General features: G+C 45.9%; 4 protein-coding genes across 5 annotated transcripts; 2 read left to right on the forward strand and 2 right to left on the reverse strand.

The window, feature by feature from the left end:
* Nucleotides 1-15240: 15240 nt before the first annotated feature.
* On the reverse strand, nucleotides 15241-32151 carry LOC117450146 (arginine-glutamic acid dipeptide repeats protein). 2 transcript variants are annotated; one of them, XM_034088217.2, is made up of 7 exons: nucleotides 31819-32151; nucleotides 30742-30965; nucleotides 30604-30648; nucleotides 27905-28006; nucleotides 21580-21693; nucleotides 19987-20095; nucleotides 15241-17186 (listed from the first exon to the last, which is right to left on the reverse strand). In XM_034088217.2, exons 1-7 carry the CDS (start codon nucleotides 31913-31915, stop codon nucleotides 15577-15579), a joined length of 2301 nt encoding a protein of 766 aa, XP_033944108.1. In that variant the 5' UTR covers nucleotides 31916-32151; the 3' UTR covers nucleotides 15241-15576. The 2 variants fall into 2 exon arrangements, with proteins under 2 accessions (XP_033944108.1, XP_033944107.1); XM_034088216.2 differs by having other exon boundaries at nucleotides 30547-30648.
* Nucleotides 32152-32293: 142 nt separating this feature from the next.
* On the forward strand, nucleotides 32294-36819 carry pdf (peptide deformylase, mitochondrial). The gene is made up of 3 exons (XM_034087258.2): nucleotides 32294-32404; nucleotides 33329-34011; nucleotides 36198-36819. Exons 2-3 carry the CDS (start codon nucleotides 33384-33386, stop codon nucleotides 36353-36355), a joined length of 786 nt encoding a protein of 261 aa, XP_033943149.1. The 5' UTR covers nucleotides 32294-32404; nucleotides 33329-33383; the 3' UTR covers nucleotides 36356-36819.
* A 5776-nt stretch (nucleotides 36820-42595) lies between these two features.
* On the reverse strand, nucleotides 42596-53643 carry spata2l (spermatogenesis associated 2-like). The gene is made up of 4 exons (XM_034087782.1): nucleotides 53525-53643; nucleotides 50602-50958; nucleotides 44903-45187; nucleotides 42596-44023 (listed from the first exon to the last, which is right to left on the reverse strand). Exons 1-4 carry the CDS (start codon nucleotides 53627-53629, stop codon nucleotides 43043-43045), a joined length of 1728 nt encoding a protein of 575 aa, XP_033943673.1. The 5' UTR covers nucleotides 53630-53643; the 3' UTR covers nucleotides 42596-43042.
* Nucleotides 53644-53996: 353 nt separating this feature from the next.
* Nucleotides 53997-59187, forward strand: LOC117449869 (peroxisomal trans-2-enoyl-CoA reductase). Its single transcript, XM_034087772.1, has 6 exons — nucleotides 53997-54279; nucleotides 55315-55422; nucleotides 56611-56750; nucleotides 56838-56934; nucleotides 57692-57816; nucleotides 58510-59187. Exons 1-6 carry the CDS (start codon nucleotides 54117-54119, stop codon nucleotides 58684-58686), a joined length of 810 nt encoding a protein of 269 aa, XP_033943663.1. The 5' UTR covers nucleotides 53997-54116; the 3' UTR covers nucleotides 58687-59187.
* Nucleotides 59188-59396: the final 209 nt, after the last annotated feature.

The raw sequence follows: 59396 nt of genomic DNA on the forward strand, positions 1-59396 counted from the left end.
GGCCTCAGATTTGGAGGTGCTGATCCTCATCCCATCCGCTTCACACTCGGTTGCGAACCGATCCAGTGAGTGCTGAAGGTCGCAGACCGATGAAGCCATTAGAACCACATCATCTGCAAAAAGCAGTGGTGCAATCCTTAGTCCACCGAACTGCAGACCCCCCCCCCCCCCACGACTACGCCTCGAAATCCGATCCATGTATACTACAAACAGGATTGGTGACAAAGCGCAGCCCTGGCGGAGGCCAACCCTCACCGGAAATGGGTCCGACTTACTGCCGAGGACCCGGACACAGCTCTCGCTTTGGGAGTACAGAGATTGGATGGCCCTGAGTAGAGACCCCCTCACCCCATACTCCCGCAGCACCTCCCACAGTAACTCCCTGGGAACTCGGTCATACGCCTTCTCCAAGTCTACAAAACACATGTAGACCGGATAAGCGTACTCCCAGGCCCCCTCCAGGATCCTTGCGAGAGTAAAAAGCTGATCCGTCGTTCCACGACCAGGACGGAATCCGCATTGTTCCTCCTCAATCTGAGGTTCGACAATCGGCCTGACCCTTCTTTCGAGTACCTTGGAGTAAACTTTCCCGGGGAGGCTGAGTAGTATGATGCCTCTGTAATTGCCCCTTACACCACCCCGGTCTGCCACTCCTTCGGTACTGTTTCCGACTTCCACGCAACGTTGATGAGACGTGTCAACCATGACAGTCCCTCAACACCCAGAGCCTTCAGCATTTCCGGGCGGATCTCATCCACCCCCGGGGCTTTGCCACTGTGGAGTTGTTTGACGACCTCAGTGACCTCCCCCCGGGAGATTGGTGTCGATCCCCCGTCATACTCCAGCTCTGCCTCTAACATAGAGGGCGGAGTTGTCGGGTTCAGGAGTTCCTCAAAGTGTTCCTTCCAACGCCCTAACACTCCATCAGTTGAGGTCAACAACGTCCCATCCTTACTGTACACAGCTTGGATGGTTCCCTGCTTCCCCCTCCTGAGATGTCGGACAGTTTTCCAGAACAACTTTGGTGCCGCCCGAAAGTCTTTCTCCATGTCTTCTCCGAACTTCTCCCACACCCGCTGCTTTGCCTCGGCCACGGATGAGGCTGCTGCCCTTCGGGCCTGTCGGTACCTTGCAACTGCCTCGGGAGTCCCCCGGGATAACAAATCCCTGAAGGCCTCCTTCTTCAGTCGGACGGCTTCCCTGACCACCGGTGTCCACCAGGAGGTTCGAGGGTTACCGCCCCTTGAGGCACCTAGGACCTTGAGGCCTCAGCTCCCCGCCGCGGCTTCGGCAATAGAGGCTTTGAACACCGACCACTCTGGTTCAATGTCCCCAACCTCCACAAGAATGCCCGAAAAGCTCAGCCGGAGGTGTGAGTTGAAGGCCTCCTGAACTTGGGCCTCCTCCAGACGTTCCCAGTTCACCCGAACTACACGTTTGGGCTTACCAGGTCTATCCAGAGGCTTCCCCCGCCACTCGACCCAACTCACCACCAGATGGTGATCAGTTGACAACTCCGCCCCTCTCTTTACCCGAGTGTCCAAAACATACGGCCTCAGGTCCGATGATACGACAACGAAATCGATCATGGACCTTCTGCCTAGGGTGCTCTGGTACCACGTACACTTATGAGCATCCTTATGTTCGAACATGGTGTTTGTTATGGCCAATCCATGACTAGCACAGAAGTCCAGTAACAAACCACCACTCCGGTTCAGATCAGGGTGGCCGTTCCTCCCAATCACGCCCCTCCAAGTGTCTCCATCATTGCCCACGTGTGCGTTGAAGTCTCCCAGCAAGATTAAAGAGTCCCCTTCAGGAGCCCCATACAGGACTCTTTCCAGGGTCTCCAAGAAGGCTGTATACTCTGAACTGCTGTTGGGTGCATAAGCACACACAACAGTCAGAGTTTCCCCCCCCCCATAACCCGCAGGCGTAGGGAGGCGACCCTCTCGTCCACTGGGGTAAACTCCAACAACGAAGCACCTAACCGGGAACTTGTGAGTATCGCCACCCCGCCCGGCGCCTCACACCTTGAGCAACTCCGGAGAAGAATAGAGTCCAACCCCTATCCAGAAGTAAGGTTCCAGAGCCGACGCTGTGCGTAGAGGTGAGCCCAACCAGATCCAACTGGTAACGCTCCACCTCCCGCACAAGCTCCGGCTCCTTCCCCCCAGAGAGGTGACGTTCCACGTCCCCAAAGCCAGCTTCTGTCGCCCGGGTCTGGTCCGTCGAGAGTAAAAAGCAAAAACGCCTCTCAGACGGTCTTCCATTTACGTGTTTAATAAAGAAAAACAATTGGACGGTAGATACACGGATTGAATGGGTGACGAGCATAAGTTTCACTTTCCTTTTTTATTTCAATTCCAACTTTGGTCCTGAAGAATATGTTTCTCTGTTGTCCACGTTCATAAAGCATAAAGCAGCAGCATCAGAGCACGGTGCAGAGTCTCTAGAGGAGTTTACAGTAGTCTCTCGTTCTTATTGAACATCCATGTTGTAGTCCGCTGTATAGAAAACTGTAGTTTCCATAGTTTCCCCACAGCAGCAGACGCACATTCATGACGTCCGCTGGCGCATCATAAACACGTTGGATAGTGAAAGTGCATTCGGATTCTCTAAAGTACCGCAGTCTCTTCTCCTAAGTCCTTTTGAATTCTCCTATCCACTATCCCTTAACCCCGTGACGTTTCACTCAGAGGTCAAGGAATAGGAGATAGGGTTCGAATTTAGGAGCTGATTTTTGGATTATCGGAACGCAACCGAGAGATCTCTCTCTCCCGTCTGTGTGTGAGGGGGCGGGGCAGTTTACACACACGCAGCTGCTACATGCAGCAACACACGGCGGGGATGGCGGAGAGAAGCGCTCCAAGGTGTGGTTAAATGTTACCCATCTTGAGGTGGACAATTCTTTCACACACACATACGGGTATTGGGCCGAGGGCGACACCGTACTTCCGGTATCCGCCATTTTACGTGAGGTGCAAGCAGGCCGAGGGTTTAGCCGTTTAGCATTTAAGGGCGGTAACACGACCAATTTGTCTAAACATTTAGCAAAAGTGCACCACATTCAGACGGAGGAATGCACCGGGTTCCACTGTCTTTCTAGCAGCTCTGTAGCCCCGTCCACGAGTAACGTTTCCACGTCAGGTGTTATGTATGCTAGCAGCAACACACAGAGTTAACTCAATTATACAAACATGGGTTAATGATGAGGTAACAGAGTTACTCTTTATTTTGTTAAAGTTTCAGCTATTCTGTTTACAATTCTGTCATCAGATTATTTAATACGATTTGTTAACACATTGTTGTTTCTTTTGATAAAAAGCAATGTTAATTTAATAATATATGTATTTTTGAATCAAGTATTCATCTTTATTCTCTTCATTGTTAGTTTCCACATGCCTAAAACAACCTCAAGCTAAATCTAAAAGTTGATGGCTAAATAAGAGCGCTTGAGAAACTGTGCAAGGCATACAGTAATAGTCTGAATAGTCGATTAGTCGTTTAATTAATTGATAGATTAATCGATTATCAAATTAGTCGTTTGTTGCAGCCCTATTGTAGTTATCCCATGTATAAATAAAACGTGTTATTCAGCAACCCATGCAATTTGGGATTTTATTTTTGGTTGGTAGACATTGGTGAGCTGGTCATTTCAAAAGTTGCTCACCAGCCAAAAAAGTGGTGGCACCCCTGGTTTAAGTCATGGATGTTTAAAGTTTAACTTCTTCATTTGTCTAATATTATAGTTGACTTTTCATTCAGGAAGTATGACGCTGCGCTGTCAGTATGCTTATCCATGTTTGTGATTGGTCGAATGCTCCAAATACCACCCCTTTCATGTGAACGCGCAACTAGATAGGACACGGCTGGCTTGAACGATCCACTTGATAGTAGTAGTAGTAGTAGTAGTAGTAGTAGTAGTAGTAGTAGTACAGTTTAGCGAGAGCGCGTATGTTTTGGATTAGGCCAACTGCTTTTGGGTCCTACCTTTCCCAAACCGTAACAGAATGAACCGACCAGCTTTGGACTCAGCAGATTCAGCTTTTTTGATGCTACAGGCGGAACATCTTGGGTACTCTCTGGAGTACATTTTGTATACGTGGTATGACGCCTCATCTATACGGGGTAGAGTGGCTGCTTTGAAGGAGGCAAGCCAGGAGGTTGCTCACAAGCCCTGGCTCAGGAGTTTGTTGCCTGAGTGGCTACAACTTTTTACCAGTAGTCCTGGAAACTTTTCTCAAGCCTCTAACCCTTTCCTGGGATCCGACTACTATCCTGGTAGAGGTCCACGGTGTCTCCAAAGGGCCTCTAGGAGACGCAGGGCCAGGATTCCAGTCCGTGCCACAGCAGCCATGGTTCCGGCCCCAGTTCTGGCCCCAGCAGCCATGGTTCCGGCCCCAGTTGCAGCCCCAGCAGCCATGGTTCTGGCCCCAGTTCTGGCCCCAGCAGCCATGGTTCCAGCCTTAGTCCTGGTCCCAGCAGCCATGGTTCCAGCCTTAGTCCTGGTCCCAGCAGCCATTGTTCCGGCCCCAGCAGCCATGTTTCTCCCCGGCCGACGCCAGCTCCCCATGTCCTATCGGCGTAACGGCCGACTCCAGCACCTCGTCTCCTGTTGGCTCTCCGTCATGTTTTCCTCCTTGTTTCTTGTCTGGTCCTTCTCCCTGTGTTTTCCTCCCTGTCGTTAGTTTCCCTGGTGTGTCTGATTGTGTTCAGCTGTTGCCCGTGTGTTTCTCCTCCCCTGCCTGTCTGTTTCTCATCTCATGATTACCCCTCCCTGTATTTCAGTGGCGAGCCGTGACTTGTATACCTAGGCCCTCTGACCCCCCTTCCCTCGAGAAAAAAAAGAAGAGTTATTACGTCACAGCGTATACTTCAGCGGAATATCAAAACAGCGGCCCGGGGTGCAAAACGCATCAATGACAGCGACCCTCTACCACACAAAACAACACCATTTATATAAACACCTATCATGACAGGGCACCCACAGCCAAGTAACAATTACAAATGAATTAAGTCGGCACGGCAGCCCATATTGAAAATGACTTAGGCCTACCTTTGATGATAAATCACTGAAACACAAAGTCCATCCTCCTGTCCTTCTGGATGAAGCACTTGCGGGTCATTCAGCTGATCCTTTGCCACTCCAGTTTATCATTGGAACTCAATCTTGAAAATGACTCGGTTAATAATTTCGCAACGATGTCATCACTATCACTGACATGAGCCATCATGAACGAACTTATGCTAATTATAAATCTATCGATTAGATTTATGATTCGAAAATAATAAAAGTAGGATAGACATGTGGATATTATCCGGCTGAACAAAACGTACATTTATCTAACAGGTTCGTTTTCCACAGACCTTATTTCGAGCTATTTTCCAAAATCCTCTGGAGAAATCCCATTGCTTTCTGTCGAGGGAATCCGAGCGCAGCTTACTTCCGGGTTTTAGGACGCGTCACTGCACCACTTGCATAGACCTCACAGCGGGCGGAACTTGTCATAAAGTCCGCAAAAATAAAGCCCGCTCATTTAGAGGGAAGATATGATTGGTCAATTATACTGTCATTTGACATTACTCTCTCGTTGAGTTACTATAGCTGGCCCTCTGTGAATGTAGAGAGGGACCAACAAGCTCTCCCGTCTTCACAGTTGCAGAGACGGCATTTAACCCTTCACATTCCAACAGAAACTGAACAGGCAGATTCGAAGGATTTATTTCTTTGGAAATATTATTTTAAATACAATTAAATCATTAATATTTTGGTAAAACTAATGAAAAATGTAACAACAAAAAAATATTTTAAAAGATATTTTTAAAAAAACTTAGAGGGCCCTGACGGCTCGCCACTGCTGTATTTAGTCTTGTCTCTTCCTGTGTTCGGTGTCGGTTCATTGTTTGTTTTTTCCTATCTCCCTCCATGTTGGTCACGACTGTGTTTTGGGTATTGTATTTTCCTCGTGTTACCTCTGTGCTATCCATGCCATGCTATTTTGCTGATCGGCTTTGAAATAAAGCTCGCTTTTGTTTGTAGACCTTGGCCTTTTTTTTGGTAATCTGCTTTTGGGTCCTACCTTTCCCAAACCGTAACAAAAATGACTTAATTACTTCAAGCCTAACGCGGGTGTTTTTTACTTTGAATAGAGCGCAACATGATAAGTAAATACTATACCCCTTGGAACTTTGTACCCTGCCATTTAACCCTCACTGTATCACTTTGACAAGAGCCTCGCTCATTCTGTCTCTCGCTGCTGGGGAGGGAAATTGTGCACAAACAAATTGTGATCATGACTACAAATCAACAAAGCAAGATGAATAATTAAGAGTAAAACAAATATTTAAAGCAAAAGAGAAGGGGATATATTAATGAAGACTTACAAAACACCATGCTGTGGGTAGGTGGTTTGATGGACTACATATAATATAACATAAGGTTTAGTATTAGCCTAACTAGCTTACAGTTTATAATGAACAAAATGAAGCAAGAAAATCTAATCTTTAGTGACTGAAGTTTTAACAGGTTTGGTGCTTTCTAGTACTACAACAGTCAAAGCAGTACCTTTCCTGTGCCTGATCTGTTCTGAGTTTTCTGAGGATTTACAGAATTATTCTCGGTCACATTGAAAAATCAATCCTCAGGTCAAAAGTCAGTCCACAGTGTCCTCATGTTCCCTCCACCACAGAAGCTGGACATCCTTTCCTCTGCGACAGCACAATGTCAATACACGTATGCAAACAGATGGCATAACTGTTGGCCTCAGAGCCAGTGGCGGTTCTAGACCAATTTGACCAGGGGGGCCAGTTATTTCATGAGAGGGGTACAATAAAAGTGGATTAAAAAGACAAAGACAGTATAAAGTCATTTTGGAAAATAAACATAAAATACAGTAATTGGTATTTGTTTTTGTAAAGGTATTTGTTTCAGTACATTTAAGTTACAGTCCTTTGTTTCAGTCGTTTTTTTAATTTAGAGTATTTGTTTTAGTAACTTTAAGTGACAATTTAATTAAAAACCATAAACAGTATTTGCTTGTATAAGGTAATGAACAGTTTCATCTCCACTGTACATCCGGGTCTCTGATTTGATTTTCCAATAAATCGTAATATTGTAACCTTTTTTTTGGAGGGGGACCACAGAGGTCAGTGTTCCCCACTAGAACCGCCCCTGCTCAGAGCTGTTTCTTTTTGACAGTTCTCTTCATGGTATTTGACCGTCATGCAGACAGTTGCTGATTGTCTGAATAAGGAGACGGGCATATTATTGGCCAAAATTAGTCTTAAAACTTTAGCCAATTTGGGAGTGCCTTCAAATCCTTTCCTCTTATATCCAGCAGGGGGCGACTTTCCTGGTTTAAAAAATAAGTCTGGTTGTATAGACATCTATGAAAAATGTATCCTACTTCTCATTTGATTTATTTCATCCTTTCCCGACAAGTGTATTGTCTTAAAAGCTAGTTATTTCCATTATTCTTCGATAAAGCTAAATGTTCTTTTTGAAGATTATGGTCCTATTGCTAGCAGAATGCTATCACAGCGTGGTTATGCTAGTCTTGTTATCGGTTTACAACTTTAACCTAGGGTTACGTATTGTAACCCAGCTTCTATGAGTATAGGCGCAGCCCTCTAAGGCTATCGCTATTGGGTAAACCCCACTGCACGTGTGCAGCACTGACAGACTTATTCCACGCCCACCTACGACGTGGGCCCCACCTCCGGGCTCACTTCCGTATAAATAGGAAGTAGGCCCTACAATCCGCTCCCACAGCTTTTCTTCAGCTATTCGCGGCACCAGTGGGGCCCGAACCTTAGAGGGCTGCGCCTCTACTCATAGAAGCTGGGTTACAATACGTAACCCTAGTCCTATTTCGTATAAGGCTTCGCCCTCTAAGGCTATCGCTATTGGGTTAAGGGCGAAGCAGGATGTAGTCTACGCCCCACTGGTTCCGTCCGTTACCAGAAGCACAAAACACACCTACCCATGTCCATTTCGCCGTGCGTAAATGGAGCATCACGTTCCCAGGGAATATAGCATTTCCAAAATGAATATTTCCCCATCAAGGAACGAAGTAGAGTTTTTTAAGTCTTACTTGTTAAAAACGATCAAGAGAGGGGAGCAACGGCCGCGTTCTACATGCCGACAGGCAGGAGAGAGGCCTGCAATTTGGAAAATCCCCGATATTCCTCAATCTGGCAGACTATTCAGTACTGAGTGTGTCAGAGAGGGATGGGAGACATCCCTCAAATAAAAACGAATAAACGAACAGGGTGAAGACCAAGATGCAGCAATGCGAATGTCTTCCACTGTCATTCCTCCGTGCAACGCCGTAGACGTTGATATTCTCCTGGCGCTGTGCGCTTTAATGTTTTCCGGGGGATCCAACCCAGAGGAGACATACGCCTGTGACACCGCCTCACCCAGCCGGTGTGACAGGCGCTGTGCAGATAGAGGCCGCCCTACTGAGCGCTCTCTGTAATGCACAAACAGACGCTGGGATTTGCGTAACGCAGCCGTGCGTGTAACATAGCATGCCAGCGCGCGCACGGGACGGAGGAGATGAGATGTGGCTTCCTCCTCTGATGTGTGAGGAGGAGGAAAGAAGCCCTCCAAGGTTATCACTCTCGATCTGAACGAGCTTGTGATCACCTTCGGCATAAACGCCGGGTTCGGGCGTAACACAGCTGAGCTGCCATCTCCTTGGATCTGGAGACATGACGGAGCCACAGAGAGAGCAGACACATCACTCACCCTTTAGCTGACGTCAGAGCCAGGAGCAGAGCTACCTTGGCTGACAGAAACTTCAGGGGAACTTCATCCAGCGGTTCAAAAGGGGCTTTACACACACAGCACAGCACTACAGCCAAATCCCATTGAGGCGCTAAAGCGCGTGATACCGGTCTGAGTCTCTGTACTCCTCGTAGGAAACGTTTTGTCAGCGGGTGACTAAACACCGTGCTGACCCCAAACCCTACATGGCATGACGAGATGGCAGCCGCATACGTTTTTATCGTGCTATGGGCCAATTTCCTGTCCAGCAACAGCTGGAGGAATGACAGCACGAGATGCAGGGGACACGCCACGGGGTCCACGCCTTTTCCTACACACCACCGTTGGAACGCCGTCCATTTGGTTGTGTATAACGCCCTGGTGGACGCGGCTCTGGATCCCTGAATAGTCCTCACAACATCTTGAGAGAGGCCGAGCCCCTCTAAGTGTTCCCGTTCAGGGGCCATGCCCACAAACGTTGGCCTAACACTGGGTGACCGCTGATTGCTCCCTCCACCTGGGAGAGAGCCTCCCTCCGCCACAGAATTTCCCACGGTCTCCCTGACAGCATCCGCTGCATGCAGGGGAACCAGGACGCTCCCGTGCGCTCCGGGGCTATTAAGACCGCTACCAGTCGCTCCTCCTGCACTCGGTCCAGGAACCGAGGGATCAGAGGGACTGGGGGGAAAGCGTACAGTAACACCCTGGGCCAAGGTCTGTGTGCGAACGCGTCCACCCCCAGAGGGGGGTGATCCTGCCTTCTCAGGGAGAACCAGAGAGCACACTGCGCGTTCCCGCGAGCAGCGAACAGATCCACCTCTGCTGTCCCGAACCTGCTCCACACTTGGGAGACCAGCTCGGGGTGGAGGCTCCAGTCCCCTTGTCGAGGACCTCCTCTGGACATGAGATCTGCCCCTCTGTTCAGCTCGCCGGGAATATACACTGCTCTGATCGAGATCATGTGTGTGCGCGCCCAGCACAACAGCCGCCTGGCTGTGTCCAGCAGCTGCGCTGATCGTACACCTCCCTGACGATTTATGTAGGCTGCCGCCGTCTTGTTGTCTGTTCGAATCAACACATGATGATTCCACAGCAACGGGGCAAAGTGCTGAATTACTCTCCATACGGCGAGTAATTCCAGCGCGTTTATATGAAGGGACATGTGCGGCGGCCCCTGAGAGCGATGCGTCTGTAAACACCGAGGTGTGTGACGTCACTCTGCCGAGGGGAACCCCCACCGACAGGATGTGGGGATTTTTCCAGTAGGTCAGATCTAAACCTACGGATGGAGGAACGCACACCCTGCGTCTCCTCTGACGCACGGGGTCGATTGAACCACCTCTGAAGTCTCCTCATGTGAAGGAGTCCCAGAGGGATCACCACGTGACCAGCTGACATCATGCCCAACAGCTGCATCACGGAAAGGGCTGTCACCACCCTGCCGGGTGTGACGCGCCTGAGGAGAGCTGTCAGATTCTCCACTCTCCGCTGTGAGAGTCGTGCTCTCATGCGGGCTGAGTTCAATTCCATTCCCAGATACATGATGATCTGGGATGGAAGAGGACAGCTCTTCTCCCAATTGATTATGAAACCCAGGCTTGACAGGTGAGATACGAGCTGTACCGTCTGTAAAGCAGCTTCCTCTCTGGAGCGAGCCAGCAACAGCAGGTCGTCCAGATAAAATAACACTCTCATCCCTCCTCTGCGTAGCGGCTCCAGCGCCGTCTCGATATTCCCTGGCTCCACGCACTTTTTCAAAGTGTGTGGAGCCAGGGAATATCCGAACGGCAGTCGATTGAACTGGTACGATATTCCCTGGAATGAAAAACGCAAGTAAGCATCCTTCAGGTCTGTGGAGGTGCACCAATCTCCCTGGTGAACACACTCCATTACCTGTTTGATTGTCAGCATGTGAAACGGTCTTTTCCGTACCACTCTGTTGAATGCTGACAGATCGAGGATGGGTCTCATCCCCCCGGCCTTTTTCGGGATAAGAAAATAACGGGAGTAAAAACCCCCGATTTTCTTCCCCCTGAGGAACCCTGGAAATCGCACTTTTTACCAGGAGTTCCTGCAGCTCCGTCTGGAGCGCCAGGCACTGTTCTTGGGATGACAGAAGTGTTTCCTGAATCCCATTGAACTGCGGGGGGGGAGGCAAACTGCAGAGAGTACCCTCTGCCGATCAGCCTGCTCATCCATCCGTCCATTAAACATAGCTGCCTCCACTCTGAGCATCGCTGTTTTTGTTGTGCTGTGGTAGTCATGGTGACTAGCCATGCCAGAGCCCTTGCCGCCGTTACTCGTGACGCAACCCAAGGGGGGCCCCACCCTGAAGGGCTGTGAAGGGGTCTCCACACGCTGCATCACACCCGACTCTCATCCTGTCTCTGTTTATGAGAAGGCTCATAAACAGGACCCTGAGGCGGGTTTATGCTCCAACTTGTGGAGGTGTGTGCAGTGTTTTTCACCTCCTGCGTAACAGCCGTGCTAGGCTTAATACGACTGTGTGTAGGCACAACTGGGACAGAGGAAAAATCGCGCTGCTTGTTACCCGTAAGGATAGAAGCGGCCGATTTAAATGTCAAGCCCTGCTGTCTTATAACCGACTGGTTTAAACCGCAGGCTTATACAGCGAGCCTAGCTGTTTGCTAACCATTCGATTAGAAACAGCTGGCTTCACCAGCGAGTCCCTCTGTCTATTAACCGACCGGTTAACAGCAGATGGATTATGCAACAAGCTTTTTAATCAATAGATTAATAGCAACCGGCCTGACTAGTGTGGGGGATACGTGAGACACAGACGCTACAGACACACTGTTGAGATTTGAATCATTTTTATTGACCAATCTCTCTTCCCACATAACCCCCCCAAAGAGTCATCTTCTGTTCTGCTTCCTCTGAGGTTCTCTCGGAGGGGCAGACCAGGAGCGGGGGCTCTTCCTTCCCCTCCGACTCGCCGCCTGCAGATCCTGTCTCTGCGGCGGAGGAGTGGAGACCTGGGACAGAGCCCCTGCCGCTGCCGAAGGGCGGTGCTGACGCCGTTGCTGCTCTCGCCGCTGCCCGCTCTGCCCCCGTTGAGACTGTAGCGGGGGCTGCGGATGCTGTCGTTGCTGACGCTGCGGACGTTTGTCCTGTAGCCAGCTAGCATAACGCCTTATGTCGTCTGCTTGCTCTGAAGCAGACTTCATACCTTCCACCATGGCATGGAACTGTGGTCCAAATAGTCCGTCCGGACTAATTGGAGCCTCCAGAAGATCTTTTCCTGCACCCTCCGCTATATTCCCCTGCTGTAGCCAGAGATACCGGTGGACCTGTGTCGCCCATGCCGCAATCCGCGCCTGCGAGACTGCGACTGCTGCGCACAGGGTAAGTGCAGTACTGGCCGCCTTGCCTATCTCCTCAGCCTCCCCTGAGGACATAGTCTTAGACTGCTCCGACATTTCCACCATGGAGTTTGTCAGCAACGCTATGTTATTTGCCGCCGCTGACGCCTGGAAAGCACACTGGTGCATCCGGTCCGTCTGTTTGGCGACAAACCTGTCTTTGGTGGCAGCCAGCATGGGTTGCCGTCCGGAAACCGAGCTGGCCTGCCTAGCCCGAAAGAATGCCGTGAGGTTCGGCTCTAGCGGAGGCACGGTCGGGAAACCCACGTCCGTGAGTCCCTCCACTCTCGTGAGAGGCACGTATGTCCCTATCGGAGACCTCATGGCTCCAGGGTCCGCTGCCGCCCCCTCCTGGTACTTCCTTATGGCAGGGAAGCGTGGCCAGACCGGGTCCCTCCTGACCCTGTGTACCCGGGAGAACACCCCGGACATATCATCCGGCGGCGAGCTCTCCTGAGCTAGGGGAACGGGGAGATTTCTCCAGGCGGTGTGGAAATTGATGTGAGATATTGTACCAAAGAAGTGTGATACATGTAAAAGGGCAAAAAGTCTTGTTGCAATTTCCAGACACTAAAAGAGGTCTGTTGAGTTCCCTGGTAATTATCAAATAGTAGCAGTTAAGTGAATACTGTTCAAGCAATACCTGTGTTTGTGTTTTATAGTGATTTCTCTGTTTTGATCCTTTCATAAATGTGAGGACTAAAATGGCGAGAGACAAAGGGCTGTAAAAAATAAGTTTTATTGCAGTGGGGGAGGTCGAGGTATGCAGCACAGGGTGAGTGGGCCAGGGGAGAGGAAATTCTGTTTGAGATCTCTGGCAGGCCAGGTTTTAAGGAAATCTATGTATCTTGATTGAGTATATGTGTGAGTTTATACATTCCTGTGTGTTAATAGTTGAAGGAACAAAAGGTACATTTTTCCTCTCCAATATAGAGAGGTTTTTTATAGATTTCTGAAACAATGTTCCCTTTTTCTTAAAAATAGATGAGCACAATAGTTTTTTCTTTGACTGTTTACCTGTTTATCAAAAGAGTGTTTTAAGCTATTTGTGAAGAAGGAAGATGCAGAATTAAGGGTGATTTCTGTTTGGAGTGTAAAGATTATCCCTGATAATGTTTTCTGGGTTAAACCATCGATATGTTTTACAAATGGGGAGGGGCATTTTCCTTGAGTTTTAATGAGGTGCCTTCCCAACACCTGTGGCTTTCAAAGTTACCAGGCACTGATTTCCCTGTGAGATAGCGTTTTGGTATCTCCCCAATGAAACGCCACCCCTTCTTTTGTATTAGGGAAATGTTTTTCTGGTGGTTGGGTCTCTCTTCATGCGCTGTCAAGACGATAGGATGTCCGCAGGGCGTGAATAAGGGCGGGAGTACTCCACACATTGCTTATATGACTCTTTGAATTGTATAAGTAATGTATTATATTATATCGTATTGCATTATACTACTTTGTTTAATTAAAACGGATTATTGTTTAACTGGTATCCTGGTGTCTTCTAATTCCTTCCCTGTTATGATTTCAAGCAGGACTCGTCAAAACAACACGCGGTGAGGAGTTGGGTTGTAAAAACCCCCACCTCGCAACAGCGGCCGCCTTGGATATGATCTCTGGCAGTTCCAGGAGAATCCCGCCAATCGACGGCAATGCTGTGTTGGCGGAGATAGGGATCACGGGATCATACACCGGACCTACACCGGTTTCCCTATCTGTCTCCTCCGTCCAGAGGGGAGAGATAATGGGGGAATCACCCGTCGATCCCTGTATGGAGGGGACGTAGTCGTCCGACTCGTGCCCTCCACTCTGCTCCAGAAAGTCAATGGCTTTGTCCCCGGAGTACTCCTCCCGGACGTGCCAATGGTCCTCGGCAGCTGCAGCAGCGAGAGCGTCCGCTCTCTGCTGTCTGAGGGCCAGCGGGAGACGGGCACAATGCGAGCATGCTACCCCGGGAATGAGAGCAGCGTTCGCATGCTCTATTCCCAGGCAAGACTCACACTGTGAGTGCCTGTCAAAGCTCATGGTGTAGCCCGACCCGCACACGAGGCAATCCCTGACACAGCCTTGACTTTCCTGTCCAGTCTCCATGTTAGAAAAACAAAGCTTTTTAGGAGGAATCTTTGTTTTTGAGAGGTAGCTCTCAAAAGAACCGTTTTTGCCTGTCAATGCTTCTGCAACGGAGTGCTGAAGAAAAGTAGGAGCGGATTGTAGGGCCTACTTCCTATTTATACGGAAGTGAGCCTGGAGGTGGGGCCCACGTCGTAGGTGGGCGTGGAATAAGTCTGTCAGTGCTGCACGCGTGCAGTCGGGTTTACCCAATAGCGATAGAGGGCGAAGCCTTATACGAAATAGAACCATTGACTGTGGTGTGCTCACTTCATAAAAATGAACCGATACATTTTGATCGCCTAAAATGTATTTATATTTTCACCTTTCAGGACTCTGCTCCACTGTTTCCAGTTACAAAAAACAACAACAATGGAGAAAGAAAAAAGCAAGAAGGCTCGGCCAAAATGCCAGACCTTGAAGCTTCAAAGACGTAGTCCAGAAACCAATGGGTGGTGTCGTGTTGTCGTATACAGTCTGATACGTTTATTTTTAATTGGTAATTTATTTAAATTGTGTAACATGTGTGAGGAATGGTTTACATGCTTAGGAAGTAGCTTCTATGTACTTTGTTTAAAATATAATTTAAAATGATGACAAAGTGTTGATCTGTGATCTACTAGATTGTCTTAATCAAGGGTCCTGAGATCCATTGCTTTTGTCTAGAACCACATATAAGGATTTGTGGTTTCTGGGTATTTCCCATGGATGTATAATTTCCCTCCCTGGAGGAAACGCCATTTATAATCTTGATTATTCCTCCCAATATAAAAGGGCCATAACATGTACAGTATAGATCCAATGCTGCTTGACATTGTGAATGCAGTAATAGGCACACTACATCCACAGTGTGCCCAAATGGCTTTATATAAATCAATCATTTTGATTTTTAATTCACAGAACAGCCATACTTGTATAAATGTCATCAATCCATTCAACACTTTTAGTCTGGAGTTGGAAGACTGAACAACAAGTCACATCTCTGGCCCCACTGGATTATTTATTCTAATTTGTCAACAGTTCAACACTAACAAACCATTTTCTGTTGTCACCAAACACCCACACATTTCAGACACATCTGCCAGAGGGATATGCTACAAGAATAATTAACAAAGAATTAAGAAACAGTGTCACCATTTCATATTTTATACAAAGGATGTTGATATTTACAGTGTCAAATGTACTAATTCAAATGTTGTTTATGTTAAAAATGTACTCTGCTAATATGTTGTTGCTTTTTTAAAAGTCAAAATATCGATATCATTAATGTCAAAAAGCAAGTTTGCATCCGGCTATAGTCCGTATATTTAAACATTTTTAAGTATGACCCATGGTCCTTGCAGTTTCATATTCTAAGAGTAGTCTTCTCTTCTTCAAGCAAGGTTTGTAATCAGGGTCCATGGAGTCGTCAGCACTACTTGAAGAATAACTGGAATAAAGAATGTTGGGATCAAAGGCACCTTCTTCCTCCTCCTCCTCCTCCTCCCTCCCATTGTCATCGTGTCTGCCTCGTACCCCCGGCTCGGACCCTCTGCTGGAGGACCTCCACCCTGTCATTCTGTAGCACTCCTGAGCGCTCAGCCTGCTCAGAGGCACGCAGGGCTGCAGCAGCCGGGACTGCAGCAGCACGGCCTGGCTGTGCAGAGACAACCTCAGCCCATCTCTCCGGACCCTGCTGCTCTCCACCCGGACCACCGGGGCCTCGGGGGGGGGGGGAGAGGAGACGACGACGGTGGAGTATGATGGTTGAACATGAATGGCGTTTTGTGCAGGAGGTTTGAAGGAGTTCTGAGGGACAACGGGTTGAGATGAAGTCGATGAAGGGGACGCAGCGCGAGAAGCCTCTTCTGTAGGAGGCCGAGGGACGCTGAGTTCTGGTACGGTCGGACAAGTGTTTTGATTCAATCTGTCCAGAACCGGTGAAGCTCTGCTGTCGATACAAGGCCATCTGTACTTTCTTGAAAGTTTTGAAAAAGATTGTTTAAGTGGAGGTTGACAGCTCGTGGGGGCAGATGCACGTTGAGACCCAGCTGTGAGCACCTGGCGTGTCGTGTTCTGGGGAGCATGCTGGACGAGCATTGCTCCTCCAGCTGAAGCAGTGTTCCCTGAGGTACGGCAGCGTGGAGAGGTCGGTACCTGAAGACGAGAGCAACAAGCATCCTGTTGGTGTAGAGACACGGTGGAGGGATGGAACGGTGCTTGATGGGGTTTAGAGAGATGGCAGAACCTTCTGAAGTAAGTGATGTCCAGCAGTCGGACGGCCGGCGTCGAGTGGGGGGGCAGCTGAGTGTCTCTGGGCGACGGCAGCAGAACTGGATCCGCTGATGATCCCGGTGGTGCAGAACTCTGCTCAGGGTTTGCTGTCTGGAGATGGGTGCAGGTCTCTGAAGGTGGCAGCTCTTGGTCAAAGGGGGAGGGGGTGAGACCAGAGGGGGTGAAGTCCTGAGATGTAGTGTTGGACGAGGGCGACTGGAACAGTAAAGGAGACACAGAGACGTTGTCCCGGAGCTCCTCTGAGCACTCCTCAGGACACTGCTGCAGGATGCTCTCCACCCAGCGCTGGTGCTTGGCGCAGAACTGAGGCGAGGGGGGGGCTTCCTGAACGCCCCCGCTGCTGCTCCGACTCATGTCCCTGTCACGGAGGTCTTCACCCACCCTCATGACCAACTCAACGCTCTCCTCTGTTTGCCGTCTGCTAACATCTGTATCGTCTTCATTCTTCAACGACACAGCACCGTCTCCTTCAGCCCCCCCCCGCTGAAGAACCACTGGAGGGTTCTGAAGGGACGTGTTGGCCTCCATGGACTCGTGGAGGTCCTTTGAAGCACTGACATGCAGAGCAGACCCTGAGAGTCTGGAGCTCTCCATCCCATTCTTCCCATGTGCTGAGGACTGAGGAGGCGTGGCCCGACGACACAAAGCCACATCTAAAGGGACAGAGGAAGGCACAGTGAGGAACACATGTGTACTATCATCAGAAGATTAGCTGCTAAATATAAAAGCAATCTTTCTTTGCTAATGGAATGGGAGAGGGATCCCTCCTCTGCTGCTCTCCCTGAGGTTTCTCCCATGTCCCCTTTAAACTGGGTTTTCTCTGGAAGTGTTTCCTTGTACGATGTGAGGGTCTAAGGATAGAGGGTCTAAGGACAGAGGGTCTAAGGATAGAGGGTCTAAGGACAGAGGGTGTCGTATTGTCATACTGATATTCTGTACAAACTGTGAAGACCACTGAGACAAATGTAACATTTGTGATAAAGGGGCTATAAATAAACATTGATTGATTGATTGACTGATTGGTTGATTGACTGATTGATTGGTTGATTGATTGGTTGATTGAATGATTGGTTGATTGATTGACTGATTGATTGGTTGACTGATTGATTGATTGATTGATTGATTGGTTGATTGATTGGATGATTGGTTGATTGACTGGTTGATGGATTGGTTGATTGATTGATTGAATGATTGGTTGATTGATTGACTGATTGATTGATTGGTTGGTTGATTGATTGATGCTTCAAAGACAGCGTTTTTTTTTTTTAAATACAAGGACAAACAAAGTACAGGTCAGAGCAGACGGATCCAGCACTATCTGCATAAGAAGAGAATGTGATCGTGCACATACAGAGACATTGAGCTTTCACTTGAGCTGCCATGTGCTGACGCTCCATGTCACGTGTGTTACTGTATATATCACGACAGATCATGAAAGACCTCCGATGATTATCTAATACTTGGTTTGATGAAGCTGCAGTGCTGTTGAAGGTGTAAACAAACAACTGGAACCGTAAGTAAATAAAGGTAAGCCTAATTCAAAGCAGAGAGACGTGCTCCAGCTCTCCGTACACACGAGTTGATCAGGGGAACACACGGGGGAACACACGGGGGAACACACGGGGGAACACACGGGGGAACACACGGGGGAACACACGGGGGGGGGAACACACGGGGGGGGGAACACACGGGGGAACACACGGGGAACACACGGGGGAACACACGGGGGACACACGGGGGGGGAACACACGGGGGGGAACACACGGGGGAACACACGGGGGAACAACACGGGGGAACACACGGGGGAACACGGGGGGGGAACACAACGGGGGGGAACACACGGGGGGGGAACACACGGGGAACACACGTGGGAACACACGTGGGAACACACGGGGGAACACACGGGGGAACACACGGGGGAACACACGGGGGGGGGAACACACGGGGGGGTAACACACGGGGGGGGAACACACGGGGGAACACACGGGGAACACACGGGGGAACACACGGGGGAACACACGTGGGAACACACGGGGAACACACGGGGGAACACACGGTGGAACACACGGGGAACACACGGGGGAACACACGGGGGAACACACGGGGGGGGAACACACGGGGGGGTAACACACGGGGGGGAACACACGGGGGGGGAACACACGGGGGGGAACACACGGGGGAACACACGTGGGAACACACGGGGGAACACACGGGGGGGAACACACGGGGGGGGAACACACGGGGGAACACAGGGGGGAACACACGGGGAACACACGGGGAACACACGGGGGAACACACGGGGGAACACAGGGGGGAACACACGGGGGGGGAACACACGGGGGAACACACGGGGGAACACACGGGGGAACACACGGGGGAACACACGTGGGAACACACGGGGGAACACACGGGGGGGAACACACGGGGGGGGAACACACGGGGGAACACAGGGGGGAACACACGGGGGAACACACGGGGGAACACACGGGGAACACACGGGGGAACACACGGGGGAACACAGGGGGGAACACACGGGGGGGGAACACACGGGGGGGGAACACACGGGGGAACACACGGGGGAACACACGGGGGAACACACGGGGGAACACACAGGGGAACACACGGGGGAACACACGGGGGGGGAACACACGGGGGGGGAACACACGGGGGAACACACGGGGGAACACAGGGGGGAACACACGGGGGAACACGGGGGGGGAACACACGGGGGGGAACACACGGGGAACACACGGGGGGGGAACACACGGGGGGGAACACACGGGGGGGAACACAGGGGGGAACACACGGGGGAACACACGGGGGAACACACGGGGAACACACGGGGGAACACACGGGGGGGGAACACACGGGGGGGAACACAGGGGGGAACACACGGGGGGGAACACACGGGGAACACACGGGGGAACACACGGGGGAACACAGGGGGGAACACACGGGGGAACACAGGGGGGAACACAGGGGGGAACACACGGGGGAACACACGGGGGAACACACGGGGGAACACACGGGGGAACACACGGGGGAACACAGGGGGGAACACACGGGGGGGGAACACACGGGGGGGGAACACACGGGGGGGGAACACACGGGGAACACACGGGGGGGGAACACACGGGGGGGAACACACGGGGGGGAACACAGGGGGGAACACACGGGGAACACACGGGGGGGGAACACACGGGGGGGAACACACGGGGGGGAACACAGGGGGGAACACACGGGGGAACACACGGGGGAACACACGGGGAACACACGGGGGAACACACGGGGGGGGAACACACGGGGGGGAACACACGGGGAACACACGGGGGAACACACGGGGGAACACAGGGGGGAACACACGGGGGAACACACGGGGGGGGAACACACGGGGGGGGAACACACGGGGGGGAACACACGGGGGAACACACGTGCACGGTTTGAGTTAGTTACCGCAGCGCAGCAGTTTGTTCAGAGCCGCTGCGATGCTCGTGGAGTCGGAGGTGATCACGTCCAGCAGCAGCTTCTCCTCCTCGGTCACGGGGCTGGCTTTCCTCAGGATCTGCCTCACACATGGAACATGGAATCAATCAGTGAGTGAAGTGCTGCTGACGTCAGAGGCCGTCAGGCGAGTCATCCGTGCAGTCCTGAAAGTTCTTCTAGCTAGATGTGACAGTTTGTGACGACGAGAGGCGACACTGCGGAACACAAAGAGTCCTTTCCACCCGTGTCGTGTCAAGGATTCACAACATGTTGCTCTAATGACATTACAGCAAACACTGTCGAGTCTTTTTGCAGAAAGAAAAAGGAAATAATTTTAGTATAAAAACCTTTTTTTAATTCTCATGTCATTTGAGAAAAAGGACACGGTGTTGTTAAGCCTTATTATTCATTAGACCTCTGTCCTTCCTTTCCCTGAGTCAACGCTTCCAAATCAAACCATCCCACCGGCTGCAGTCACTGCTGCCGTGTCTCCAGGTACCACCGCCTCTCTAAAGACCCTCACCGTGTCTCCAGGTACCACCGCCTCTCTAAAGACCCTCACCGTGTCTCCAGGTACCACCGCCTCTCTAAAGACCCTCACCGTGTCTCCAGGTACCACCGCCTCTCTAAAGACCCTCACCGTGTCTCCAGGTACCACCGCCTCTCTAAAGACCCTCACCGTGTCTCCAGGTACCACCGCCTCTCTAAAGACCCTCACCGTGTCTCCAGGTACCACCGCCTCTCTAAAGACCCTCACCGTGTCTCCAGGTACCACCGCCTCTCTAAAGACCCTCACCGTGTCTCCAGGTACCACCGCCTCTCTAAAGACCCTCACCGTGTCTCCAGGTACCACCGCCTCTCTAAAGACCCTCACCGTGTCTCCAGGTACCACCGCCTCTCTAAAGACCCTCACCGTGTCTCCAGGTACCACCGCCTCTCTAAAGACCCTCACCGTGTCTCCAGGTACCACCGCCTCTCTAAAGACCCTCACCGTGTCACAGGTCATGAGCACGTCTCCATGAGTTACACTGATTACACAGGAAACATCGGGACGTTGCAAATAGCACATTTATATTCAAAGCGTCCTCTTTGAACAGCTTTCCACTTTCCGTATCAATACTGCACGTGTTTTATTATATATTAAACTAACAAGTTTTTGCATATTATACTGTGCGTAGTTTTTTGGTATAGCTATATTTAATGTAAATATTTCAATGTTATAATAGTGGTTTTTGTTATAGTTAAAAAACATTCTTTAGTCCTTTTCTTACAATGTATCATCTTCTTGACTGTGCTTACGTCGGCACCACATACACCAATTCCTCGTCTGTGTAAGCCTACTTCCCGTTAAACCGGGTTCTGGTTCTGGTATAGTGACTGCAGGAATGATTGAACTACTTTTTAGACGAGATGTTATCCAGGTTTCACGTTTGATAACACTGAGTGTAAAATGGCATCACAACATGTTGTGCATCTCATCTACCAGTTCACGTTGAAGAGAACTCTGAGCACGGGCCACACAGCGAGCACACATTGAAGCAGCAGCTGCCATGGAACACACACCTTATCGATGTGTGTGTCTCCCGGTAACACGGCCTCCAGCTGCTGGAGGTAGTGCAGCAGTCGGTCCTCCACCTTCTGCGCGTAGTGTTCTCCATACTGCACCTCCATGTGATTCTGAAACAGTGAACACCCTCAGTCAGACTTCCTACACTCCAATACCTCGGCTTTCATTTCAGAATCTACACCTAAAGTTCAAGTATCATTATTACATGATTATGTTATCAAGGCTTGTTTAATGTCGTGCACAGAATACATCAGTCATGGTGTCCAATTGGTTGTTCACTTTGTGGCAGAGTGGACTTAAATCCTGAGTCCCAGAGGTTTCTGACTCCCCAGCGCCGTCTAAAGCCTCTCTGAAGAACCTTCTAGCATGTTCCCTGTTTGACCTGGTGACACAAGGAGGACAAGTGCTGCATTCACCATTCCTCATGGCATCACGTTAGGCTCTTCTGAGTACTTGTACAGCTCCATGTGTGTACGGTATGCATAGCGTTTGTATACAGTTGCACATTAGGTTTATTGGCAAAATAAACAATTTCCCAGCTGTTTGCAATAAACAAGAACTATTTAAGTATCTCTATTAACTAACGTGACGGGGTGTTTTGTCTCTTTGCGAATAGCTCTCCGGAGTTCAAACCTAGATCCCTGAACTCCTCTGAAGCTCCACCTCTGGGCGCGTAGTGCACGCTTTCCGCTTGCCACGCACCTCGCTGTTCATCCAGGGCTTTGGATTTGGGAATGTTCGTACAGAAACCTTGGGTTCCACGTCATCGATGCATTTCCCAACGTAGCAGATGACCGTGTCCGTGTGTGTGTTGATGGCTTCGTCCTCAAACACACTCCACTCCGTAGATTGGAAGCAGTGCTGAGTCTGACTCCTCCCTCCAGGCGGTGTGCTCCGTGTCACCGGTCTGTCCCGTTTCACTGTGTGCTCGGCAGCAGCAGCAGTGAGATGTGGTCTGATTGGCCGAAGGGAGGGCGAGGGAGAGTTTTATATCCGTGACGGAAAGGGGAATAAACAAGGTGGAGTGTATGTCTGCCTTTGAGGTATGCTTGGGATCATTGTCCCGTGGGAAGGTCCAAGCTTCAGCTTCCTCACAGACGCTTTCTCCTAAGACCTCCTGACTCTTGAGTGAATCGTGCCCTGCACACGCTGCAGGTTTCCAGTGTGTGCCGCCCCAGAGCATCACTGAGCCACCGCCATGCTTCGCTGAGCCACCGCCATGCTTCGCTGAGCCACCGCCATGCTTCGCTGAGCCACCGCCATGCTTAGCTGGAGGCAGGTTGTTCCTTTCAGCAGGTGCTTCATTCTTCTCCCTCCACACATACGCTGATCCGTAGGCCCCAAATGTTTCATCGCTCCACAGAACAGAATTCCATATTTCTATGGGTTTGAGCATATTGGAGCAGACTGCTTTTGGGGTCAGTCGTGGGGCACGTCTTGGAGTCCGGGCATGGAGCCCTTCAGGGTCTCGCTGCAGGGGTTTTGCAGTCACTTGAGGGTTTTGGACCACTTGCCTCCTCAGGAATCTGGTGGCAGTCGCTGGTAGCTTCCTCTTTCTGCCACGTCCAGGAGTGTAGCCGCTGTTCCTTTCACTTTTAACTGCCAAACTATGCTTCCACCTGTATCTCTAGGAACATGCGGTGCTTTTGCCGTCTTTTTCTTTTCTTTTCCTTGTTTGTGCAAATGATCTCTTCTCTGAACTTTTTAGACAATTACTTTGCATGCAATCGAAGGTCACTCCAGTCCAGGGCTGAAGTCGAATAGTCCATTTAGCTTAGGAACCTTCCTAAAGGAGTGAAATGACCCGGAAGTCCCTCAGTGGCAGCCATGATAAGTGCCGTTCGAATACTCTAGAATGATGAGAATGATAGGAAAGGAGGTTTCAAACTTCCTTTATAACCTCCTTTAGCTTAGGAACCACTGGACTTCCCTAACCGGCAGGAGAAGCGAAAATGCTGCCCCACAATGCCTTGCAGCCGCAGCATTTGCCGTCACTCAACAGTCGGCCGTTCACGGAAAAAAACGATTATGACGGAGAAATGATATCATGAATGTTACGGTGCTTATTAAGCTTTTTAAAACATAGGTGGTAAGTTGCCAAAGTGCTTTGTTTTGAACGTTCATCAGTATTATAATCAAAGAGAGAAATATGAACCTTAGTTTTTACTGAAATGATCAAATAAAGTCAACATTTCAGTCTTCACTGAGCTGTGTGGGGTTTGTTCAACTTTTAAAAGATGTTTGAATGGTGATATACACAGTGATAGATGTTAAGGACTAACGTTTATAATAAATACATCTGTATTGATTTTAAGATCTTTAGTTCATACAATCATACGTATTGGGATCATTTGTATTAATGTGGACCGGAGGGAGAGGGTGACGAGCAGTTTCACTTTCCTTTTTTATTTCAATTCCAGCTTTGGTCCTGAAGAATATGTTTCTCTGTTGTCCACGTTCATAAAGCAAAGCAGCAGCATCAGAGCACGGAGCAGAGTCTCTAGATGAGTTTACAGTAGTCCCTCGTTCTTATTAAACATCCATGTTGTCGTCCGCTGTATAGAAAATTGTGGTTTCCATAGTTTCCCCACAGCAGCAGACGCACACAATGACGTCCGCTGGCGCATCATAAACACGTCGGATAGTGAAAGTGCATTCGGATTCTCTAAAGTACCGCAGTCTCTTCTCCTAAGTCCTTTTAAATTCTCCTATCCACTATCCCTTAACCCCGTGACGTTTCACTCAGAGGTCAAGGAATAGACGATAGGGTTAGAACTTAGGAGCTGATTTTTAAACTATCCGACTGCAGCCCAGGTATTTAAGTGCTCTGTCTCAAGCCCACCTGAACTAATGAAGCCCTTGATTAGTTGCACCAGGTGTGCTTGAGACAGGGGGCAGAATCATCTTGAGACTGGAGTAGTCAACAAAAACCTTGGAATATTAGTTTCATTGAACTACTTTCATTGAAACAGTTCTTGTGTGATTTGTTTATTGCAAACAGCTGAGAAATGTATATTTTGCCAATAAACCTAATGTGCAATGGGGTTGAATCATTTTGATTGCAACACTATAAATGTGGACCTGCAGCGCCCTCTGCTGGAGGGCAATCCGGGGCTGAGAGAAACCGGCTGTGTTTTATTCTCACTGACTAATGCATGATAACTTGAGACAAAAGTGACTCATGCCCCGGCGACACGAGGACGAAAACGGTCGTTTGCGTTACTGTTTAGTGTCATGTAGACCGTTCGGCCACACGAGGACGACTGAATACGGCACTAAAACGACTGCGGAAACGATAACGGGTCCCAAGGTGGATAGAAATGCATACGCAACGCTCTGGGGGGTCCAACGGCTCCGTGTGTACGCCCTATCCGAACATTTTCTGATAATGATGAGGCAATAGCCCCACCTCTCCCCACCTCTGCTGCTCACCCAAAGTAAACTGCACCCTGAATTCAGATTATTTATCTTTCTCTCGATGTGGACCTAATGAATGAGTGAAGTCTAATCTGACAGGATGGAGACACGCAGCTCTGCTCACCTGCAGCTCCTCCCGCTGCAGCAAAACACACACTTCAAGTCAGATCATCACCCTTAGCTATTTTAATTACCTCTCAAACTCCCTAAACTAGTTATAAATATGTTTATTTTTACTGTCGGCCGGGTCACTCGTTACTGGATCAGCTGCTGCATGAGACAGACACTGACGCTGTCCGAAAAAAGGCAGGAAAAAGAGAGGCTCCGTGTATTTTATTATTATATTATATAGAGTCATAACAAAGAAGACCTTTGACCGGCACTTTTATCATTTTGTCCGGAAGATTTAAACTTTAATACACGTTGACTGGCGAAAAACTCTGCCCGGTTCCCTCGGCCCCCACCGCGGAGAATAAACAGAAGGGAAACCATGACAACCATGCTTCTTCGCTGCTTTTGTGGAGGAAGTTACAGCGCCACGTACAGGCTCGGCATATGTACTGCAGCTTCTCCAGCGGTTGGAGCTAAACGGAGCGGTCTCGTGCGGACAGACAGTCCGGATAACTATTGCGTGTGGACGGAAGCTTGTTTGTGATTGCGTTTGCGTTAATCCTATGCGTTTAGCAGTTTTCGTCCTCGTGTGGCCGGGGCATCAGCATCCTCTCATCATCCAATACGACTGTTTCCATCACCCGCTTGATTTATTCCACTCTATTTTGAACAGCAAAGAGAGAGCCAGAACAAATGTAATTGCACAAGAGTATAATTGACCTTCAGTAAATAATTGACCTTGTGTGTGAACAGACAATATTGAGAAGATGTGGAATAATGTCTTTCTTTTTTTTAAAGAATAACTGAAGTTCATATATTGGAACATATTAAAATCTTTCTTGTGTTCTGTAAATACTAAGATGATCTAAAATGTCAATGTGCATGACATTTCAATACAACTCGTGATCCCAGGATGGAACATTTGAAATGTGCTTACTTTGATCAGTATTAAACAGTATGTGTTTTGTGGATGTTGTTGTAGATAAAGCAATGAGGTCTTTTGTAGTAGTCTTTGAAAATGATTACATCTGGCTTGTTTTTGTTTGTGGTGTCTTGGAAGTCCATGCCGACAAAGCTGCATGCCTGCAGCATGACACAATTATAAAACCCAAATCCTTCATTTGTTTACAAAATGATATGATCAATACTCTGCTGATCCTCTGCTGTGTGTGTGTGTGTGTGTGTGTGTGTGTGTGTGTGTGTGTGTGTGTGTGTGTGTGTGTGTGTGTGTGTGTGTGTGTGTGTGTGTGTGTGTGTGTGTGTGTGTGTGTGTGTGTGTGTGTGTGTGTGTGTGTGTGTGTGTGTGTGTGTGTGTGTGTGTGTGTGTGTGTGTGTGTGTGTGTGTGTGTGTGTGTGTCTGGTTAAGCCCATCAGTGCAGTTTATAGTATTAAACCATTCGTTTTTTTTTACATCTTCTGTCATATTAAAACGTAGCCTACAGCAAGTCCAACTTCAATGTTTCTTAGCATGACAAGAATAGACATGGCAGAAGGGTTATCAAAGAAAACTGCCAGTGGTTCTCAAACCTTTTCTGTCATTCCCCACTTTGAACAGGTGGGCCTTTTCAAGCCCCACCTGTTCCTCATCGTTCCAATAAAATGGTAGGCCAAGGTTAAAATGGTCAAATGTATCGTTCTATAACAGGGGTCTCCAACCTTTTTTAGGATGAGAGCTACTCTCAAAAAATAAAACAAGTTGTGAGCTACTTTTACTGCAGTTTGGGTATGTGGGACCCGTTTTCAGTGTTTACTAAAAGAAAATGTATTCAATTTAATTATTTTAACCTGCTTTATTTCGGGATGGACCTAACATCCTCTAGGGGGGTCCAGGGGCATGCAGCCCCGGGAAGATTTTCTTTTTAATGTTGAAGTGAAATGCATCAATCTGGTGCACTTTGAGAACAACATGAATTTATGGATACAGCTCTCAACACTCTATGAAAGGGAGCTGTATACTTTTCAATAATCCAAACATCTTTAGAATATGATCACAACCAATAACAAATCATTTAAACTAGTTTATTCTTATCGTATGTTACCTAGTTAGCATTCTTTCTTTTTATTTATGCATATTTTACTAATCACTCCCCTTTTAAACTGTTTTATTATTTGTACTGTAGTAAAAATGTAGTAATAATTTAAATCATTCCAATGTGTCCTATAGTACACATTGGAATGATTTCTTACTATATTTTTTTTACGACTAAACTATATTAAATAGATAAAGGTGTGCTCTCTCTCTCGCTCTCTCTGTCTCGCTCGCTCACAGAGGCTGTGTGCTCCTCCGTGGCGATGACGGCTTGCGTTAAAAAATAATAATAAACATAGGCCTATTTGTAAAGTGGGGGGACACAAACGGGATTTCGAAAAGTGTCACGGTTAAACTCCTTATGAAGTGGTGAGACAGCTGCAACAGTCCACGACCGCCCGCGAGGACCGAGGTTCGATTCCGGCCTGAGGTCCAAAAAATTTATTAAAAATAAATAAATAATAATCTCCCGTTCATCGCGTCCATTCGCGACCCACCTATCACATATCGCCACACTTTGAGAAACGCTGCAGTAGGGCAACATTTTGGATAGAAAGCCAATTAGAGAGGTGTGACAAAAACAGGGCAAATAAAACAATTCCACGGCTCTCAGGATACACATTAAACCTGAGCAGTTTTACAGCAGCTTAACCCTAATCATGCATCACCTACTGAGGAGAGTGTGAGCCAGCTGTTTGAACACACTCGCATCCTCTCATGCACCGGCTGTTACTGTGTCAGACACTGTGTGGAGGGAAACATACCGTAATGTAATCTTCACGTTTGTCCTTGTCCATAGCAAGAGTCTGAGCCAGAGCCTTGAACTCCACATGGTTCTTCCTCATGAGGAACATCTCATGTTGGCTCTGTGCAAGATACAGGACACAACACATGGTAAACAAATGCTTTTCATATAAATGTTAGTTAGGCACAGAGCAGCAAGACTTAACTGGACAATGATATAAAATACATGCTTTTATGATTATTTTAATTAATTAAATGAAACATTTATTAATGAGACATAATAAATAATAGCTGATTAATAACAATATACAGACAGTTACTAAATGTTGCCCTCCAATATTTAGGTGAAATAACACTCTCTCGCCTCATAAATCTAAAATGGCTAATGCTCGTGTTGCTCTACTCCAGGCATGGGCAAACTAAGGCCCGTGGGCCATATACGGACCGTTGGGCTTTTGAATCCGGCCCGCCGAATATTGGTACAAAATTGTCCAAATTATAGTAAAGACCGCATTCATTTTGCCTTTTTCCTGGAATACCCGGCATTTGAGTACTTGAAATGCACTTCATATTTGATTTCAAATCCCGAAGTGCTACAAGTAGTGAGCATGAACAGTATAAATAAACATTACACAACACGGTAGAATTAATAAAAAGCAATACAGTGTGTGTGTGTGTGTGTGTGTGTGTGTGTGTGTGTGTGTGTGTGGCGCGAGCGCATCTTGTGAGAGAGATAGAAAGAGAGAGAGATACAGGGGTTGTTGTTAGCATTTGGTGCTAGCTCGGAGTTAACGGAGATTAGTAGCTGTTTCAACAATAAGGAGAGGGAGAGCTCTTTCCTGTCGGACTTTGAGAGAGAGAGGAGAGAGAGAGACTGAGAAAGTTACAGGGGTTGTTGTTAGCATCTGGTGCTAGCTCGGAGCCAACGGAGATTAGAAGCTGTTTCAACAATAAGGAGAGGGAGAGCTCTCTCCTGTCGGACTGAGAAAGGTAACGTCAGCTCAGGGAGTCTAAGTTATCTCAGTGGGTCTCAAATGGTTTGGCCATCTATGTAATATTAGTTGTATATAAAATAAGTTAATACATCATTCCAATGTGTACTATAGGTCAGTACAAAATAAAAAACACAGTTTGAAAGGGGAGTGATTAGTCAAATATGCATAAATAAAAAGAAAGAATGCAGACTAGGTAAGATAAAGATAGGAGAGAGGAGTTGATCAAATATGTGTTATTAGTTGTGAGCATATTCCAATTTATTATTGAAATATATACAGTTCTGTTTCATATTAGTGTTGAGAGCTGTATCCATACATCTCTTAATGTTTCCCTCAAAGTGCACCAGATTGATTCTTTAACTTCAATGTAAAGAAAACAATCTTCCCGGGGTGCATGCCCCCGGACCCCCCTAGAGGATGTGAGGTAATCACAAATAAAACAGGTTCACATGGATAGGACTAGTGCTGCGTACCTGGACTCACATTCAGGTTCAGGTCCGGACTCAAGTCCAGAGGTTCAGGTTCAGGTCAGGACCTGAACCCATGGCTTGTGTCAAGTTGTGTGAGTAACTAAAGTGAACTTATTGTGAGCTAATTATCAATTGAAAATTAACTCATAATCAACTCAAATTCAAACTCATCAGGTTTATTGTGCTCCCTTCCAACTTGTGTCTACATTTCTCTACAAAGTACAAATGTAAAAAAAACACTTTTTGCCACTTAGTCTACAAATGACTTATGACAGCAACTACAGTGAACTACTACAAAGTTCAAACATTTATTTCATTTACCAAACTAAAGTAACCAAACAGTCCCTGAGCTGACTGAGCCTAAATTCCTAAAACGTTGCTGAAAGGTAGAGTAGAGTAGACTATACGCATTACACTGTTACACACCTACTATACAGTATATAGGCTACACTGTAGTGACTGTACAGGCAGAGTGTACTATACTGTCTGTACACCATGTATTTTCTACAACTCTACATGTGTACATTATACAGTACATACTACATACATAGTGATGTACATACATACTGTTAGAAATTAAAATCAATGTTTGATATGGCGTAATTTTGAATTAAATACACTATTTAATTTAAATCAGTTTTATTCTGAAAAAACCGGAAGTTCACACTATTAACTTAATACTTTTATTCTGACAATTCTTCACTTCCGGTTATCATTAGCATGTGGCGAAATGCTACCTTTTCAAACCGTGAATCGAAGGTGAAATGACATGTGATGTTGTACACTGAGCACACTGGGATTAGCACTCATTTATTGACACTGAATAACGTTTATCAGGGAATGTTTAAATAACCACAGACACCAGAATATACGTAAGTGCTAGTTTTTTGCGAGTCCAAGTACCGGTTCCCGACGTTCTGGTTTTAACCGGACTTGAACCGAAACTTTTTACAAGTCCAGTACCGGTTCGGCGTACCGGTACGCAGCACTAGATAGGACACTAGATAAGTGTGCACACTCATTATATACACTACACATTCTTGGATTAGTTAACACTATAGTCCCTAATATATTTGTAGAAAGGCAGGAAATGGAATTAAATTGAGAAAATGTTTCATTGCGGAGGACCCCCTGTGTTGTGTCCCCCCCACTTCTCAAACCAAAGTTACACCCTTGCCCAGAGCAGATGACACTTACACACTGATCCTGGTACTGAGGGAGTTTACTTGGAAAGAATTTGCAGATCTTACACACAGTCTCAACCATTCCTCGCCTCTCTGTGAGCATCCACATGATGAGCTGGAAGAAGACACATTACAAGAGATGGAGATTAGCATAAAACACTGGAGATGGATTTCCCCTGCATGTTGAATGATGCGATTCGTCTCCTACCAGGGTCTTGAGGCCGAACATGACCTTCATGTGTTTGATGGGCACCACCAGGCTGGGCAGAAGTCTGTGTGTGTCTTCCAGAAAGTTCAGCGCTCTCTCAAAGTGCTGCGTGTCTCTGCTCTTCACGATGGAATAAACCTGAGCAGAGGAAACACGCAGCCTCCACGGGTCCTCCACGCTCAGAGGCTGAGAGCCCACGTCCGGCCAAGAGGAGGGGTCCACAACTGTGAGGAACATCAGATTCAGAAACAGGTTTGTGACCAGGTAGGTTGACACGTACGAGGAATTTGACTTGGTGTCGTGGTGCGTACATAAAAGTTAAACAAAAATTAAAAACACAGATAGGGAACTATTTTAAGGTAAAACTATAATAACATTACAAAATAATAAAACTATAGCAGTATTTACATTGAAATAGAATGGAATAAAATATGAACATGAAGAACATCCCGATTTTACTGCTTTGGCAACTCAGTCAGGTATTTGGTTTGCAGGGACTGGGCTAACCTGAGCTTCTAAGGAATGAGTACTCAAAACACAGTCTGAAGAGTCGTGCATGTCAGGATATTACTGAAATAAATATAATATGGTATTTTTATGTAGAATGGCCTTTTACAGATTGTTTTATAATAAAATAAAAGCACTTGCTATATTAATGCACCAGTCATAATAATTAAATAGATCTTTCCTTGTTATAAACTGTTGGCTAGTTTAATTTATAGCAATTAATCATAGTTCATAAAGAGACCATATCATTGGTATGTACAGTATTGATGTGAGCAGTGAAGTAATGACACACACACACACACACACACACACACACACACACACACACACACACACACACACACACACACACACACACACACACACACACACACACACACACACACACACACACACACACATCACTGAATGCATCATTAATCTTTTGATAAATCAACAAAACACATACTACATCTACTACAAACAATCATCACCCTATCTGAACGTCTTTGTTTGATTTGCATCTACATTTATGTTACATATACGAACGAGTCAAAGCGTTGAGGTAACAGGAGAACTGGTCAAACTAACCTTGCTGTATGTCCATCATCCTGTGAGCCCAGACAAACTCTATGATCCACAGCGGTCCTCTGGGGCAGGTCAGTGAACATGGACCTCTTCCTTCCATCAGTGAACATGGACCTCTTCCTCCCTCCCTTCAGTGATCATGGACCTCTTCCTTCCATCGGAGGCTCAGCGACAGAGCGGCCGACTGCTCCTCTTTAACCCCTTCATGAATGGGCTGCTCCCGCCCCCCGAGCTGGACCTCAGGACATGTAGCGGCAAGTTTACGATGTGAAGTAATGGATGTATAATAAGAGTGTGAAGGTGTGAACGTCCCGGTTCTGGGACTGTTTGCAGATCGTTCCGTTTTTGAAAACATTACAAATTACTTCCTTGTCAAACTCACTGGCAGTCAAAATAAAGGTTCGTAAATAAACAGTTCTATACGATAAGGTTGTGATACAACATGTATACTTTTATTTTGAAGTTTGCTGTTCTGTTGCTGACCCGGAAGTAGTTAAACCGCGCTGTGAACATCTCTTTCTCTGCTTTCATCTTCAGCTCTGAATATGTGCTGCTTTTTAGTCAGTATGGAAGCCTAACACTTTATAAGGTAACGAATATGCAAGTATTCTAATGTGCAACTAATGTGTAACTAATGTGCTCGGCTTGTATAATGAGTAGTGTGTCGCAAATACAGTAACTAACTAATATGTTAGCTTGTGTCTGGTTGTAGCGGTCAAAGGGGCGCGCATGATTCAATGCACCTGCGTACACCTTCGGCGGTGTTTGATGTGCTGCGAAACTGAAGCGTTATCTGTAGAACGGAATACACGTCAATCAACACACCACAGACAGTGCTAAACCTTTGTGCTAAACCCCGTTGGTAGTAGACAGTGTGGCACTCCATTGTGTTTGTGTTTTATCTAAAAAGTCCTATACCATCTGTCAAATTTGAAATATGTTATATCTATATATTTTCACAACTTTGAGTAATTGCATCTATAATGAAAGTACAAAACGTGTAGGTGAAACCTCCATGAAACTACACCCTGGTTGAGGTTCGTCATACTGACAAACGTATGCTCTGGACCTTTTTCAGGGTTTGTGCAAACCCTTTTGTTCTGAGTAAATGAAAGGATAATGCTACAGTACAGGATGCAATAACATTTAGCACATTAGTGTAATTGCAACTGTCAACTGTTTGGAAATGTCCTTCTCCTGTTTCAACAACACACTGACTTTGTCCACACCCCAGGCCATGGAGACATGCCTTTCTAAGATTGTCATGAGATCATTCCGGAGGTATCACCCCCGCCCGCCCATCCTGCTGTGAGGCTGTTCTCACGGCAGATCAAGGCTTATGTTTAGGAATAATGGGTTCTACATTCACTTATAGCTGTTCTATTTGTCTGCCCATATACTTAGGTATATTTGGTCCTGAATATAAACTCCTCTTGTCATCAAAACTCATAGATCTCATAAATGTCTTAATGACTCAACCAAATGATTAGTTGTTGTTTTATTTGTCCTGCAGCGCTGTGATACCCTCCCCCCTTCATGTGAAACTTCATCCCAGCTGCAGCCTCTCCATGAACACCACACCATGTGTGTGTCTGCTCCAACTGTCCAGGAGGGTGTTCAGGCTGTGTGCGTCCAAAGCCTCCCGCTGCAGTTCCGGGGCCCCGAGGTTAACAACAATGACTTCCTCTTGGCCCCCACATATGTCCCCCCCCTCTCACGTCTCCTGCAGCCGCTCTCACTCCAGCAGCATCAAGGTGCGCCCCTATCTCCAGTACATGAAGCGCAAGATCATAGCCCCCCCTTGTCCTCCATACAGCCACGTGTGCCAGGTGGGGGACCCGGTGCTGCGTTCACATGCAGCGGCTGTGGACCCTGCAGCTGTACCCGGCGCTGAGGTCCAGCAGGTCATCAGGACTCTGGTGAAGGTGATGCGGAGACTGGAGTGTGTGGGGCTGAGCGCGCCTCAGATCGGTGTGCCCCTCCGCATCCTGGCCCTGGAGTACCCCGAGCAGATGTTGAAGGACAGTTCCCCCTCATCTAGGGAGGCCCGGGGTATCTCCGTCCAGCCGCTGAGGGTCTTTGTCAATCCCACGCTGAGGGTCCTGGATGGACGCACGGCGCTCTTTCAGGAGGCCTGTGAGAGCCTCTCAGGCTTCTCTGCCACCGTGCCACGCTACCTGTCTGTGGAAGTCTCCGGTATGCATGTTTCACTGATCTGTGAAGTTAGATACTGTAGATCCGGGGGGTCCAAACTTTTTTCACTGAGGGCCACTTACAGAAAATTAAACGAAGGGCTGGGCCCCTCACTAAAGGTGAGGTATAATGCCTCGTAAGTTAAGTCATGAGTTAGCAAAATCAATCAAATATAGCTCAATACTTGATAATTGAATATATGAAAAAAATATGTATTGAACACGTCACCAGTTTTCTCAGTACATATTTCTAAAGGTGCTATTGACATGAAATGTTCACCAGATGTTGATAACAACCCATGCAATCCACACATACAAAGACATCAAAACAAATACGTTCATTTTAAGTTAGGTGTAATCAAATGGATTGACACATACTGAAATATATGTAATCCTTTGTTGTGATGGCAGCTTCAAGACGCCTCCTGTATGGAGAAACCCGTCTCACGCATTGCTCAGGTGGGATTCTGGCCCATTCTCTCACACAAACAGACTTCAAATGAAGGTTGTGTGGGCCTCTTCTATGAACTCCACTCTTTAGTTGTTTCCATAGATGTTCTATTGGATTCCAGGCAGGTGATTGGCTGGGCCGTTCTATCAGCTTTACTTTCTTTCTCTGAAACCAAATGAGATGGCTGTGTGTTTGAGATCATCATCTTGCTGAAATGTCCACCCTCGCTCGTCTTCATCCTCCTGGTCGATCGGAGCAGCTTTTTATCAAGAATCTGTTGGTACATTTTTCCATTCTCCGCCATATGCTGAAAAACAGCCCCCCACCGTGATGTTCCCACCTCCACACTTCTCCGTTGGTACGGTGCTTTTGGGGTGATGTGCAGTGCCAGTTGACCTCCAAACATGGTGTGTGTTATGGCCTCATCTGGCCAGACTGTATTTCAGAGGCTCGTCTAAATGTTGACTTTAAACGAGCTTCAACATTCTTTCTCTTCATTAGGGATGCTCCGATCGCCGGAATCAGTATCGGCCGATACCGATCGAGTGGGCGGGGCCTAAATGGAAGATTTAAACATCACTTTCAATCTTCCATTTAAAGTGATGTTTAAACTCAGTTAATGCTCATTCACTGGAGCTTCCACAAACAACAATCAACTAATTATTACATTCAAATGATGTACATTATTCAATTTTACATTCACTTTGGAGAATAACACGGGAGAGATGAGCGCTCTCTTTTCCTCTCCCTTTCTCTCTCCCTCCTCTCTCCCCTCTCTCCCTCTCCTGACAGCCTGTCAGTATCTCATGCAGCTCACTGATCTAGTAATGAGTGACCCGACAATGAAGAATACATATATTTATAATAACTAGTTTAGCTTGTTACAGAGGTAGATAAAATAGCTAAGTGTGTTAGGTCTAACTCTTACGGTACGTCCACACAGCAGCTTTTGAAAAATCTTGAAAATCTTGGAGCTGGGCGTATCTGAAAGCTTGGGGATTTTTCGCGACCAACAACCAATCACATGAATCTCCCGCCCCCGACATACAAAGCAAAAAAAAACGGGGATTTTATGCGAGCAATATATTTAAGCAATAGCTCACGACAGGCCGTGGTGTATGCTCATTATATCACAGCTAAGGGGCGTGGTTCGGCCCGACGCTGGCTTTCCATGCCTTCTTGCACCTCCCTTTCTTCGTGTGTTCAATACTTTGTCCCTGTGTCATTCCATTTTATTACACGTAACTCAATTTATAGACATCTATGGTTTTATTTATTTGCATGGGTTGTTACCGACACCTGGGGAAAATGTCATTTCATTTAATTTCAAACCTTTATTTATCCAGATTGGTCATGTCAATAGCACTTCAGAAATATATTCACTGAGAAAAATGGTGACGTGTTCAATACTTATATATGATAGTTTATTAATTATTGTTGTGTAAAGTAGTTAAACGTAACACCATTTTTTTTTTTTTATATATATATAATCTTCCTAAAATAAAAAAGTATTAGCATCAATATATACTTAAAGTCCCAAAAGTAAACATTTTGTATAATTGACAGCTATTAATAATCTAAATCTGCAATGCAACTAGTGACACATTGTTTAAAATGAGTTTAGTGGAGATATACAGATAAATAAAGTGTTAATGCGGATGTTGAACTTCACTGCATTACTTTTAATTTGGGTACTGTAACATCAGATATGCTAATACTTTCTTCCCCTCCCCCTGCAGGTCTGGATGAGAGAGGGGGGGCGGTGAGGTGGCAGGCCAGCGGCTGGCCGGCTCGGATCCTCCAGCACGAGATGGACCACCTGGAGGGGGTCCTCTACATCGACCGCATGGACAGCAAGACCTTCATGAACATCCACTGGCAGCAACACAACGAGTAGAAGATCCTCAGGACACAAACACTGTGGAGCTGTAGACGTGCAGTGATTCGATCTGATTCTCCATCATCTGTGTTGCTGTGTCTTCGCCATCTTTTATGTGAACAATGTCCTGACATACAGAATGTGGTACAACTTGGATTCTGTTCTGATTGGATTAAGAGCTCAAAGTCAATATCAATGACCTTAACCACTGTTTGTGTTGCTCGAAGCTGCCGGACAGAAACAGCAATGATCGTGCAGATTATCGCTTTAGGAAGAGAGTCATGTTGTGTGGACCTCAGGTCCTTTTGATGAATAAAGAGGCCAATATATTCGGAATAAAATGAGTGAATGTCGGCTCACATTGCAATGAATAAATAACACAATTGGCAAAAAACGCATACAAAAAGAACAAAGGATATAAACCTTTTTTCTCTGACTTCCTTTTGTCTAACTCTAATAAAAGTAGTTCTACTGGTTTTACATGAGAATAGAAACTGGATGAATCCACATGAACTTTATCAGGTCAGAAAGGGACTGGGGACATGTCCTGGACATGAGCCGGAACAAGAAGTGCTTCTAATAGCTGAAGTGGCTTTTCAAAGATTACTCTTGATGCGTAGACATTTAAAGAATAGAAGTGTCATTGCGAGTCGGGGGGACATTTCTAAATGATATTGCAAGTGTCGGTAAAAGGAGTGTGAAACATCACGCGTATTTGTGAAATGGTTCTGTAGTGGCCTTCACTTCTACATTGCCCCCCTCACATTTCTCAAACAACCATGTCAGAAAATCCTGTGGTTGTGGAAAGGAGGGCAATCGGTTTCAGGAGGATCAAATGATTGGCCTGCATCAAGCAAAGAAAACAACTAAGGAGATTGCTGAAACTACTCAAATCAATCCATCCATCTGGTCCACCATGCCTAGTGCCTATTGTACAATCCTATGGGGGCAGTAATATGGTCTGGGGCAGCTGCAGTTGGCCAGGTCTAGGTTCAGCTACGTTATGTTCCCAAAGAATGAGGTCAGCTGACTACCTGAATATAGAGTGGCGAAGTCACGCCCATCTACTTCCGGTCCATGGGACCTTATTTCGGAAAAATTATGTATTGAAGTCAATGGAGAGAGAAAACTTATCTTTCGATCCCGTTTGAATTGTGCCATGAATTACACATATGATGTTTGTCAATCTTAAAAAGTCATTTCCATGTAAAAAAAGTCACAGTTTGTCGTAAAACTGTTGAAATATAAGACTATGAAAAATACGCAACTAGAAAGACTACAAATCCCAGAATCGCGTAAGTGATGTCACAATTGTTTTGCTCCACTAAGAGATAGCTAAGATCGGCACCATATAGATATAATCTATCTATATGGCGCTGGATAAGATAAGATAACTTTAACAAGATGCCTGTGTGCTTAGTACCAGGTTGTTATCATACCAGCAATGGGTCTTGCTCGTTCTTTCGCTTCCCGTCTGATGAAAGGACCAGGAGTGGCTGGATCAAGTTAGCTACCTAGCTAGTAGCTAGCACGTTAGTTAGCATTACAGCCTTGTCATTTTTATTAGCCGTAACATTAAGTAACCCAAAATGTTAAACTGTAACGGTACGTCCACACAGCAGCTTTAAACAAATCTTCCAACGCTTCTCTGCCCATTAACTTTAAATGGGGATGATGTCACTTTGCCTCGCTTTTCGCTGAACTGCATTGTGGGGGAGCGAAGCGAAGATTTCCAGGATTTTCAGGATTCAAAAGTAGAGCAATGTTCAACTTTTGAAGCTGAGCTGGAAGCGTCAGCCAATCAAACACGTTTATGCAAATCTGACAGTAGAAGCGCTAGCCAATCAAACCACGTGTATGCTGGGAGAGCCAGACCGCAGTTCATTTCCTCATATTCCAAACGCGAAATTACGGTAGCAAATCACCCGGTTCTTTACGACCAGACTATTTTCCTGGGATACAAACCGGAGGAACCAGGCATGGAGGGAGGTGGCAGAGACAGTGGGTGAAACTGGTAGGTTTTCGCCTGTTTGGGGAGTTTATATATATATTGCTCGCATAAAATCCCCGGGGTTTTTTGCTTTTTATGTCGGGGGCGGGAGATTCATGTGATTAGTTGTTGGTCGCGTTGCTCGCAAAAAATCCCCAAGCTTTCAGACATGCCCAGCTCCAAGATTTTCAAGATTTTTTCAAAGCTGCTGTGTGGACGTACCGTAAGAGTAGCAGTCATATTTCATGAACCCTTAGAAGAGTACTGTCACCGGTGTGATCATTCTATAACAGGGTTGCCAACTTTGGGTACCTGGCTGGAGTGACATTTTGATATCATGGGTTTGATTACACATATGCGCACAAAATGACTGCTATCGTGTCAGCAGCGGGACCATAGCATATTTAAAGGATATATATACAATATATACAAATACACAATATTGGACACAGACTATACAGGGCACAAAGTTTCATTCACTAATGAAAGTCAAACACATGTTTGTTTCCACTATTTTATTGTGTGCCTGATAAGCAATTAATTGACTTATCGTACGATAAATAAAAATGTACTCGATAAATTGCAATTTACATGAGGATGTGACTAGCAGTTTGAAATGATGTACTTGAATTATTATTATATATTATCATTATGTCAGGGGTCTAAAATGGTCATACAACGGTGCCGACAATATTATCGTTTATCGCAATAATTTCCGGGAAAATGTATCCAACAAAATTAATTATCGTGAGAGGCCTATACATGAAACACACACACACAAACAAATCTACAGACTTACTCCAAACTGCCAAACATATTAATTAACACACTCTATTTTGGCCGAGTAGAACAATAAGCAGCAGACTTTTACTTTTTCATCATTTCTACTGGATCTTAGATCTGCGCTTGCGCAATACGGGTCGGCAGTTGCGAGAGAGTATTTGTGTTGGGTAATCTATGGTACACAACCCTTGACAGTGAAACGCCACGCGTGAAGTTTAGATTATTTCCCTGTCTCAATCCAAATTGAACTGTATGAAATAAAAAGGCACATTTGTCTTGTAGTAAATAAAAAGGGCGACCTGGAGCCAATCCTGCAATTTCCCCACAGGTGAAAGAGTTGACATGCTGAAAGCCCAATCCCTGCAGGGGGTCTGGGGGGATTGTCCCCCACGTGATTTTCTGAAATACTAACATAAAATACACATTCTGGTACTCTCTTGAGAAGAAAAATAAATAAATCTATTACTCCACGACATATTTTAAAAAATGAATGCCATTTTAGTTTTTTGTTACTTTGTTCTGAAAGCTGAACCTGCTGCTCCTCACAGAGAGAAGAGGGAAGAAGCTGTGTGAATTACTTTACATTGTGGATAGCCCCCATTGTTCTGTGTGTCAAAATGAAAGACAGCCCACACACCTGCTATCAATCATCAAACCGTGGGGTCTTATTTCATTACGTGTTAATTTATATCAACACGTAATGTTGTATCGACGTATAGAGATGTACTACAGCAAAAGTATTCTCCGTGGGGACTTCCTGCAACAACACACCACGCCGTTATCGTGATTCTGATTGGCCAGAAGACATATCAAAGTTGTTCTATTAAGAAGACGATCACTACGTGACAAAAGTTTTCAAAACCGTTTCTAGTCTTCGGTATTTCCAGACAAGTGGCTGCTGAAATCAATCTGCCGTCTGTACAATTTACTCCGCGCGAGTTAGCGGACTTTATTTTGCTTACTTTAAAGGTCCCATGTCATGCTTTTCCGGTTATTACCCGTCCCCTTGTGTGTTATGAAGGTTTTTATGCATGTAAACGGTGTGCAGAGTCAAACCCCTCAAAGTACACCCTGTAGCGAGTAGGCCTACAACTCTAACACAGAAAATACCTCCCCAAAACGCCTCGTTGGAGAACGTCATTGTCCATTTGATTCTTCCGGGTACGCATGATGTCTTCCGTACCCGGAACGAAATGGACCAATCCGTGGAGCCGTTACGTTACGTCCGCAGCTCTGCTGATCTCTCCTCCCTGGCTGCAGGCTGATAACAGACAGTTGCGATCGCGGCGAAATTCTCTCTGCAGACCCATTCTCACAGTGTTTATCAACCTTTTTCTTACTCAATATCAAGCCACACTTATTGTTTTTACTTCGACTGTGACTTTGTGTGTGCTCAGGGTGAGTTTGACTGTGTTTCGCTGTGTATCGCTAAACAAAGAAATCACAGCTCCACGGAGCTCAGCGCGATTGAAAACGTCCCGACTGGTCCCGACCAATCGGAGCACACTGGGCTCACAGGGAGGGGGGGGCAAGAGCTGCAACGAGCCGTTTAGTGGAGAGAGTAGGCTTGTTTGAGACAAGCAAGACCTGCGCAGACCTGCGCAGTTGCGATCAACGTCTTGCTTGTGCGTTGCATGATGGTTAGTCATTTTGTCCGACTTGCTCTGGAGTCTCGCCCACATGAGACTTTGAAATATCGCGGGACAAAGACGCCCGCAGCCTTGAGAGCGAGGCGAGGCGAGTTGGCGCAGTTGCTCTCCACGAGCTGCGGAAGCGAAATGCTTGATGGGAAACGGCTCGCTGGTATCTCGAGCTGAGCGCTCATTGGTGGTTTTTACCCCGTGCTGTGCTGATGAAACTCTCCAATTGGCTGGCAAAAGTTTGTTGTTGTTTTGTGTCAGTTTTACGTCGCCACATCCATTCCCATTTTTCATCATTGTTCCACAATGTTTATCATCATGAAATTAATATCTATATATTTTATACTATACTGCTTACCGTTGTCATACTTTATATATCTTAGCATATTCATACACACTGTTCATACTGCTCACAGGCTGATATCTAGTGTATTCATACCCCACTGTTTATTCATCATTCAATTCATTCTATATGTTATTCTGTAGATTGTGAACATTACTTTCCACTTCACTGCTTGTTGCACCTGGTTAGAAGCTAAACTGCATTTCGTTGTCTCAGTATCTGTAATATGTGCAATAACAATAAAGTTTATCTTTAAGTTAAACCAAATCATTAAAATAAAATCTATTGTAATGTAATGATTTGGTTTAACCTTATTTATTGAATACATCATTTAAATCAAATTACATCCATGTTGAACACATCATAAAGCTTAAAGTGGCAGCTAAAGAATTAACACAGCAGCAGGTCTGTTCAATTCATGCTCATTAAGCTTCATGTGTGCGGATCTGAAGAAGGGACTGATCATTTGTAGTCTGTCCACCTATCAGTTTTGCAAACATTAAGAGGGAGGAGCATTTCTAATTATGGAACTGGTGTGGTTCATCATCATGACTGAATTAACAAACCTATATTAAGCAATGTAGATCACCTTTGTCTACAGTGGGTAAAATGGAATTTCCGCCATTGCAAACCCAGCCAGTCAAGCCGACTCCGAGTCCGAGCTGTCCGACTTAAGACGAGCTTTTTGACACCTCCCCCGGCTGCGATCGGCTACTCTCGTCTACTTTCGAGGCGAGCCGCAATGTGTCAAGCCTAGTGAATACTGCTGAATACTTTACAGAGATGCTGTATGCGAAACCAATGTGAGTTTGGAAAATTGCACAGTATCTATTCTAGTAGACCTCAACAATGGAATTATGATCAGTGGAAATGGCCATGACATGGGACCTTTAACATTTTTTCATGGTGGGGCTAAGCCATTTCTTGGTATGGCTGTAGCCTACCCCAGCGCCGCCACTGGCAGCGGTGCAACTCTCCCGTCATCGATACATACAAGATGTTTGCGGAAAATTAATGCAACTCTGGACAGAAATTAATGTTGTAACATTGCAGAAGCTTATCGAAATGATGCCACGCCGACTGTGTGCTCAAAGCTAAAGGCGGCCCAACATAAGAAGGGCAGTGTACAAGCCTTTTAAAACTAAAATGTTCAGTGTATATCTTTATTTATCTATATATTGACTTGTGGTTAATCACGGTAAAATACAATTGTGTCCACACTCGGTACTTTACCAGAGGCATACATCACGAGGCAAAACTCAAAGTGATAAGCCAACCTAATAAGAATGTAATCATTAAGAACTGTCTCTTGTCAACGTCTTCCAAACAGGTTGCCTGTCTCTTAACAATCTGGCGGGAATTGTAGTCTTTTGTCGCTACTTTGGGGGCAGATAGCCAAATACTCAGCAGGACTAAAATAATAAGTTTTGGGTTGTTTTCAATGTAATAAAGAAAGGGCTTGATGAGTGTATGTAATGAGTCAATACAATTACTTGAGCCAGTACTTTTTCAGAGTTTTATTGGTACATAACTCCACTTTCACCAAAGTGAGTTCCTCTTGTATCATAAAAACATCACACACAGACAACTGGCTCATTGACCTTTTTTTGTGTCCTGTGCAGGAAGCATACATGTAAAAGCAGACATTCTTGTGCTTGACACTTAATTACATTAGGGGACCCAAGAGCACAAACTATATCACAACTTCATGTTTGACAATATACAACACTTCCAAAATGGGGATTATGGCACTTAGAGATTAACTGGATGATCGTGGGATGAGTCTCAGAGAGAAGACCATAACACAAAAACAGACACACTCAATACTACATACTACGGTTCTGTGTCAAGGCAACATTTTGATTTGAATTCTGTTTGCAGTATGCAGATTTAAGGCACTGTGATTTTGCTAATTGTGCCTGATAAGTGTAATACTTTTCAAATACAAATCACACAGAAGATGATTGGTCAAAGGTTTGGCCACAATCACAGGTTACAGGATTTCTGTACCAGCAATCGCTACAATACTCATTTCCACAATATCTGCAGAGAACCAGAGGCTTCCTGAAGCAGGTCCTGCCACAGGCGCACACGCCCAGGGGCCGCAGGTCGTGATCTCTCCGGCAATACTCGATCCCTTTGCAGGAACCAGAGTGAAAGACGCTGCAGCTGAGACACAGGAACTGGGGGTCCGGCTTGGCCATGTCGCAGCAGTCATGGTAGGTGATCCGATGAAGAGGTTGACTTATTGATTTATGCTCATCACGCAGAGCTAAGCAGGACATGGCTGCGTTGCTGCTGAGAGTTAGCGATGCGCTCATATCACTCACTCTGAGGCTCTGTCCCTGGGGAGACGAAGCTCTCAGTTCTTCCAGTCGGTGCTTCTTCCTGATGCAGAGCTCAAGCACGTTGCAGTCAATGTCGTGCAAGGCTTTGCATTCAGTGCAGACTTTAGGACAGAGCTGAGCCGATTGGAGGCAGAGGCAGCTGTGGTCGGCTTCAGCCTCGCTGTGACGGTAACCACTCATGTCTAGCTGCAGACTGCGGGACTGGGAGTCCACTCTGTCAAACCGGGGCTCTCTACAGGGACGTCGGCCCTGCCTCCCGCAGGCTGAGGAGCTCCTGGGAGGGTCCGCCTCCAGGGGGGAGGTCTTGCTCAGCTGGCAGTTGAGTGTAGAGATGCAGACCTGCTCTTTGGCAGAAAGAGAGGTGGCAGACAAGGACGCCACTCCGTTGCTGTGTGTTTTGACAGCGGGGGGGGGGGCACTGCTTTGAGTCACCCAGGTTAAAGAACGGGGACTCTCGTCGTCAATGAGAACCGCCTCCCTTCGCCCCCCTTTACCGTACTCATCCGTGTAGAGATCTATCTCCCCTTCTCCATCGAACGGCTGATTGACATCCAGGGTCTTCTTGGTGTTGTCCAGGGCAACCTGTTGGGATGCATGTCAAATTAATCCTCAATGTGAACATTGTTACTGTTTTCCAGGAATAGAACGAGATGATGGTTTAGCAAAGTATATTATCAGCACAGCTGACGCAAAAATGTAGTGTGAATGCTTAGCTCTGAAGCTAATATTACTACTACTAATGGGGGAATTAAACTAAGTTACAAATAATGTACTAAAGCATACTTTTTAAGTACTGGTAGTTTAATTATTTCCATATTATGGGACCCAAAGCACTTCAACTCAGAGGGAACAATTATACTTTCAACTCTACATTTATCTGACAGCTCCTGACCTGACCTGTTACTTGCAGATTTTGATAATCAAAACAATATATAATCAAAAAATAAATGTTGTATGTACAGATTACAGATTAAGCTAGCCTGCGGTAAATACAATAATTAAAATTAGCTTCACATTAAGCAGCTGCAATATTTAAGAGATGAAAACATCAATCCATCCATAACAATAATCCAAACTAATATTTAATAGTATGTGATGTGGCTTTTATTATTCATCATAACATAATTATTAATCAATTTAAAGATCACATTACTCAAATCTGTTTTTCAGCTCTTCGTTTAAACTACATGATGGCATTAAAGAGTTCTGTGGCAGCACGTGTCCATTAAAAGGAATATTTGACACGTTTCTACAGCACGACCTGAAAAACCTCAAATATGACCCATCTCTGGAAATTGGGGGAACTACTCCAACATAAATACAATGTCTGTCAGCGCAGCATGAGATTGGTTGAACAGTAAGAGAGGACAGATTCCATCTCCACCAGAGAGCTGAACGACTCCATTAGAAAATAAAGACCTCACCCCAAAAAAATATAGATTTTAGAGACAGCAGACATACCTGTAGGCTGCGTCCCCTCTGCCTCTCCCTCACCACCCCCAGCTCCCACTGGGCCTCGCCAGCGTGCCACCCCAGAGCCGCCAGCAGGAGGCGACACTCACAGCGGGCCAGGAAGAAGGCGCAGGACAGAGCCAGGAGGCGGTCCAGAGAGGCAGCGGAGACCCGGGCCAGGCGCAGCTGCTCCGCGCGGGGGCTGGGCTGGTACCCCAGCAGCCCGAACAGCTCCTCTATCTGAGGAAGGGACAGCACCGGCCTGATGTAGTGGGTGAACAGACCGGAATACATCTGGGACACGAGACAAGAAGAAAATGAGTTTATATTTTTGCACAACTGTTATTTGATTGATATACCCCTTGTGTTTATACAGTGGGGCAAACAAGTATTTAGTCTGCCACCAGTTGTGCAAGTTCTCCCACTTAGAAAGATGAGAGAGGCCTGTAATTTTCATCCTAGGTACACTTCAACTATGAGAGACAGAATGGGGGGAAAGAATCCAGGAAATCACATTGTAGGATTTTTAATGAATTAATTACTATTTTTCATCAGGGACTACAGATGAACAATAGCCTCTTGGCTAACTCTGGCACGTTTACAGAAATGTTCATTAATGTGCACTGTCCCTGTTAAATAAATGAATAAATACATTTTTTTTAAAAATTGGTAAATTCCTCGGTATAATAAGTATTTGGTCACCTACAAACAAACAAGATCACAGACCTGTAACTTCTTCTTAAGAGCCTCCTCTGTCCTCCACTTGTTAACTGTATTAATGGCACCTCCTTGAACTCGTTATCAGTATAAAAGACACCGGTCCACAACCTCAAACAGTCACACTCCAAACTCCACTATGGCCAAGACCAAAGAGCTGTCAAAGGACACCAGAAACTAAATGGTAGACCTGCACCAGGCTGGGAAGACTGAATCTGCAATATAGCAGCTTGGTGTGAAGAAATCAACTGTGGGAGCAATTATTAGAAAATGGAAGACATACAAGACCACTGATAATCTCCCTCGAGCTGGGTCTCCACGCAAGATCTCACCCCGTGGGGTCAAAATGATCACAAGACCGGTGAGCAAAGATCCCAGAACCACACGGGGGGACCGAGTCCATGACCTGCAGAGAGCTGGGACCAAAGTAACAAAGGTTACCATCAGTAACACACTACGCCGCCAGGGACTCAAACCCTGCAGTGCCAGACGTGTCCCCCTGCTTAAGCCAGTACATGTCCAGGCCAGGGTTTCCGCTAGGATTTTTTCTCGACGGTCAAATGTCCGGGCAGATTTTATTTTACCGGACAAATTTGAAACTTACCGGTCATATTTCAATAATAATAATAATAGTTGTGTAGCAGAGTTTCCGTTAGCAGGTAATTACCGGACTATGAGCAGATATGCTGATGTTTAAAACTCAGTTCACGGGGCTCATTTTGATATTGCTTCAGTTTATAATCGTAACAGATCGAAAAAAATTCAGATTAATTTTTCAATAAATGATTCCACAAACAACAAGATTATTACATTCAAACAAACTACTTGTAGTAGATAACGTACATTATTCAGAAGTTTACATCAACTTTGAATAATAACACGGGAGAAACGGAGCCTCTCTTTTCCCCTCTCCCTCCCTCTCTCTCCTGACAGCAGTCAGTTTCTCATGCAGCTCCTGCAGCCCGCTAAACAGAAGGCGGGGCTTCAGGTGATTCTGCAGAGCTGCGTGTCTCCATCAGACTCAGCAGCTGATCTGATCTCTCTCTCTCGTCCGGTTACACTTCACTCGCGTTTATGTCCATATTGATCAGATCCAGCTCTCCTGATCGGCCTTTATAGAGAGCACCGATCAAACTATTAAGAGTGAATATCGGCCCATAATGACCGGCGGCCGATCGATCGGAGCCTCCTTAATTATTACCAGACATTTTGACCGTCAGGTTTTGAATTTACCGTTTTTTTATAAATGTTACCAGCTAAAAACCGGTAATTAACGGCTAACGGAAACCCTGGTCCAGGCCCGTCTGAAGTTTGCTAGAGAGCATTTAGATGATCCAGAAGAGGATTGGGAGAATGTCATATGGTGTTTGGAGGAGAAAGAATGCTGAGTTGCATCCAAAGAACCCCATACCTACTGTGAAACATGGGGGTGGAAACATCATGCTTTGGGGCTGGTTTTCTGCAAAGGGACCAGGACGACTGATCCGTGTAAAGGAAAGAATGAATGGGGCCATGTATCGTGAGATTTTGAGTGACAACCTCCTTCCATCAGCAAGGGCATTCACCATGACAATGATCCCAAACACACCGCCCGGGCAACGAAGGAGTGGCTTCGTAACAAGCATTTCAAGGTCCTGGAGTGGCCTAGCCAGTCTCCAGATCTCAACCCCATAGAAAATCTTTGGAGGGAGTTGAAAGTCTGTGTTGCCCAGCGACAGCCCCAAAACATCACTGCTCTGGAGGAGATCTGCATGGAGGAATGGGCCAAAATACCAGCAACAGTGAACACTATGTGAAGACTTACAGAACACGTTTGACCTCTGTCATTGCCAACAAAGGGTATATAACAAAGTATTGAGATGAACTTTTGTTATTGACCAAATACTTATTTTCCACCATAATTTGCAAATAAATTCATTAAAAATCAGACAATGTGATTTCCTGGATTCTTTCCCCCCATCCTGTCTCATAGTTGAAGTATACCTAGGATGAAAATTACAGGCCTCATCTTTTTAAGTGGGAGAACAATTGGTGGCTGACTAAATACTTTTTTGCCCCACTGTATGTGATGTCTACATTTCTACTGCTGCAGTATATTGGTCTTTTAGAGAAGATTCTCATTTATTCAGAATATTTTATATTGTGTATTTTGTGATTCATGTATTTTCTACTATAGACATGGATATATTTGCTGTTTATGTTTTATTTTATTATGTTTAGAATTTATTCCATCTCTTAAATATTTTAATGCCTGAAATGCTGCTGTAACAAAGGATTCAATAAAGTATCTATCAATCTATCTTCATCTGGCATGCGAAAAGACGAGTGCCATTAAAGACGTTGAAAAGACATTGGGTCAGCGTTGAATAGAAGGGTGAAGTGATTTGTGTAGGCCATCCCAGATGTTAGCATCACAAAACCAATGGGACTTCTTTGGATTTTGGTATATTGCAACATATAAGATCTTTGGCAAACACACGTTTACTTACACATTTTGTTTAGCAGGATAATCTCCACAAATTAAAACCACTTTATGATATTTTAGGCGTAAATGACATTACATTTAGCTGACGCTTTTATCCAAAGCGACTTGCAATAAGTGTGTTCGACCAACAAAATACAAACTTGAAGAAAACAGAATCATATAAGTACATCAGGTTTCATAGAGCAAAAACATTTCAAGTGCTACTCAACTGGCTTTAGATAAGCCAGTCCTTTATTAGTATATAAGTGCTTTGTTAATACACTGAACAAAAATATAAATGCAACACTTTTGTTTTTGCTCCCATTTTTCATGAGATGAACTCAAAGATCTAAAACATTTTCTATTTACACAAAATAACCATTTCTCTCAAATATTGTTCACAAATCTGAAAGAATCTGTGATAGTGAGCACTTCTCCTTTGCCGAGATAATCCATCCCACCTCACAGGTGTGGCATATCAAGATGCTGATTAGACAGCATGATTATTGCACAAGTGTGCCTTAGGCTGGCCACAATAAAAGGCCACTCTGAAATGTTCACTTTTATCACACAGCACAATGCCACAGATGTCGCAAGTTTTGAGGGAGCGTGCAATTGGCATGCTGACAGCAGGAATGTCCACCAGAGCTGTTGCCCGTGAATTGAATGTTCATTTCTCTTCCATAAGCCGTCTCCAAAGGCGTTTCAGAGAATTTGGCAGTACATCCAACCGGCCTCACAACCGCAGACCACGTGTAACCACACCAGCCCAGGACCTCTACATCCAGCATGTTCACCTCCAAGATCGTCTGAGAGCAGCCACTCGGACAGCTGCTGCAACAATCGGTTTGCATAACCAAAGAATGTCTGCACAAACTGTCAGAAACCGTCTCAGGGAAGCTCATCTGCATGCTCGTCGTCCTCATTGGGGTCTCCACCTGACTCCGGTTCGTCGTCGTAACCGACTTGAGTGGGCAAATGCTCACATTCGATGGCGTCTGGCACGTCGGAGAGGTGTTCTCTTCACGGATGAATCCCGGTTTTCACTGTTCAGGGCAGATGGCAGACAGCGTGTGTGGCGTCGTGTGGGTGAGCGGTTTTCTGATGTCAATGTTGTGAATCGAGTGGCCCATGGTGGTGGTGGGGTTATGGTATGGGCAGGCGTATGTTATGGACGACGAACACAGGTGCATTTTATTGATGGCATTGTGAATGCACAGAGATGCCGTGAGGAGATCCTGAGGCCCATTGTTGTGCCATTCATCCACGACCATCACCTCATGTTGCAGCATGATAATGCACGGTCCCATGTTGCAAGGATCTGTACACAATTCCTGGAGGCTGAAAACATCCCAGTTCTTGCATGGCCAGCATACTCACCGGACATGTCACCATTGAGCATGTTTGGGATGCTCTGGATCGGCGTATACGACAGCGTGTTCCAGTTCCTGCCAATATCCAGCAGCTTGGCTCAGCCATTGAAGAGGAGTGGACCAACATTCCACAGGCCACAATCAACAACCTGATCAACTCTATGCCAAGGAGATGTGTTGCACTGCGTGAGGCAAATGGTGGTCACACCAGATACTGACTGGTTTTCGGACCCCCCCCAATAAAGCTAAACTGCACGTTTCAGAGTGGCCTTTTATTGTGGCCAGCCTAAGGCACACCTGTGCAATAATCATGCTGTCTAATCAGCATCTTGATATGCCACACCTGTGAGGTGGGATGGATTATCTCGGCAAAGGAGAAGTGCTCACTATCACAGATTGTTTCAGATTTGTGAACAATATTTGAGAGAAATGGTTATTTTGTGTATATAGAACATGTTTTAGATCTTTGAGTTCATCTCATGAAAAATGGGAGCAAAAACAAAAGTGTTGCATTTATATTTTTGTTCAGTGTATTTCTATCGCTCGAAGTGGAGTCGAAAGAGATGAGTTTTCAGTCTGCCCCGGAAGGTGTGTAAGCTTTCTGCTGTCCTGATGTCAATGGGGAGCTCATTCCACCATTTTGGAGCCAGGATAGCAAAGCCACGTGTTTTTGCTGATGGGAACTTGGGTCCCCCTCGCAGTGCGGGTGCAGAAGCATATGTAAATGACATAGTCAGAAGCAAAAAGCTAACATTAGCCTATAAAGGAACTACAGCATGGTCACATGACTTCAAAGCACGACTGCTAAAGCTAAAGGTGGCTAATGTTCAGCGTGATGGCTTATTGAGTCATTCTTTAGCAACCGTTGTTTTTAAGACATAAAAGACATTCACCACTAGGGTATTTACTGATGTATTTTATGTCACAGAAAAAAACGTCAATCTCTTCAGCTTGTGTTAATCAGACCTTATTTTCTAAAAAAAACACCTACAAATATCGGTTGAGTTCTCACACGAGGTGCTAAAATGCTTCCTCATTTCATGGCTTGAGGACTCATTCCTGCACCACTGTATACATAATCAGAGTTGGTGGGACATTTTAAGAAACAAATGCAGAAATTAACTACATGACTCCATTGTTTCCTCAGATCTAACCTTGACTACTTTGTACTCGGCCCTCCAGTGACCGAGGTACAGGTTCAGGGCCGCTTGCTCCAGGACCTCGAAGGCTTTGGACAGGCCCTTCAGCCCTGCTCTGGCTCTGAGTCGTGCCGCCCCGCCTGCTGGTGCTGCCGTGAGCGACTCCTCCATCACCCTCAGCGGGTCCACCCCCAGGCAGTGTGTCTCCTGAGCCTCTCCGTCCTTAAGCAGGGCCTCCACCTGCCTCCACAGGTCCTCATCTCCACAGGCCAGGCTGGAGCCTCGACCCACGATCTGCTGCTCCAAACTCTGATCATAGATGCTCACCAGGTCTTCGGCTCGCTGTCTGGAGAGGCTCATCTCGTTTATCAGCTGAGAGGGAGACACACAGGACATTGACATTAAAGATGAAACTCTGGCACGTTCTCTCTTCTTAAGCAAAATAACTGTTTCTACATAATTAGCTAAAAGTGATCCAAACTATTGTTTTAAAGTTGTTTGATTTTTTCATTTATCTTTCTAAATTCTACAAGTTACCTAACATTTACAAAAAATGGAAATGTGTCTTTGAACCTAGCAAATAAGATAACATGACACACAGTACAACATATTACATTACATGTCACTTGTTAGACGCTTTTATAATCCCACAGGAGCACTTTGGGGTGAAGTGTCTCAGGGACACAACGACATGCTGACTGCAGTGGGGTTTGAACCTGTGACCATCTGGGCCCAACACCAACGCACAACCCACTGCGCCACACACCTCCTGTACATACAATTCCTACACACAAATAAAGCGGAGTTACATCATAAAGTGACATGGAGGCATTCTTCATAGGAGTGGTTTGTTATTCCAGTAGCTTGGGTCCATTACAACATCAGATGTATTACAGATGTAGAATTGAATATACATTCAAAGTGGGTGATGGTGTTGGTGGCAGAATCTCCAAAGAAGGATCCTTAGGATTTAAAATCTGAACCAGAATGTGCCTTTATTCCTCCCACAGAGGGGACATGTACATAGAAGATAGACAATACACATGAAACACTATTAGAGAAATGGGCATGTAGAAAAAATATGAAATGTACAATAGGAAAAATATAAAAGTCATTTGAATGTACAAGTTACAATCAAGTAGATTCTACTAATTTACAAACTGCACATAAGTGTTATTGCACAACAGTGGAGTCGTAGTCTTGTTGTAGTCAACTTGTGTGAGTGTGTGTGTGTGGGGGTCTACCAGGGGCCATGCTGGTTGTAAAGTCGGACCGCTGCAGGAAGCAAGGACCTGCTGTATCCGCGGTGCAGCAGCCTGTCACTGAAGGAGCTGCACAGTGAGGACAGGGTGTCCTGGGGCGGCGGGGACACACATTGTCCAGCAGTCCATTCTTGTAGAGAATAGTGAAGTAAATCGTCCAGTCCAGTTTATTGTTCAGATGAACACCCAGGTGCTTGTAAGATTCCACAGTCTCTGTCCACTCCCTGGATGTTCACTGGTGTCGGGGTTCAGGTTGTTTGCCTACTGATGGTCCCCCTGGACCTGAGTCTGGCTCTTTGTAGCCAGAGATGGTCTTCAGGCCTCCAGACTGCTGACTGCTGCTCCTCCACCAGATCTACTTACTACAGACATGCTGCATCAGAGCTCTGCAGTGCCTACAATGATGCACCCAGTCACAACACACACCTTCACACACTGCATACTACTGATGGTGTAGTAACCACAGTAGCAATATATGTTTACTACAACCATGATTAACAGCAGAAGCACCTTCAGTACAGAACGGGTTAATGACTCGTCAGCCCCCCCACCCTGAAAGAATCAGGTTTGTTCAAAAGGACAAACTTCAGGACTTCAGGAAAATGTAGCATGAATTCTAATGCTAGCTCTCACACTTTCTCTCATCATATTCATGTTCTTCTGAATGGATTCATGTGTGCCCTGATCCTCACTGTCTTCCCGGTGTGCCATGTGTACAAATGTGTAAACATGGAGCTCCTCTAAAATAAGAAGTATGTATTGTTCAGTGTTGGGAGGATTACTTTCTGGAGTAAAGGAAAAATATGTCAAAAAAGTACTGAGCGATTTTGAGGGATAATATAGACACTGGAAACATTTAATATTACAATATTTTGTTGAATGTGTTATTACAAACTACGCAAGCTTAGTTATAAGGTTAATTATTTTTAGCATGTAAAAACGTATTACAAAACCTTAAGTAAAAGTTATGACATCTTGGCCCAAGTGAAAGTGAAAAAATAATGTAAACATATTGTTTGTAATTAACCAACTACAGTGTTGATTATCGTCGCTTAAACCTATAGAAATAGCTCAGACAGTACGAGGCTTTACATCCATGACAACGAGTGATAATCATCTATACTGGACTGTCAGCACGTTAGCATTAGCTCAACCTGTTCCCACTGAGACTAGCTAGTTTGCTAAATTACCTGTAGCTTTTGCGTTTCAGTGTTTTTTAATTGCGAGACAATTAAATGAATTTGTAATAAAATACCGTTTTGTTACAGAAATGTTAGCTGCTCTTCAATTCGGTTGACATACAATCCACCAAACTGTGAAAGGTCGAAATTAATAAGACTGTTTCCACCGCCAACCACTGTGTTTAATGATTGGAGAAAGACCCCGGAAGTAACAGTGAAAAGTTAAATTACCATTTGAATCAGAGTTTCATCTTGTTTTAGAAATATGCCGAATTAAAGGCGTACTGTTTTTGATTTGGAAACAGTTTTGTCCATGGTTGAAAAGGTATGTGTTTCTGTCAAAACGCAAGTCAACATTAAATGACTAAAATTAGGATTGACATTTCACACCGAGATAGATACTTACTAGCGAGGAGCTAAGCTAACGTTAGCTGGCAACTGAAACCTGATCAAAGTATAAGCTTTGATTGACACATTAGATTCACACACACTCACCTGTGTCTGGTTAACAGGCCAGGTAACTAAAACATTTCCGGACTCAGCGGTCGGTGTGCAGCTGACTGTTGTTGGTGTTGAGTGTCTCGAGAACAAAGTAAACATAGTCACGTGGCACGGATTTTCCCAGACGGGTGCGTCTGGTAGTAGTACCGGGGCGGGCCGGCCGGGCGGGGAAGAGTAGTTCTGCAGTGGAAGGATTTCTTTGAACTTTGAGGGGTCAACCGTCAAAATTAAACTATTTCACAGAACATTTACTAAAATTAAACTCTGAGCGTTGCAAAATTAAACTATAAAAAAATTGACTCAAATTCATTCTAAAAGTAACTAATTTAGTTGGCATATTATATTGTAATAAGCGCATCGTCCACTAGATGGCAGCATTTCATATGTTAAGCGCCCTACTGGCCTCTGCATGAACCGGTTGCCCTGTCGTTATCAACATTTATACATACACAGTGGCACCCACACACTGTCCCGGGTGAAGTGGGGATCATCTTTTGTTTATCTGCAGGCGGGGCCTCAATGACACCGATAGAAGGGCGGAACTGTGGCCCCTGTCTGTAGTTTAAAGCTACCAGGGTTGGCCAAGATGCTTTGCACAAGTCCCCAGCTTCAGTCCAGCACTCACGCACAGTCATCCTCCAAAGGCCCGTCAGCTGCAGCCAGCATGTCGAACTCCGAGAGGGTTGTGTTGGCTCTGGGAGGAGCGGGCACCGTGGGCTCCGGGATTGTTAAAGCCCTGCTGGACAAAGGTAAACTGGACTTGGAGAAGCAAAGAAAACCCCTCTCTCCTGCTAGGAGGATATACAGTACAGGGAATACTGTCATTATTCTCTTTGAAGAAGATGGGTATATCTCTCACATACACATTTATTAAGAGACTGTCTAAAGAGTTTTACGCGCAGATGACTGTCTCGCTGTTTTTCCGCAGGGGTAATTTCAATCCTATTAACTGCAGAGAAGATATTTTATAACAATTTTCCTACTTAATGCGCGTTTTCAGATTTGTTTAATGACACTATTAATTTGATGTTGAAGGCGCGTTTGCCTGTGTAAGTTGTTCATTGTGGTCAGTGCACTGCTACATCCAAACGCTGTACATTCGGGTGCGCAGTGTACAGGTCCGATAGTAAAACTTTAAATAATATTCATAAATGTGTTTAATTAAGTGGGTTTCGTAAATTTAAGATAACTTGTGTTTGACTTTTCTTCTGTGCATCTCATTTCTGCTGGTGCCTCTGATCAACAGATTCCTTTCGCTTTTCTCTGATCTAAACTCGGAACTCTGCACTGTTTTTATTTATTTTGTATTCAATGTCATGGTTGGACGTGGTTAAGAGTTATTTTGGATCTTCCTCCTTAATTAGAGGTTGTTTATGTCCCCTACCATACTATCTGTGTTTTTATTTATTGGACCATTGAAAGAGACAGGGCAGCACTCTGTGATGAGAGTGCATTAGTTAGGTTTTACATTGCACCTCTACAGCTTTTCTGTTTGGTGTTCTGCTCGGTCACATGTAACCCTCTGATGGCCTTGTTACACAGAGCTGTACAAACAGGCCTGCTATGTTAATGTTCCTCTTCATGTGTGTGTGTGTGTGTGTGTGTGTGTGTGTGTGTGTGTGTGTGTGTGTGTGTGTGTGTGTGTGTGTGTGTGGTGTGTGTGTGTGTGTGTGTGTGTGTGTGTGTGTGTGTGTGTGTGTGTGTGTGTGTGTGTGTGTGTGTGTGTGTGTGTGTGTGTGTGTGTGTGTGTGTGTGTGTGTGTGTGTGTGTGTGTGTGTGTGTAGGTTTCAAAGTGGCAGTGATCTCCAGGGAAAGCAGTCGGCTAGAGAGGCTCCAATCATTCGTCTCTCCCAGCACTAAGGAGAACCTCACCACTCTGGTGGGGGATGTGGGTAAGCTGGGTTAGCAGGGCCGGTCCTAGACTCTGGGGGGTCCGCAACAAGATTCCCATGGCTTTTTTATCTTAACTTGTTTGAGAGCGTTGCACGTATGACAGTTACAGCCGACTGTCACGTCTAATGGTATCTGGCTGTCTTACGATAGCTGTTGATGTCTATACCACATTTGATTTTAGTCCGACATTTTGATCTGAGCCACAAATGGTAACCGGCTGGTGGTGCTAGAGACAAATGGTACCCATATTTGTTTGGAGGATTTAGTTTTGATCGAAATGTGATAGACGGACCGTAGTCACCTGTCACTGCTAGCATGGAAAAACATGACGAGGTGGAAATCAGTAGGCTCTTTGGCTGAAACGCTTATGATGCTAAATCAGGGCCACATCGTTACAGAGACAGTTAGTTGTAGTGACTGTAATGCATGTATATATAATGTCTTCAGTGATCCCATTCATATATGTTCTCAAAGCATATGGAAGTAGCATATCACATGACTCGGTTAAACACGTGGAGACAAGTAATTGTGGATTGCTTGAATTTAATAAACTGAATATTAGTATCGTGCTATTCTTCAACAGTGTTATTTTCTTATCAATATTTCTTTGTTACAAAAACCAGACCTAGGGTAGACCCTATGACATGAACACGTCCTCTGGTCTAACAGGAAACAGAACTATAGCTTTCCTGCTTCAGCGTCCTCCTGGCCGGGACTTGTTTAACCTGCAGGTCTGATTCTCAGCGCTTAGATACATTTAGATCAACATTATTTGTTGCGAATCAAATAATACGATATTTAATGCTAAAAGTTGTCATTTAGTTGTTTGTTGAAGAAAGCTTTCGGTGGCCATATTGGTAAGGCTTCATCCTGGGTTCATAAATGTGCTTACATGTTTTTGATGACCTGCTGTGAACATGTGACTGACAGTTTCATCCTCTTTGGACCTTGGAAGACATCCAGCTACATGTATCTGTTTCAGATGAGCTAGCCTTTCATTGACATGAATATGTCTAGAGGAAACAGTGAACAAGGGGTTACCAACAGTTATAAATCATACTCCACATTTGAATGGTATGTTATAGCAGCTTCAAGCGAAAACAATCACTATCAGCCTGCATTGGTCTCACATGTCTCCACCTGCAGGAGGTGCTCAGCTGACCTGGATGCTCTGGTCTGTGTTCCAGGCTCAGAGGGGGGGGTAGAGACGGTGAAGCAGGCGCTGCTGAAGGCGGTGGGGAAGGTGACAGATGTTGTGTCCTCTCTAGGCTTCAGCTGGTGGCAGGGAGGACCCCCCCACACACAGTCCGTCAAAGACCTGCACTGGGTATGCACACACACATCGATCTGACACCTGTCACATCCTGTCTATTCTGATTCTTGTCTGATTGTGTTTGGTTTGATCTCCCACCAGGTAGTTGAGACATTACTTTTCAGCACCTTTGTGTCATGGAAGGCCTTCTTCCCCCTGGTGAGGGACGACTCCAGCTCCACCTACACCTTCATCACAGGTGAACAGTCGTTCACTCATACTCCAACCGAGAGATGGCCTCCTTCAAACAACTCAAACTGCCCTTTAGCTGGTTACCTCGGGTCAGCAAGACAACTGCTATACTATCATGGACATAACCTCAAGACCATGTGGCAAATGTGTTATTAAACTATTTTTAAAAAACCTTGATAATTCCAACGTTTACAATACGTGTATTGTATTGTATAGAGCTGCTCATTGGAAGCAGAGGAGTGACTTAGGGCTGGAAAACACAAAGATTCAACTTAAAGATGCTAATTATCTCAAACAAGTCGCTCAATCTATGTTTATTTAAAAAAATAATAATTGTGAAGCATTTACTTAGAAAATTAGCATATTCAAAATTGAAAACAGTGATTGCGGGTGCAGGCAGTCCAAACAGAAGGACCCGAGGGGGCTAACCACGAGAGACTTCCACACACAGTGCTGTTGTTAGTGTTGGGGGGGGGGGGAGTGAAATGCCCCCCCCCCCTTCTCTCTGTCCATGCAAAATAAAAAGAGTTAATACAGTCAGGTAAAAACACCACTAACTCCAGGGAACACGCCCACCACCAATACTTATTGAAATAAGAACACATGGTGAATGAACAGAGACATCCTTACATGTGGATATGACACAATGTTCACTAATTGTAACAAGACCAATTCAGGAGATGTCTTGAGGGTGTGTTGTGGTCTCAGTTCCAGCCGCACAGACCTGGTGTCTGAGTGACTGCAGTGTGTCGGTGTGTCCTCAGGGGGAGCGGGGGAGAAGCTGCTGATGCCTGGGACCGGCTTCCTGACCGTCGGCGCGGCCAGCACCCTGGCCTTCTGTCAGGTGCTGCGGGAGGAGTATCCTGAGGTGCCCTGCAAACTCAACCAGGTCAGACTCTCCACGACCACACGCACGTCTTCCATAGAAGCTCAAAGCTACTGATATATTCACCTGACCTCCGCTTACAGTCTCAGACCTGCTGCAGCTCGGCACTGGGTTAGATGTCCTCAAGTGGAGAGATCCTAGAGAGCACTATAGTCTTGTGTCACACGGGTCAATCCAATTGTTATATAAAAGAACTGGCAAGTCAGCTGCTCTTAATTAAACTGACTAAGAAAAGTGTTCAGCTTTTTTATTTACATTCATTTTCTTTTATTATTTTTTGTAAAGTCGCTTAACAGCTTTAGATGCGAGTGTGACTTTGAGCACTTTACATTCAGGAGAATGATTTGAATGAAGTGTGCCGTGTTGGTGCTCCAGATGTTTCCAGAGGTGGAGACTGACCTCTCTAAGGAAGGCTTATGAATGAACCCATCGCAGCTGCGCCTGCACTCGACATGCTGTAGTCAGCACAGTCACACACGCTGTTGAAGTGCAGTGAGGACCAATTAGCCACAGTCAGCACATGAAGTCGTGTTGCTTATCTGGATCACATGTGCAGCTGTTTAGAACCTGTCCTGTTGCACTTCCTGCTGCAGAGATGTCTCTGTGTCCCCATCAGTTACTTAATGTCCCTCTTTCTCTCATGTGTCCTCCCCTCTCCCCCCTCTCCTCCCCTCTTCCTCCACACGGGGCCTGCAGGTGAAGATCAATGCAGGTGTCGGCACTCCGGGGCGCATGGCCCCCGGGTTCCTGGACCACCTGGAGCTGGGCGAGGCTGTGGCCGCCCTCGTGGAAAGACGAAGCCCCTCCCACTCCGTGGTCACCATCAACTGCCCGGCAGACCTAAAGACTGTGTGTCTGGAGAGGAGCCTTTAGACACAGACCCCGTGAGACCAGCCTGTCCCCCGGTCTGGACGCTGCACCAACACAGTCACAGTGCTCCGTTTCATTGCTCTCTTAAGTCCATGCGTTGGTTAGTGTGTGCTGTGTGTCTCTGTTCGCAGACGGTGAGCAGGTCCCTGCATGTGCTGTCGTGTTATGTTGGTTCACTTCTCATTCTTTCCTGCTTTTGTATAAATATGATCACACTAGTTCTGTCTTTTGCATTGTTGATACATGATACCCAATGTAATGGATCAACAACACATCATGTTTATATACAACTAACCCTCTTATCAAGTGTTCTAAAAAGAAGAGGGTGCTGGCTTGAATTGAAGTACTCTGTGGAGTAACTATTGATGCATGCTTCGTTCTGCATAAGCAAATAAGCAACAATCCAGGAAGAACAAGATTGTTAGCCAGTAAACATGTTGTAAATAGTGCAGGTAACCCTAGCAACAATGGAATCTGTTTAATAAAGAGGGAGGAAGCTCTTAATGGTCTAACAGTGTGTAACAGGTGCTTTCATTCTGGGACATACATGTCAACATGGTCACAGGATGATAGAGATACCACATTTACAACATGTTGAAAGTACTATAAAGTACCTCACATTCCAAATACTTTCTCACCTGGACGATGCATGAAGTGGGTGGGATTGTGTCCGTTTTAGAAAATGATATAAATAGTGAAATTAGGTTCCCCAT

This window comes from Pseudochaenichthys georgianus, chromosome 7, assembly GCF_902827115.2.
Source record: "Pseudochaenichthys georgianus chromosome 7, fPseGeo1.2, whole genome shotgun sequence".
Lineage (NCBI taxonomy): Eukaryota > Metazoa > Chordata > Actinopteri > Perciformes > Channichthyidae > Pseudochaenichthys > Pseudochaenichthys georgianus.

What these genes read in the sequence shown, in the direction of transcription:
- LOC117450146 (XM_034088216.2), bottom strand. Translation starts at nt 31,915, where the DNA reads ATGGAAGGAAGAGGTCCATGTTCACTGACCTGCCCCAGAGGACCGCTG. An exon ending in GATGATGGACATACAGCAAG is followed by an intron (nt 30,966 to 31,818) that starts GTTAGTTTGACC and finishes TGTTCCTCACAG; the next exon opens with TTGTGGACCCCTCCTCTTGG. An exon ending in GAACAAACTGCTGCGCTGCG is followed by an intron (nt 17,187 to 19,986) that starts GTAACTAACTCA and finishes CTGTCCCTTTAG; the next exon opens with ATGTGGCTTTGTGTCGTCGG.
- pdf (XM_034087258.2), top strand. Translation starts at nt 33,384, where the DNA reads ATGAACACCACACCATGTGTGTGTCTGCTCCAACTGTCCAGGAGGGTG. An exon ending in CCTGTCTGTGGAAGTCTCCG is followed by an intron (nt 34,012 to 36,197) that starts GTATGCATGTTT and finishes CTCCCCCTGCAG; the next exon opens with GTCTGGATGAGAGAGGGGGG.
- spata2l (XM_034087782.1), bottom strand. Translation starts at nt 53,629, where the DNA reads ATGTTTACTTTGTTCTCGAGACACTCAACACCAACAACAGTCAGCTGC. An exon ending in CCGAGTACAAAGTAGTCAAG is followed by an intron (nt 45,188 to 50,601) that starts GTTAGATCTGAG and finishes CTCGTGTCCCAG; the next exon opens with ATGTATTCCGGTCTGTTCAC. An exon ending in AGAGGGGACGCAGCCTACAG is followed by an intron (nt 44,024 to 44,902) that starts GTATGTCTGCTG and finishes GCATCCCAACAG; the next exon opens with GTTGCCCTGGACAACACCAA.
- LOC117449869 (XM_034087772.1), top strand. Translation starts at nt 54,117, where the DNA reads ATGCTTTGCACAAGTCCCCAGCTTCAGTCCAGCACTCACGCACAGTCA. An exon ending in CCGTCAAAGACCTGCACTGG is followed by an intron (nt 56,751 to 56,837) that starts GTATGCACACAC and finishes ATCTCCCACCAG; the next exon opens with GTAGTTGAGACATTACTTTT. An exon ending in CACCTACACCTTCATCACAG is followed by an intron (nt 56,935 to 57,691) that starts GTGAACAGTCGT and finishes GTGTGTCCTCAG; the next exon opens with GGGGAGCGGGGGAGAAGCTG.